General features: G+C 42.6%; 1 protein-coding gene and 1 long non-coding RNA gene across 3 annotated transcripts; one reads left to right on the top strand and one right to left on the bottom strand.

Moving 5' to 3' along the window:
• The first annotated feature begins 45423 nt into the window (after positions 1-45423).
• On the top strand, positions 45424-61637 carry LOC134518693 (uncharacterized). 2 transcript variants are annotated; one of them, XR_010072036.1, is made up of 3 exons: positions 45424-45545; positions 45918-45989; positions 61511-61637. It is a non-coding gene; the product is annotated as an uncharacterized LOC134518693 (long non-coding RNA). The 2 variants fall into 2 exon arrangements; XR_010072035.1 differs by having other exon boundaries at positions 45485-45612.
• Positions 53266-61627, bottom strand: LOC134518684 (toll-like receptor 7). The gene is made up of 2 exons (XM_063341782.1): positions 61491-61627; positions 53266-56974 (listed from the first exon to the last, which is right to left on the bottom strand). The coding sequence occupies exons 1-2, from the start codon at positions 61491-61493 to the stop codon at positions 53834-53836; spliced, it is 3144 nt and encodes a 1047-aa protein (XP_063197852.1). The 5' UTR covers positions 61494-61627; the 3' UTR covers positions 53266-53833.
• Positions 61638-72089: the final 10452 nt, after the last annotated feature.

Below are 72089 nucleotides of genomic sequence, written 5' to 3'. Positions count from 1 at the left end.
AGTTCCTTGTTGCCAGATGCGTGTGCAAACACTAGGTTTAAAAGCTCTGTCTAGAAACAGTGGTTGCTTTGCAAAGCAAGTGAGAGAACTGAAAACAATACCCTAGCACATCTCCCGCCTGAGGAAGGCATCTCTGTGCCAAATTTTCACAGGTGCTTGCCATCACTTTCTGAATTTTGCAGCAACTTTTCTTCCTTCTCGCTTATATGAGTAAAAACAATGATTTTGAAAGTGTGTAAGTGACAACATCAGCATAATGCATCACAAAAGCATGATGAATCATTTCTCCTGGTGCAGCTCAGCAACCCCTTGATCCTCCAACGTTAGGCTTCTCTTGACTAAAACTGCAAATTATACAGCCTGTGCATGGGTGTCAACAGAGATTACAAACAGAAATCTCAGGCAAATGGAGAGACCAGATTTTTATGTTACCGTTGAATATGGGTTTCTTTCAATGCAAAGATAAAGCTAGATATACATGCAAAATACCGTGGTCTCTATTCAACGTACAAACAGGTCCATATGTACAAAAGACAAAGCGGCCATTCTTATCGGAATTCCATTGAAAAAGGGATGACCAAAGTAAACACGCAGAATGAAACAGTGACTAATAGCGTCAAACCGCCCAGGCTATTGTATGGGCTTTGGCAGTCCCTTTGGGGATCGCCAATCCACTTGCTCATAAGAAAGAGCCCAGAGATAGGGAAATACCCATCAGTGAACGTCCCCAGGATGCCCACGCTATGTCCTGTACTCACGGATGAGTTGCAGAGCAACAAAATGTACCTGACATCACTAATGAGGCAAATTATGTTCTTCCAACAGTGGGGTTCCCTCCCTCCAGAGCTGACTTTCTCATGACATAACTTGACGGGATACAGAAGAGTAGCGTAAGCCACTATGCATGAGCGTACAGTAGGATTAGTTTATTTAGCTTGGAAAATAGCGCTGCCTTTGAGGCCACACCTGTGCTACGTGCCCCGTACAGGGCTATCTCTGAGCTGGCTTTAAACTAGTGGCAACTTGGGTCTCGCCCCACGTTTATTGCTTTGTGTTGATTTTCCTGGGTGGATTTTACCACTTGTGCTGAGTGCTGCTAGCCATATCCGAGGCCTTCGCTTTAACACAATCTTAAGCATATTCAGCTGCCGAGCTCCTTTGTGTTTTCGGCTCCCCAAACCCATGCAAGTGCAACAAACTATTGTCTTTTGTAAAACTGTAGGCAGGCAAGATTTTTCAAAGTTTATGTGTGGGTTTATCAATATAATCTATCTATTTGTTTTTCTCCACCACTCCCTTCTTAATTTAATTTATTTTTAGGGGGAAAAAAAAAAGAAGAAGAAACTAAGCTTGCCACCCAACCAGATGTAGAAATGGCTAGGAGGTCAGCTCAAAACCTGACTCGCCTCCTTGACATTTGAGCTTTCACCAGGGTAAGGAGTGAAAGATGGAGCTGTTGGGGTAAAGCACATGCAGTCATTTAACTTTATTGACATGATACTTTTTTCACAGTGCCAGTTTGTAAAAAGCAAGGGAGAAGAAGTGCTTCTTGTGGCTGCCACAGCCACGGATTTAGTTGCCTCTGGTGTCCTCCACAAGTGGCAGGGACTAGGATTGTGTGTGTGTTGAGGAGGGTTACCTTCTGGAGGGTGACAGGCACAGCTCTCGCAGCGTGAAGGCTTCATCACCCCACCAACGTGTGTGACAGAAAAGGTTTTCCTGGCACCCACACAGCTCCTGGAACTTTCAAGTCTTTCGCCCTCACATTCTCTTCCAAGGTGGAGGGTTACAACGTCTGAGTGCAAACAGAGATGGGGACTGGGAGGGATATCTGCTGAAGCAAAGTCACCCACACGGGACATGTGGGTTGAAAAGCATCCCGTGCTTGGTAGGCATTTAGGATTTTCCCAGGCTTGTCTATGTCTCACTTTTTCGAACAATCTCACCTTGACTAGGATTACTGTTGGGGCAATTAAGGCAGGCGGGCAGGGGGCTCAGGAAAGCTCCACTTTGCCCATAGGTGTTGTTCCACACAGAAGGGTATGGACCAGTGCTAGAGGTTAAAGATTGATGAAGCTTGTGATTTTTGTGTTTAAAGTACCAGGCTTAGAGAAATGCATGCAAGGACACGGTCACTGGCAGGAAAAAATAGTGACAGGGACAGATGGACAGATGGAGCAGAGTCCACTTTTCCTTGCAGGAAGAAGAGCCTTCAGAGTTACTCACAGTTGTTGGTCATAGCAGGGTCTGTGGCATCTGCTCACTCGAGTGTCACCTCTGTTGCTCATTATCACTAGGTACAAGTTTGTTTATGTCTAACAGAAACAAAAGCATTCCCTGGCATGTTTTAAGGTTGGTAGGAAGTTACTGCACACATGCACAGGAAGAACAACAATGGTAACACTAATACGTATTTGATGTAGTGGGATTACTGCCAAAACATGTCACTGCAGGCAGGCAGAGCTCATTTCTGCAGAGAGGGGTATAGCGACTTTGCACCTGAATGCAAACAATCATGCAGGAGCAGAAAGAGCAAAAATACATAGGTTCCAATTTTTTGGTCCATGGGTATTTTGCTACCGATAGTAATAAGGGTGGGATTGAGTTCAACTTCCATTTATTGCAGTTATTCGATGTGCCTTAAACAGAATGGAGATGAAACCAGGGATGGTATCAAACTTCCCAAAAGGAACACATCTCAACTTCTATGCATAGCCTCTTTATCTCCTGCTGATTGGTCTCCTACACTTATGATGTAAGTTTTATTTCACAGTTTCAGTCTTGATAAAATGAGAGTCATGGGATGAAAAAGAAGAGCAGCTCTATAGATTGAACTAGATGTGAAAGTTGGTTGTCTCTCCCCATAAATCAGGTATGTGTGCAGACCCCGTGCTGTTCAAGCAGAGTTTTGTCCACTAGTAACGAACTGCTGCCACCAGTGGGCTGCGCTTTGTATTGACGCACACTTTTAATGCTACGCATCTGTGATACTTGTAATAATAGCCAAAGTATTCCAAGACTCCAGGTCTAAAATGAAGCCACACTCGCACAAGACAGTTGCAGGGAGCCATATACTGGAAAAAAAATTTCATGTCTGTCTCCGCAATACACACCAAGCATAGACGGTACTCTCTTGGTTTAGACACAGTCGTAAATTCCACAGGAGATAATTTTCTCCTGATAAACTTCACACATCTGCTAGTGATAGTCCTCCCACACTGGCACACTTGGCAAAAATATGACTGTATATGTATAAATTGTAGGGATCAATTTTTTACTGGTGATTGCCATGGTTTTGCACAGATCAGACATCAGTCTTCAAGGAAACACAAGATTTAGGTATGGAAGGGCAACTTCATCAGAAAAGATACATACATGTCCTGAAACAGACACATGAGCTACAGAACCTTCGAGTACCCAGTGTCTTGTTCTTCACTAAGTTTATCAAAGATCTAGAAACAAAATCACTTGAGAATCCCTTAGTGCAGGGAATCACACACTAGGAAGCCTGATGCCTCAAAAATGTCATTGTTTCCACCATTTCTCTGAAAATGTGGCCAGAGATTGTGGTGATGAGAATCCTTAAATACATGTCTATGTACCTACAACACACACACATGTGTATAATATGTAACATGTAACATATAATATGATATTTGATATATGGTATATGATATATGATATGCAGCATATAACATGCAGTGTAACAAACATGACATTGCATTATATAATGTAATACAATATTGTAGTATGTGTATAATGTTCTACTACATTATGGTATATTGGCTCCATGCTTTTTAGTTATATTTCTTAGCTTGAGGGTGATTCAGATTAACACCTTTTATCTTGCTGAAAAATATCCTCCCCAGGCAGTAATGGTTCATGTAGCGTGTCCAGTTTACACTCCACTAAAATGAAAACAAAGCAGCAGAGCAATGAAGAATCGTTCCTATTTGGACACATCACCGACAGAGGCAAAATTGTTTAAGAGGGCAAATTCAGGCTCCTCAGCCAAAATGGATTTCTTGGAAAGATTCATCATCCTGTAGCACCCCATCCCTCCTGAGCACTGAGGGCTGCAGTATCTGCTGCCATTTGCAGGACAAAAGTACAGCCCAGTGTCCGCTCAGCTCTCCCATCGCATTCCAGGAGCATTCACCCTGCCACAAATTCTCACCCATTAAAAGATGATATTGAATTGAAACAGACCAGACAGTGGGTTCACATACAAACTTAATCTTCAAATGCAGTTTACTACTATCACCGTCTTTTCTACAAAGTTAAAAAATCTTACATTTGCTTGAAGTTCTTTAAGGCAATAAGGCACTAGAATGCTGTAAAAGTGGGATGGTTTTCCTGATGAGTGAGTGATGCTTTACATTGGTCTAAAGCAACTCTCTCCTGCTGACGTTTGGACAGAATCCTAGCAAGAGCTTCATTTATCACTCGCTGGTGAGTAAAACAGCTGCTCTGATTCCTGCAGTGAGTCTAAACACATCATTTTGTTTTGTGTTTGCAACTCCAACACACTGCCATGAGGAAGGCTCTGAGCATTAAGAAAATACTGCTAATAATTAGGTAGTATGTTCCTTTTCTAAAATTCCCTAATATGAGGAAACTAAAATTATATATCCTCTCCCAGAATAATATAAGGTTGTCAGAAAAATAAGAATGCAACTTTATTGCTAGCAGCAGGAGGATATTCTGTTGGCCATCGGAATGAATCCACAGAGTACTTCAACAAGAAACAAAAGATTTTGTTGGTGTTTGGTCAAACATCTTTCTTCAGCCCATATTACTGGGCATAATTGCTTCAGCATCCTCTAACCATCTACAGTATATGGGCTTCCAACCCCATGGTTGTGTGCTCCATAAATAGCTTTCTTTGGATTTGCTGACTTTGCAGGCAGCTGCTGTTCACACAATACGTGGAAAATGAGATAATTTATTTTGAAGGTGAAACAAAGATTTTGAAGACTAATTTTTTCCCATTTTTTAAAAAGTGAAAAACAACAAAGCCAAAGATGAAACCCTACTATTTGCGGATTTTCTTTCTTCCTAATGGGAGGAAGAAGAGCAAGGAGTGCGAAGGGAATCAGTCAAGAGGAAATGCTGAGGCTTTTCAGTTTCCTGTTCTTGGTGAGAATCAGAGACCCAATGATGGGGAATCTGCAGCTGGGGAGAGGGGCACTCATTATCAATTTAATTTGCAATACTGTAAGTCAGTAAGTCACCCCAAAAGCTTTGAAGAAGCGGGTGCTAGGAATCCACATAATCTCATCACAGTCAGCTGCTGGGCAAGTACTTTTGTGGGTACACAGCGCTCCATACGTTTTATTTAATTTAAGGTTTATATGCATTTATTAGCTGAATTACAATTGGAGTTTCAACATATGCTCAGAGAATATTCTATGATGTGTGAGTGTTGCTTCTGGAAAATATTAAGCTGTTGCTTCCTAGCACATTACAATAGGAGAACTAGTAGAGCAGAGGATACTTTATGTTGGTAACTACTTTATGTTTAAAAAAAGCTTATGGGAGAGAACTCTTATGGGGACTCTGAACTCAGATAGAGAGGCAAAAATAGTGCCATAGATTAGAAACACAAGGGAAAACAGGCTGGAGGTAAATAATCAGGTCCAAGTACTGTAAGTGATCAAGATGGGACAATTGCAAGGATCCATACAAAGAGTGCATAGTGGATGCTTCCACATCCATTATTGATGTGGGAATGCCCCTGTCCTTTGGAGTGAAGCATGAGGCTTTATATTCCTTCAGGAGAACAGAAGAACATAACTGTACACTTACTTCATAACCTTTCTTGTGAGTCTTACCAAGCTCTTCTCCTCAATATCTTGTGACAAGAACTCCCAAAGTTAATTTTTACTTGTGTAAGAAATATTTTTGCTAACTGCACGTGCACGGCGTTCCACTCTCACTGGAGATCCACTTTTGTTGCATGAGGGCAAAGTGATAAACAGATATCCCCAGTTATTCCTTTTCCTCTATGTGTCATTCATTTCCTTTATGAAATCTTCACCAGGATGCTTTTTCTTATCCTCCTTTGAGAGTAACCATGTGCGGCCCAATCAGGTTCCTTTCAGACAGACATTTGTCATGGCTTTCGAGACTGTCTCTCTTTCTGTGTGGTGCCTCTATTTGCTAGGCAGAGAATGGAGGGAAGCACAGTGACCACCCCTTCAGTCACAGCTCTGGGGTGACTTACTCATCTAGTCAGCGTGATATTATTGCTATCGAATGCTAAGGCAGTTGTCCCAGGTGACAGTAAACTGGTCATTTATTTTATGGCATGCAGAGGATTTCAGATTTATTGCTTGCTATTGTATTGCTCGTATGCTCCCGTGTGCTGTTTCCCTTTTCTGAGTGTAAGACAGCAGAGCTCCTGAATGAGGTGGGGAAAGGCAGCAAGTGGTCTTTCTTGCTGCAGACTATCAAAACCCCCATGTTTCTCCTCTCCTCTCCTCTCCTCTCCTCTCCTCTCCTCTCCTCTCCTCTCCTCTCCTCTCCTCTCCTCTCCTCTCCTCTCCTCTCCTCTCCTCTCCTCTCCTCTCCTCTCCTCTCCTCTCCTCTCCTCTCCTCTCCTCTCCTCTCCTCTCCTCTCCTCTCCTCTCCTCTCCTCTCCTCTCCTCTCCTCTCCTCTCCTCTCCTCTCCTCCCTTCAAGTGGATGAGCAGAACAACCAGTCCTCTCGCCTTGCATGCATCCGCGTTTGTTTTTTGCCTGCCCTAAAATCATGCTTTTAATGGTAATGACTAATAAGCAAAACACCATCAGGGAGAAAAGAAATAACACCAAGTGGGCACTTGCAAGGGATACTACTTTGCTGAGGTAAGGCCGAGTGGAGTTGTGCATGAGTTGTATTAATGCACTTACGAATAGATTGCTCAAAATGAGCTATCCTATGCCATTAAGAAATGCTCTGGGCAATTTTTTGGAGCTCAGCAGTTTGATTAGCCTTTTCCTTTTATACCTGGAACTAGCCACAGGCAAAGAAGTCACATATGGGACTGCTCTTTTTATTTCAGCCGTTGAGTCTGTGAGTCTTCTTTCTGACAGCTAAAGCCCCTTTTGAAATCAGGGAAGGACAACATAAAAAGTCAGCCAGCATAAGAAGTCATTTATGCTTATTAATCTGGGTAGTTGCCCATCTGCACCCAGCGTCCATAGAAACTCACCTTGAATTTAAAACCTTAAAAGCATCCATTATTTCTTTTGCACAAGCGACGGTATGCTATGGATAATTTCTAAATTAGTATTCCATTAGCATTAGCCTTTGTCCTGTAGTTTGGTGCCAAAACAGGTCAATTTTGTGGCCATCCCCCTGTTACTACCAGACTATAAGGAAGGCTGAGGGGGCTCGATATCAGCTGAGATGGGGGGATCAGAGATGACTTTTGATAGTTCTAGTCAAAACTGTCTTGGGGAGAGAAAGCTACTGTGTGTTTTCAATTGATGGGCAAAGGAAAGAAATGAAAGAAAAAGGAGGTGCTGGTAATGGAGAAAGAATGAAGCATAAAGTGAGACTGATCAGACTCCCTCAGAGAATGGATTAATTGTTTTCTGACACAAATTTTTGGCCCAAGCCTTTTTTCGGGCAAGAATTCAAGAGACACTTGGTATAAATGGGAATTTGGGATAATTTTTCTCTCAGCATCTTAAATAGTTTATATAAATCTGCCACTTTTCAAATGATGTATTAAAGTACTCTTGTGGTTTCTTAATATCAATATTCCTCTGAGATTTTACAAATACATCAGCAGCATTAGATGGATGAAATCCAGTCTGCTGGAATTCAGATGCCCAACGTGGGCAATGCTTCACTGAAAATTTGATTATGCAGCCTGGAGAGCAGAGGAAAAAAAACCAAGTCTGCCTTAATGTCGCTGCCATACTTGTCCTGAAGCCTACGATGGGCTGCTTGGGAAGCCTGCAGGGGAAGATGCGGTCTGCTCGTAATCATGTTTCCTGGTTGTGACTATGGAGGCACCAGAGGCATTTTCCACAAGTGGTCCATTCCCCCACTCCTTCCACTGGTGCTGAGGAGGATGCTGAGCACCCCTGTCCCCCACTCACGATGTCCCCTGGCCCTTTGCAGAGCAGAGGTGCAGCATGTGTTGGTGCCTTGTGCCTGCTTTTTGCACCGTGGTTTCCAAAGATGTGGCAGCCTCTGGGTAGATGGAGCTACTCGGTCCCTGTGTGGTTAAAATTTTACTCTAACACCCCAGAAGACCACGTTAAACCTGATGTGCACCTCTCACCCAGACCATGGTGGGATAGAAACAAGCATGAGTGCAAGGGTTAGGACAAGGGGCAAGAAGGGGCCTGGCTTGAAACCACAGGATCTCCCATTTCCCATATAATTGCTGTACCTCCTAGGACTTTTCTCACAAGGTTGTTGGTCCTATTCCCTACCCCTCCCTCATTTAGTTGGTGAGGACTGTCTGCCTTAACATGGGTCATGACAGAGAAATAAGTACCCACCTTCACGAAACAAAAACTTCTGAGCAAATATGAGTGGCTAAAACTTAAGCCCCCCCCTAAGAAATTTTAAGGTAAACAAGAAAACACTTTATGCCTTTGGGTGCCAAAAGGTAAACTGTGCCAAGGACTTAATCACATTAATTTAGACAGATGAAGACAGGAGTGGAGTTCAAGCTAAGGGAAGATTGGGTTAGACAGTGTGGCTGACATAAATGTATTCCAGCTGAGTCATTCTGATGAAATTTGACTTAAAATATTTATGGAGCAAATCAAAGCAATGACTTAGGCATAGGGGATTCTTCAAAGAATGTGAAAAGACAGGAGAGGTCTCTGAAAAGCAGTGAACGTCAAAGACCATACCCATTTTTAAATGGTGGGATACAGAAAAACACCAGATTATAGACTCGGCGGCCTAACTTCAAACCTCAAAAAAAAAATTAAGTACCCAGAAGATAATGTCATGATAAAGAAACTACCAACGGGGATTCGAACCAGTCCAATTTCTTTCTTTCAATAAGGGGAAAACAATAGGTGTAAAACATCCTGACTCCACTACGGCCCCTAAGACCCCTCCTGTGTCATGTTCTCATAAGCAAAGTGAGGAAATAGAGCCAGGAGGGGAAATCCATATGAAACATGTCCACTAAGAGGAAGAATCAGCAATCGCTTCCCCACCAAGGTGAGAGGTGTTTTGAGAGGGGGAATTTTTATTAGCAGCGTGGAGGACACAGTCTTTTTCAAAAGAACAGAAGTGGCGTGGAAACCTTAGTCTCACTTGCAGAAATAATGGGCTGTCTCTGATTGCCCTAACTGCTGTTGAAAGCATCGCAGAGGGTGCGAGTCATCCTACCTAAAGTCAATCTGCAGCTGTAGCCCAGGCCTTTCCCACAATCAGTGCAACGGCGTCTCTTGGGTGATTCATCCCATCCAAGGACAGAGGTTAGGGATGAGGGAAATGAATCACTCCCCAGAGTTTCCTCTCCCCGACATCCCATTGACTGTAGGAGGGTATAAAAGGACTACCTTACAGTAGCCACTTAACTTTTAAATAGTTAATATTAGGTGAGGAGGGTCTTTAGTACCCACCTAATTACCCAGATTCTCAGAGATAGTTGGGTACTTAATTTACTTTAAAGTAGACACTAAGCAGAAATGATAACTCGACTTGAGATCAGTTGACTAAGTAATGAGGGTCCCACATGAAAGGGGGTATATGGGGATCTTAAGACTCTTGCCTGTTCCTGTGTTTTCCAGGTAAATCACTGGGCTCACTGAGGGCTCTGGATACAGTAGAGAGGCAGGATCATCTTATCATCTGATAATTTTAGTTATCAGCCATTCAAATGGAAGTATGAAACTTCGTGTGTAAGACTGACTCACAGTCTGTGCAGTATTACTGAGTGGAAAGGAGTACAATTTGCACGAATAAATCAATGTGGTTAATGCTGATCCTCTGCCTCGAACACCCTCTTCCCACATAGGCCACAATGATGTTAATGGAAGCCTTTTTTGTGAAACGAAGACCCACAAATTGTATCTTAACAGATATAATCCTTGAATGGAAATACTTCTTTATGCCTTTGCAGACATTCAGGAGGGGTAGTGGCTCCACAAATATTGATAATTCTGCTACTGAAGAATTATAAGGATAATTCTCCTTTTAGCAGGAAAAAAAAAAGAGCGAGGAACAGCAAACCTTTCTGCATTAAGAGCCAGGAGAGAGCTCTGCTACCGCACAGGATTTTCCATGCAGCCTTTCAATGCATACTCTGTTCCATTTTTCAAAGTTTTTTTTAAAAAAACTTTTCTGTCACATCTCATCTCTGAGCCCAAACTAGCCTAAACCCACAGCACTCACAGAAGCAGAGGAGGATCGTGTGTTCATTTTCTATGGCTCGGTCAGTAAGGTCTGGAATAAATAAGGTCTTTCCCGCTGGTTGGCAGCACGGCTGAGCCCGCTGCTCAGCCATAGCCCACGCTGGCCACCTGCCCTCGCCTCTGCGAGCCCTTGTGCCTCTGTGACCGCAGCCACCGGTCACTCTTCACTCCATTCATGGCAGCTGGCCACAGTGAGGGGCTTTTGTCCCACCACACCATCAACCTGACACCAGCAGGTCTTTCAGCAAAGACGAAGGATGAGTCTTAGGGTTGATGCAATGACTGTGATTTTTAGGCATAAGCAGCTCTCTGAGTTGGGTGAAAGAATCATAGAATCATTTTGGTCAGAAGAGACCTTTAAGATCATCAAGTCCAACTGTTAACCCAGTACTGCAAGTTACCACCAAACCATGTCCCTCAGCCTACAACTACCCGTCTTTTAAGTACCTCCAGGGATGGTGACTCAACCACTTCCCTGGGCAGCCTGTTCCAATGCTTAATAAACCTTTCAGTGAAGAAAATTTTCCTTATATCCAATCTAAACCTCCCCTGGTGCAACTCGAGGCCATTTCCTCGTGTCCTATTGCCTGGATTGGCTTCTCCTCTCCGCTTGGATGGAGATTGAAATCTCAGCGTGTGGCAAGGATCACCGAGACCAGGAGGGAAGATTGCACCGCTGAGGTCCAAAGGTGGGACCAAAGTTCAGCCCGCTTTTTGCGAGGGAAGGCTCTCTGTGCTGCCTGTGGTGGCTCTGCTCCTCAGCCGAGGCACTGAGCACCCCGGCCCAGGCGGCGTCGGGGCTGCTGCCTCCGTGCAGCAACCACAGGAGCAGCTACTGCTGAGAAAGACTGGCCCAAAATGCTCCAGCACATAAAGCTGTTTACTTCGTGTTACAATGATGGTATGAATAAGGGAACGATCACAACCGTACACAGTCTGAATAAGGATCTTATTAACAGATGCCAATAAGTAAGGAAGATGAAGCAACAGACATTTGCTTACATGTTTTCTTCCCTAATCCATATTTTAAAGCTTACTCACAGCCTCTCACAGGACAATACATTTTCTCCTGTGTATTTGGCAAGGCGGGGAATGAGGTGTTTGAAAGAAAGAGGAAATGAGTTGTTCCCTTACAAAATACTTAAACCCTCTGTGCTGGTGGAATATGAAAGCAAATGCCTAAATATATTCCTGCATTTTCTCTATGCAGCTATAGGGAGACATTGCTCTCTCAGGCAGACAGCCTGCTGCAGCTGAGATCCTCGAAAGACTCCACATCCTGATGGAAGTTGCAGTTAAAATTAGCACACCTGCCCTGTGGCGTCATCCAGGCAGTTCCTGCTGCAGGAAGAAAACAGATTAATATGTTGGAAAATGATGTTTAATTCTTTTATAAGGAATATTTCAACTCGTGAAGGCAGTAAGTGATTCCCAGGGCAGGATATGGAGCGCATCATCTTACCCGAGTCCACTCACACCTATCTGAATATTAGGCGATGCTTTGTGAGGCACTGTGAACTTCAGAACTTCATTTTTTCAAAAAAGCATATTGCTGTGTTCATTCCCAGGTTGTACAATTATTGCAGGAACAATGGATATCTACTCGTCCTGAAAGGAGCTTCTTTACATCTTGTGGTTCCATGAGAAAAAAAGTGAATCCTGAGTTTACTTTAGCGGTCACAATTTACCTTCTTCAGCCCGTCAAAAGCCAAAAGTTTCAGTATAGCAAACTATCACCGTGCCATGCAGTTTTATGAGTGTGTGTGTGCGCGTGTTCGTGTGCATATACATGTGTGGTTTAGTGCTAAATAAATTAAAGCACAGTTTATTTTTTCTCATGGATGCCACTCTGCCTGTTGCCCCTTCTTCTCCAAGCCTTCTCACACATTCCTGACTGTCCCATTTTCTTTTTCTTTGCATACCTGCCAGATTCTTTCACTGCCCACAGAAAAATTTCTGGCATGTCTGTCACTCCGTTTATGTAGTTGCCAGCACAACTGTTCTTGCTTGCTTCTCAGTTTTCTAACAATAATACCAGACTGGATTTGAAAGTACAGTGATGCTTAAAAATAGCGACAAACTTAAAAATACCAAGGTATGAAATAGCAAACCCAAATACTTTTATGTCTTTCCATTTCTAAGCAAAAAGTCTCGCTTCTCTTCATTTTCCCTGCTTGCGTGACCCCTTCAGAATCGCAGCAGCCAGCAGCTCTCTGCTGAATGGACTGTACATTCATTCACCACCTCTGCATGACCTCGTCACGCTGAAGCTCTGAGCGAGGCTGCCTGAGCTGCCATTTATGGCTCCCCCCATCCATTTTGGGAAAGAAACCAAAAGGGAAATACGGAGCGCAGAGGAGCTTTATTTTCTTCTTTTTTCTTTCTTTTTTTTTAATTTTATTTTTATTTTCCATTTAGGGATGTCGTGCATACTAAGCCAAATAGTTCCTGAAATAAAAGCTCTTAAAGGTAATGTTGGGATTTATGTTCTTTGTGCCAGTTGTTTAAATAGTTAGTCATCTAAAGTCAGTCACTTCAGGCTCCCTCTATGCAGCCATAAAGGGAATTATGCACCTCCAAAGGCCAAAGACCCTAAGACTAAGGTAAGTGTCTACAGATGGTCAGATAAATCCTCTATGGAAGTATCTGTTTCTCACTGTTGACTATAACCGTAGCCCAATCTACTCACAAAAATTAAGGGAAGCACATCCCCCACTTGATACACCAGTGAGGAATGTGGTCCCGCTCTGCTGTGGATGGAGGGTTAGCAAAAATAAAATGTTTGATCTTTTGGTGAGTAGGGCCGATGTTCTTTGTATCTTAATTTCCTAAGCGGGGCAGTTATACATCCATTTGCAAGGTGCAAAAGTACAGATCTGATCCAAGCAGAATTCTTACTAAATTACATCATGACAGGTTATGTGGATGTCAAATTCCTTGCTGTAGTGGAGGCCAATTGTGTTTTTCTTCCATGTGCTTGACTGTATTTACTCATTCCATTTGCCTGAAGGATTGCTCCTAAGGTTTTTAGGCTGCACGTTTGAACTATATGCTATGTTTGTTGAACAGATGACATAATTTGTGGGTAATACTTATTTTCAAAACAAAATTTTTAGTGTTTCTCCCCCCTCCAACTTAAAAAAAAAAAAAAAGGAAGAAAGGAAAAGAAAAGGATTAATCTCCACATAAGATATCTGAGAAGTCTACATTGGCAAACTGCTGGTGGTCCACGTAAACCAGTGAAAATAAGCTCCTCCAGGGAAGCAGATACATGTTTCAAAATCATTCATTTGTTGGGTTTTTTAAACAAAGAGTGGATTTTTTTTTGAAAAAAAGAAATAATGCTAGGAGTAATTTGGATATTAATTATGACAGTGATCTACAAAGGAACTTAATAATTTGCTTGAGTTTAAGCACACGATTAGTCTCACTGTCTATTCACATGCTAAATGTAATACTTACGCACTTTGTTAAACATAGATATGCTGCCAGAAAGTGTCAGTGTAATTAGCTTGTTACAGCAATGCATATATGAACCTTTCAGCAAAATTTCCCTGATTAGCATGATCATTATTAAGGGCACCTTCTTCCAGAGAATGTAATTGGTTTTTACAGGCTGTCTTTAGTAAAAAACAGCTTTTGCAGAGAATGGGAAAGTGCCTTTTATGATGTTGATGGTGATCATTCACACTGCTGTATTTTTAGGGAAACACTGCACTCTGCAGGTGAAATCTCTTCCCCATCTTTTAACACGCTGGAAAGGTCTTGGGAAAGCAACACAGATGCTCTGTGATGATGTTCATACTTGTCAACCAAGGAAGTGCATTGCTTGCAGCATCCTTATAAACGGGAACAAGCCTTCTTTCTTTCCTTCTCCACTTCTTAATTTTTAAAGAATACCCAAAAGTATATACATATTCGGTAACAATTGCTGCAGGGAAGAATATGTAACTATACAATAAATGCAGGCTGGCTGGTCACGTAATTTGCAGGGCTCAATAGAAAGTTCCACGTCAAATCTAAATGCTCTTTGCCATTTCCTGATGCTAATCCCACAAACTGAATTTCCAGTTAGAAATAGGGGCAGTCGGTAAGGCTCAGCCCCGAGCCTGCACTCCCAAAGTGAGTGCCTTGCCCCTTTACCCTCTCTCATCACTGCCTTGCAGCCATATCACCTCTCCATACTCTCTGTTTTCTGATTTCTGGCCATTAGATGGCAATCATGGCCATGATCTGCTTCCCGCGTTCATGTTCTGCGGTGGCCAACATGCTCGTGTACCCATATTCCTAAGAAAACATTTTCTCATCCCTCTCCGCCTTTCCTCATCCCTCTCCGCCTTTCTCATTTCTAGCAGCAGTAGTTATGCAGCGACTGGTTGTTACAGCCGGCGGTGGGTAACCTGGGAGAAAGGAATTGCTTGTGCTGAGGGGGACAGTGCTGTCCTGGCACAAGAAACGCGCGCTCCAGCTGGAAACAGCAGCACCGCGTGTTGAAAGGGAACTGCTGGGAACTCTCCTCTGTTGGGTTTTCTTTCCAGTTGCCCTGAATTGCACTAAGGGGCAGTTCTCTGGCTGGCATTTTCCAGGCATACAGTAGCTTTGTGGCTGTGAACTTAGAAAGTTTCAGGTAAACCTGTTCATTCCCAAGAACGGGGTTAAAGCAGAGACATGATACTAAGTCTTTTAGTTGAGATTCTCTGTCACCACTCGCCCTTTTGTCAGGGATTTGAAGCTTGCCAGATGAATCACCCTGAGGCCTATTGCTAACTTTGTCCCTGTTATAGTCCGTAAAGAGGTCTACAGTGACAGTAGAGACTGATTAGTGTTGGGCTGCAGTGTTTTCTGCCCTCTTCCATGGCTACAGAGCTGCCACCAGGCCACAGACGCTCCCTCTGTGGGAGGTGCCTACCAGCATCTCCATGTGCGGTGTGCCCACGCACCTTCTTGGCCATGCAAGCCCATGCTGACGTGCATCTTGCTCAGGATCAGTGACTGTGGTGCAAATCTGCAGGCTTTGGGTATCTTCTGGATCCACGCTGGAGGCAGCTGTTGTTACCTGCCTCCGGCCACGAGCAGATTTTCAGTTTGGCTGCAGAGAAGCCACCCTCTGCAGCCACCTGAAGTTCCCCTTGTTGGCAGTTCCTCCCTCTCTCCCCTCTCACCGTGGGGAAGCTGGATGGTACTTTGTAAGTCCCCATTCAGTGTTTAATCCTCAGTTTTCTCTTCAAGTGGCCCCAGATTTCCAGCACATCCTTGTTCTGCCAATGTACAGGTGGCAGTGGGAAGGCAGGATAACCCATGTTGCTGTTTAAGTGGAGGGGGAACGCATAACGCACCAGTCATGGAAAAACCCCTCAGTATGAAGCAGAGCCTCTGCCTTTGAATTCTGGGGCCTCCCCTGTAGGTGGCATTTGCCAGTGTTAAAATCTACCAGAGATGAGTTCGTAGCCCTTTTCAGAAACACATCTCATCGTCAGGGAGACGAGCACAGTTGTGGTTTTAGGGCATCATCCATGCCCTGGCACAAACACCAGTGGCTCCAGAGGGTTAAGTCTGGATGCACATTCTCCTTAAGGTGCCATAGCTGGCTGGACACCCTGTGCTCTGACTAGAACAGGTCTTCTTCAGGTATGTATGTTCCTTATGGCAACAAGTTGAAAAGCACTTTTATAACCCCATCATGAATATCTATTACCTCTGCTTTCAAGCTTCTTGTTGACAACAACTGCTGCTGGTTAGCTCAGGATTTGTAACATATCACATAGGAAATTTCCAGCTAGCATCGGTAACCCACAGCTACACAGGAAGGAGCTCCATCATTTTTACATGTTGTGGTATTGAGTACTGGGCTGAGACACTTCCATAAACATTTCCTTCTTCTCCTGGCAGTTCTGCAGTCCCTGCTAGCCACCCGCTGTCAAAATGTGTCATCCTGCCAGGCTGGGCCAGTTCCCCATCTCCATAGTCCAGGTGTAGACTATATACACATGTGAGAAAACAATCATTTTGTCTTCCCAGTCTGAAATGGCTCCATCTAATACCTTCCAAATCAAAAATTCAGGCGCATTTCCCTGAAAATCTTCCATTTTCTTTCTTTTTTTCCCTCTGAATGACCACCTTACCTTAAACTCTTCCATCATCCAGAAGAGGTCTTCTGGTCTGGTCATGGTACTTCCATGGTCTGGCAGGTACATGCAAAGCTCATGTGTGTGCTTAGACAAAACAGCTGCATGTCCTACATAGTGTCTTCCACTTGCAGCCCCAACATGGCATGACAAGCTGTCCGTAACACCAGGTTGGTCATATCCAAAAAGCATTTTGCTTGGTTATTTTGCCTGAGTTGAGAAATACTGATAGCTTTCCACTGTCTCCTAGCTTTGTTACCTGGATTACAATACTGATGTGGTTCCAGTACGTGCCTTTTCTCCCTCTCATGAAAGAAGACCAGAGCTGCAGGGTGTAACCTGCCCAACAAAAGGACGAGCTACGTGATTCAGGTGAGCCTGGGGCTGGGGATGGGAAAGGAACCTGCGCCCGGGGGTTGTGATGGTGTTTGGTGAAATGGGATGGTTGAACCTGGGTGTCCTGGTTTAACCCCAGCTGGCAATTAGGACCACGCAGCCACTTGGGTAGGGAGAAGAGGGAGAAAAGGAGGGGTAAAAAACTCATGGGTTGAGATAAAAACAGTTTAATAGAACAGTAACGGAAGACGTAATAATAATAATAATAGTAGTAGTAGTAGTAGTAGTGGTGGTGGTGGTGGAGGTGGTGGTGGCGATGGTGGTAGTAGTAGTAATAGTAGTAGTAGTAGTAGTAGTAATAGTAAAAGGATATGTAAAATAAAGTGGCACAACACAAGTTGTTCTCACCACCCAATGATCGCTTGCCCAGCCCGTTCCCAAGCAGTGACCACATATTCCTGCTCCCCAACCAACCCCCATTTATATACTGAGCATGACGTCTATGACACAGAATATTTCTTTGTCCAACTTGTCCTCTCTATGCTCCCTCTCAGCTTCTATGGGAAGCTGAAAAGAAGTCCTTGACTAAGGTAAACATCACTTGGCATCAACTAAAACAATATGTGTTATCGATATTATTCTCATATTAAATCCAAAACACAGCAGCTACTAGGAAGAAAATTAACTCTATCCCAGCTGAAACCAGGACACTGGGAGGTGTGGAAGAGAAATGGCACCTTGTGGCTTAGCAGCAATGTTGCCTGGTGCAATAAGCAAAGCTGAAACTGTAAAGCCATTTCTAATTTTGGCATTTTCAAAATCTTGAAGGCTTAACCGCCACTTTCCAATTTTGTTTCTTTGTGATATTTCTAGCTGTATATTTCTGGCCCGTACTGTGAGGAAATTAGTCAGCTTTTGTGCCATATCTAGAGGGAATTTCCCCTGACTGACTTTAAAATTTGTTCTGATGGGAGTTTGTCACATTAAAACATAAGTAAAAATAATGTTAGCTCATCGGTTGTTAGCATATTTGAGGGATTTTTTTTTTACGTATTCATGTACTTTACACACTTCTTCTGCCACTTTTCTGATAAAGGATTTACGTTAAAATACAAAAACCTGGCAGTCTACATTGTTGTAGAGTATTTCTGGGTTTTGATGGCCTTTAATATGAAATGCTTTTTTTTTCCTAAGTGGTTGAGGGAGTGACGTGGAATTCACAAAGCAACTATATAGTCAAAACAGCCTTTCAAAGAGGGCGAAGCTCCGCTTCTGGGGCAAGTAAAACACAAGGAAGGCAAGTGATATTTGCTAAATCTGTATTTTACTTACTTTTCTCTGATGTGAAAAGTATTTTTTAAGTTGCCTGGATGTCCTTGTAAATCTCACTGTCTTTAAAAGCATGATAAGACAGCAAATACAAAATAGGAACAGGGCAATAGAAATATATTATCATTAAGGACCTGAAATCATGAACACATGGTTTTGTACATGAAAACTCCTTCTGCATGTTTCAAAATCATAATTTTTCTGAAGTTACTGTTCATAAAAAGACTGTTAAAAAGCAAAACTGAAAGTCTGTTTGGCTTTTTAACAAAAACATATAGAAGAAAACTGCACATTATGACACTGTACCAGTAGATGGTACTGAAGAATATGCAGTAGAGTTCTGGATTTTTAAGGGCTAGCATGACAGTACTGGTCTGTCCAAAAAATGGCTTTCTCTGCGTAGATCTTTCCATTACCTGTTTCATTACCTGGTAACTATTAGCGATGCTTATAGAAATAGATTTTACCTTTTTTAGTGTCACAGGCCTACATTGAGTAGCATGCATTATTGAACTGCCCTATAACCATAATTAAAAATAAGAAATGAAAAGAATCAATCACAAAAAGAACTTTCTGCCAGTCACAGGGGCATGGATTTTGTGGCAGAAGCCTTTCATTCGAGAAAGTCTACCAGAGGGAAGACGTCTGCGCTGAAAAGGGAACGAACTACTTTGAAGTAAACATATTACTGATGCGTAGGCTACTGTAACTAAGGGCATCACAGAGCAAATTCTGTTCAAGGATCCCCAATCCAATGCTCCATTCTGGCTAATAGCTAAACAAAGATATGCAATCACATTAGTTTTAACTCATTGGGCTCTAAACTTCAACAATCTCTTTGGAGATTCCAAATGCACCAATAACTGCTGGAGAATGTTCTCTTTCTACCGGGTATCGGTAGTGACACCTCACAGCAAACATTAGTCAGAAAGTTTCTGATTCCTCAAGCTTTCATTAAACATCACCAGAATGAAAGATAGATAGAATATGTAAATAACGATACTTGGTCTACTTTTACCACCTCCTTAATAGCGAGGAAACGAAAATAAAATATGAAACTACTTGTGGAAACTCCCTGAATCTGGAAGAGTTAATTTCTCTGTTGAAACAGTCTTTTTGTTAAATTTAAATGGATGGTGAAAATAGATGGTGAAAATAGATAGTGAAAATGCCACAGTTTTGACAAATACTTTTACTGACAATGTTTAGAAAAGAGCCTTGATGTTGTAGATGTGACACGTCTGAAATTTTAAAAACTAACTTTTTTCACATTCTGACATCAAACTGAAATTTTATTTTAAAATCATTCATCAATTTGTTTTATAAAGACTGGATTTAAAATGAAGCACTTAAATGATAAATTATTTCATTAAAATTTGTAATAGTATTTTCCAGATTTTTCATTTTATAAGAAGTTTCAAGATTTCAGAAATTTTCCATATTTGGGAATAATTACTTAATGTCTCCTATTTTTTTTTTTTTGCAAGGTAGAAGCCTGTTTCTGCACTGCTCAAACTATAAGGAGCAAAATAGCAGAAAAACTATTTAATTAAGTGGCTTTAATTCCACGTAGGTGAGACAAGTGGGGATTTAGTGCCTTATTTCATCACTCTGAAATCACTTTCAAAGTTAGCATTGTTTCTTTTCTAATCTTAATTTAATTTTCTCTGTGCGGCCTGGTTCAGATTTTCCAGGGAGCCTTTGGGAAGCAGGAAACTTTGAAAATATCTTTCCTTATGAATAGTTTGGGAATGAACGCCAGATGATGGAATTGGAGAGACAACACCTTATATAATGTAAGGATCTGAAGCAGGCAGTGAGGTGGCAGCAGGAATATTCACACTCACTGGTTTTAAGATCAAGGGTAGCTGCTCAAATTCTCAGGCTCCCCTTATAGTCATCGGAGATGGTTGTGCTCCCAAACATTAGGGTCTTGCCCTTTTGGAAAAGCTTGTCTCTCTCTGACTCTAGGGGAGCCAACATAAGCATTTAAAATGCCACATGTGAGAATTTCCTGCTTGTGAAAAAGAGATTAATGGGCTAACTGTTCTAATTAGCGGAAAACTAAAATCCCTCTGTGTCGTGGTTTAGCCTCAGACGGCAACAAAGAACCACGTGCCGCTCGCTCGCGCCTTCCTAATACAGGAAGAATCGTAAGAAAAGGCAAGACTCTTGGGTTGAGACAAAGGCAGTTTAACAGGACAGCAAAGGGAACAGGCAAACAACAACAACAACACGGATAGGGGAATATATACGGAACCGCCGCTCGGCCGGCCGGACCCGGGACGCCCCAGCCCGCTTTTAAGCAGCAACTTCCTGCCCCCTCCCCCGGCAGCTCAGGGTGGGCGTGGCTCACATGGCATGGAATACCAGGAAAAATTAACCCTATCCCCACCGGAACCAGGACACTCTGGAAATGTAATGGTTTAGCAGCAGCCTATGTTATATGTATTATTTAATTAAAGTAATCTCCAAAAGCACATACCTGTAACTGTCCCAGCTAATCCACTTGCGCCTTTGCAATTGCAGGCAGATTTTCCACTAAGTTCAAAGAAGACAAATACAAAGAAGTTGATTTTACATGGAAATGATTTTTTCTTTTCTTCAATTCAGCTTTGAAGTCTATAAGGTTATCATCAAGAAAGGGGAAAAGACGAAAAGAGGAAAAGAAAGATTAGTTTTAGGAATATTAATATCTCTTTGAGGAAGAGAGAAGTGTCGCCCTTATGAAAGAAATATTGTGTTCCTCTAACACAATTAATATTCTAAGGAGCAAACCCATGTCTGTTGATGAAGCCCCTAAGTGCCTCCTTGTGTGCTTCCTCTGTGTTTCTTGTCTATTATTAAATAGCTCTATTTCAATCACTTTAAATAAATGATACTTAGCTGGTGATATGAGCCATGAAAAGTCTGGACTTCAACCACTGCTTTTGTGCCTTCAGGGAATTAAACAAGAGAAAATATAAATCCAGTTTCCATTAGACAGGAAAATGTACAGAAAGACAAGCAGGTGGTTGAGTACTTTGGTGGACAGGGAACAATTTGAACTGTAAAAAATTATTTCAAAATGACTAATGAAAGAGGAAGAATAAATTAATTGAATGATAGACAAAGACAAAATGCATTTAGGACTTCCACTGGAAAGTGATATCATAACTATTTAAGCTGTGTAAATCTGTAGTATTTATTTTTAGCTGAAGAGTGTTGAGAAAACTTTTCCCCAAATCACCAGTATATTATAACATTTATGGATACAATCTTCTATTTGTATTATAACACTTCTCATAAAATCAGGCCAAAGTTTTATAGTTTCTGACTCTTCCAAACTTCTGCAGTCTTTTCAATACAAATGCTACTTTCCAATGAAATTACAGCTGCCTTCACAATTCAGGCAATTTCTTCATGCTGATAAAGCAGTTTCTAAGGCAAAGGTTGATTTTTCTGTCCCATCACTCAATGAAGTCTGTATAAAATCTGCTGTACTGGCTGCTATTTTCTCTGTGCCCTGCTGTTTCTAGACTCTGCCAGAAACGGCCCTCAGCCTTGCTCTCTTCCCAGACCCCGTCCTCCAGGCATGGCAGGAAAACCTTTTCTCCAGACCAAATTGAAACTTGGTGCTTTCTCTGTTGGTCAACATTGCCTCTTGGGTGTCCTATGCAGTGTGTGTGTTGTCGGGAGTGTTTTGTGTGGCCGTGGATGCAGAGCCAAGGACTTTGTCAGGCAGGGCTATCATAGCAGTCAAAATAATAAGAGGAAAAGCAACATATTGCTGAAACCTCTTCCAGGCATGTAGGTCTGTGTTCACTATGCTCTAACCTACCTAATGTTCTGGTATCACACAGATGAGATCAGTTGCCAGTCATGGAATGCTTACTTTTAATATTTATATACAGCCATTTTGAGGAATCAGGAATTGCACAGACACATTCAGAAAGGTTCCCTTTGAAGCCCAGTGACACTAAATAATCTAAATTATTAGACAGGAAGGTTGCTTGCTTTATGGAGGTGTCTGTAAAAACAGACATAAATTACACTGCTGGCCTCACAAAAAAAGTCCATCAGTAAGCTGGGATAACTTGTGTCATGGCTTAGGCTGGGCTGGCCACTAAAAGGAATGACAGATGCTCTCTTTTAACTCTCTCCCCTTCAGAGGAGGCAGAGCATCTCCCTTCAGAGGAAAGGAGAGAAAAATGAGAGACAGACTTATGAGTTTAAAAGAAACTAAACTACTTTAATGAAATATTATTAATAAATTAATAAAAAGATAAAGATAATAATATTAATAAGAAAATAATGAAAGATATGCTATATGTACAAAACCAGTATCAAGCTCCCAGGGTGACGATCACATTGCAGGCAGGCAGTGGGAAAGTCCCAGAGTGGAGTCAGCAACGGACAGGAGCTGAACTCAGGAAATGGATTCAGGAATGCACAGATTGGGATCAAAGGCAGAAAAACAGACAGTCCATCTCAGACGTTGGCCATTAAAGAGGCTGACCCCTTTGATCCTTCAGATTTTATACTAAGCATGATGCAGAGGGGATGGAATACCCTGTTGGTCAGTTTGGGGTCACCTGTCCTGTCTGCTCCTCCCTGCAGGTGCAACTCCTCTATGCTCTTCCGCTTCTGACCTTCCAACTTGGTACACAACAAAGTTAGCTGACCTTAGTTGTTATAGCAATAAGTATAAACAAGAGCCTCTCTGCATACCATCCCTTGGTATTCACTATAAACATCAGACCATATCTGCTAGAAGCAGACACTGTCTGAAGAATATGCTATTAATTTCAGAGAGTTAGTTAGAAGCTTATCTGAAAAGTAAAGTTCCTGAACAGAAAATTGGTTCTGTTTTAGCTCAAACCAGGACACTCATATTGACTTGACTGCTCTCAGCTGGCTCATCATGGTTTCACACATAAAGAATAACCACCCACGTCACCATCCTGGCCTGTCTTTCCTAAAAAGCCTGTATTTAAGATCACAGCATTCTGGTTGTATGAGCTGTCCCCCCCCATCTCTATCATCGTGATCAGGTTGTAGCCCTTCAACTACACACACCTCTAACTCCTCCTTTTGTTCCTCATGCTGTGGGCATTAGTGTATAGCACTTCAGAGAGACATCCACACATGATTTCCAAAAAAGCGTGAGAGTTTCTACCATCATTCTGTCTTCTTGGCACTTCCTTATTCATGTGCATACACTTGAGGTAGACCTCCTTAAATCCTGTTTTGTTGCTTTCAAGGTCTTAAAAAAAGAAATAGATAAAACTCAACTTACGTATTATCCCTGCCACAGTAAAGTACTTCTTATTTTCACCATGATCCAATGCCTTTAAAGTATGTGGTTCATGAAAAGCACAATGAGAAACTAAGTCCAGTTTATGACTGAAGAAATCTAAATATTTCAAATTAGGTTGGAAGATAAAATTAGTACCATTCAGAGCTTGGCTAATGATTATAAAAGACAAATTCAAACACCATATTCTTGAAACACCTTCAAATTTCTCTTTGTCAACGGAGAAAAACACTGTTTGAACTTTGACGGATTTATCAAAAGTGTTGTACTGAGTTTTCAGCAAAGACGTATCATTGCTGGGCTTATCGTCTGGCAAGGGCATATTATTTACTCTAGGTCTGTATCTGGTTTTGACTGATTTCCTCTTAATAGTACTGTTGTTGCTACCCTGTGATAAAGGTGATATTCTGCTGCCAGACAAATAAATTGTACTTAGCTTAGTGAAAGACTGAGATCAACTCGCCTGATAAATAGGACTCCAAAACTGCAGGTGGGAAGATTTTTAAGATTTCTGAAGGGCTTTAGCTGTTCATTATGAAGTCCTTGAACATCAGACCTCTTAAATACAACTACTGGAGGGAAGCAGGTTACAGGAGTTGTTAGACATGTTTATACACCTGGGATCGCACTTTTCTGCCGTGATGAAAAGATGAGTCAAGAAGCTATCAATGGCATAGAGTAAAAATTCACCCCAGGGCGTGTTTTTGAATTCAAGAGGAGCAGGTTCTAGCCATAAAGCCAGCTGGGAGATGTGGCTGGAGGGAGGCTGCAATGCCACCCCCTCCCCGGGTACCGGCGAGAGGCTTTGGGCAGCTGTGCCCGGGCGGCACCTTGGACAGCTCCCGCCGCCCCGGGGGTCCCCCCCCAGCCCTGCCCGGGGGTGGCCGGTCCTGGCCCCCGGGCACAGGTCCCCGGGGAGGGTCTGTTAGCGTCAGCCTCCCAGGATGCTCCTCACGGAGAGGTATGGTCATGAGGAGTGGAAGAAGCAGCACTCTGATGGGATTTTTTTTTTTTTGGTTTGCTTTCTGGTTTTTTTGAGGGGGCAGGTTGAAGGGTTTTCTGCGGGAATTATTGTAAAGCTGATTCTCATCCAAGTAGAGCTCTGCCACTGTGCAAGCGCTGAACGAAATGCTGCTGATGGAAAATGCGCAATTATTTCTCAAATTCACAGTGGTTAAAGGAAATGGAAACCCAGCTGGTATTTTACATAAACATTTTTCATCAGCCAGCAATTCCCTAGGATTTGCTAAGTTAGCAAAAGATTCATCTTCACTTTCTGCCATTTTCTTTGCATAAATCAAGAGGCGTTTCAATTGCCTTTGGATAGTGGTTCTTGTCTAGCTTTATTTTCATCAGCTTATTCAGGCCCTGAAAAGAATCTTCTAAAACTTTCTTACAGTTGCTTGAGAGTTTTGGTTCGGCTGCATCTCCATGCTCTCCTTTCAGGTGATGCATACTACAGCCAAGAATGACAGAGGGATTGTTTGTTACAACATTAAGCGGTGGCATTTTAGATACTTGGGCTCTGCCAGAATTTTGGAAATATCAAAGTACAATTCATAACAGACTTGTGAGTGAGGCATTCCAGTTTCTTTAAAAAAGAGAATTAAGTTTTGCTGTTAACAGGTACTTAGCACTAGGTTTAAAAAAGTCATATCATAAATACATGTAGTCAGGGACTGAGATATTTTCTAAGACATTTGTGTACCTCAGTTTTGCTATTACATACCAACGACTTAAAACAGAGAGGCTAGCAATTGAATTTGAATTCATGGAAGGTCTTTGAAGCACAAACATTGCAGAGTTCATCTGAGTTTTCATTGCTACTGCAGAGAAATTAAATGCCTCTCTACATAAATACCAACAGTACAGACAATAGAGACTACTAAATGGAAGTAGGATTTATTGCTAATGGAAGATGAAAATGCTAGAAATCTTTCATCTCTCTGAAAGGCTGATCAGACTTTTGTTACTTTTATATATTTGCATATGAGAATGTTTTTGTATTGCTATTTTAATGTTCCAAAACCATCTGAAGACAGTAAAAAGGCTCATTGAATATGCCAGATCAGGTTTGTAGCACCACAATTCAGACATCTTTATTTCCCTGGTCAGCTTTGTTTCATTTCCTTTTTCTGGATGGAAGATTAGGTATCATGGAAAGAGAGATGTACCAGTCTCCAAATTACAACAGTGTTTTGAAGCACAATAATAGGTACAAGGAAAGACAAAGCTCCCCAAATTAGGAAATGTTTAAGAACATTACTATCCAAAATAACACATGCATACCGTTAGAAAGAAGCTACTAAAATCTTGTAGACAAGATTCAGATACAGAAACATACAAAGAAGAAAAAAGGGGAAGAATGTGAGATGAAAGAGAAGAAAAGACTATTAAATGGCTATCAAAAGATCGCCATTACAATTGTGATTAAGTGATGATGTGAGAGCTATTCAACTCGTGTGACCACAGAGAAGATTGTGCTCTTCAATAGAGTGTAATAAAACTGGATTTAAAAATATCAATAACAACCAAGCATATCAAAATATTTAATAAAAGAATTTGAATTTTAGAATAGTCTGAAACAAAGATGAAAAATATTCATAAAGCAAGATTACTATGCCTCAATGGCAGAAATCTATTTGATTAAAATACAGTGTTGACTAAACAAATACACTTTTAAGAAATATTGGAAAGTTCTTATGCTTTTAACCCTGGCAGGTTTACCTGGGAGACTTCATAAGGCAATCCCAGCTTGTGTAATGCTAAAAAGCATACATTTTTATAAAATATTTTTTCCAGAAGAGTAATGATTTTCCAGTCAGGAACTGTGAGCTTGATTCCGACGACACATACACAAAGCTATGTGTGAGTAAAACTGGTGTTAAGGAAGAGCAGACTCTGTCTCTGATTTCTCAAGTTCTTGGCAGCGTTGCATGTGCTTTAAAAAAAATGAAAACACTCATCCTCTTCATCTCTCTGCCATAAAAGATGTCATTCCAATAAAAGTGAGCAAAAGATATATACATCATAATGGCAAAAATGGAAGCTGTCATCTGATCTGCTGATGCAGAGGGGCCAGTGTGTAGACAGAAGTAGTTAGTGGTTTTCTCATGTTTGTCCTGAACTAACTGGAAACCATGCTTAATTTAATAGAGTTATTTCTATACTTACCTGGTGCAGGAATATTAGTTCTAATGACAAAATATGGCCAAGTGGGACATAGCAGCACAATGAGCTGTTATGCCAGGAAAGATCACAAAGCTGGTGACCCATTCAGGAGGTAAAAGCACAAAGGAGAGGAAATGATCTGAGCACTGGGCCCACAAAACTCCACGCTTCTCTGCTCAGTTCCTAAAATATTTATGTACATATATATAAGGTCCAGTGAGCCCCAGCCCCAAGCTTTCCTTATGTATGTGTACATTTATGTCTATTGGTCTCATAGGTCTTAAAAATAGAGTACACAATGGGCAGCTCTAGAAACTTCACTGATTATTTAAAATATTGTTCTCCAGTGCAATGCTGACAATTTTCCAGTGACGAGCTGGCAAATAAGATAAGCACGACTTTGAAATGCCCATACTAAATATTATAAATAAAAGTATAAAGAAATTTTGTTTCTTTTATGTAAAAAGCCTGTAGCTTTGTACATAATTACAGATGCATAATTTATTCCCACCAGCCTCAGAGAGCTTTAACAGCTCCGTTTCTTTTTCTTCCCTTGGACAAGCTATTTAGAGAAAGGAAGTACCCAGATGCTTAAATGGCTGAAACTTGTTCCAGTCTCAGTTGGTGGCATTTGGGAAATTATATTGCTTATGATTGTGTTTGATGTTATGAAGTTATTTTCACAGCATTTACCCTGAAAATGGCTGTATCATTAATGAGTCCATCAGTGAGGATGCAGCTCACCGAGGTGTTTATAAAAGCCTTATACGAGAGACAGAGACACATAAGCCGGGAGAGCACAAGAAGCAGACAGGCTTCTAGAGCTCCAGAAGCTGACTGCTTACCTCTGAGGCGTCAGACAGCACAATCCATGGGCTTTCTGTCTACTTACCTGAGCAATAACAGACTAAGTGACACCTAAGGAGGGATGGAGAAGAAAGAGGGGCTTCACCTTCTGGGAGAGGGATGTTTTCTGCTGATGTATACTATTTTTCATCTTGCTTTTTTAGTGAAAAGAGTGGGATGTTTCCATCGTCACTGAGATCGTGGCATGTTACCTGCAGAGCTGGGAAGGTCACAGCTTCAGTGGGATTCACGGAATGGCTATGCCTAAGCAACAGTAGACCCAGGACAGCACAAGAAGAAAGCAGTCTCTAGCTTTCAGGAGGAAGCCTAAAACAGAGAATTTGCACCAGGGAAATGTATTCAGATCACTCAAAAAAATGCAAGTCTTTGAATACAGGCCAACCTCCAGAGGTTTAAATAACTCACAACCAAATGCTGGATGCAATACTCCCAGACATGACAGTAGGGTGTGTGCAAGGTTTTTCTGCTACGAAAGGAAGGTGACTATTTATTTCCTTCCTTCCCGGATAGTCAGGGCAATAATTTGCTCCTCTGTGAGACAAGCTGTTCCCACTGCACGCAGATTTCAGCATGAATTTGGATGAAAGCTCTGAGTGTCTCTTCCACTCTGCTAGACATGACTGTTTGCTTAAGGGCAAATTCACAAGTCATAGGATTTGCAACAGATCCTGAGTAGGGAAAGAAGACCAAGAACTAAGGATGAAAAAAAAAAAAAAATCACTCTAAAGTGATTAATTGCAATTCACTAACCATGCATAATCCCACCCTCTTATCAGAAAAGAAACAAACAAAAATATTTTTCATTGGTTTTGCCACTGGCATGAGGACAGGGATCTATCCTGGCCCTGTTGTATTCAGCTCAACAGACATAAACACATGAGTATCTCCTAAGACTGGTGGTTAGATGCATAAATTGCAGAAGGTGGCTAGGATTGCAAGCACGCCTCTCTCCCAAGGGACATCTCCTATTGCTTGGCATAAGGTGCCTTCCTCTGTCCCATGGCCTGTAGGAGAAACTTGGCTGAAGATTGTGAACTCAGCTCCCATAGTTGGCTGCTGCTTTAAAGATCATCTGCTGGGGCACCTTTGAGGATTCCCCTCAGCTGGGCTGGAAGTAATTAACTTTATTGTGCCTGGGTATGTGATCAGCCAACTTCTATGATAGTTTCACATAAGGAAGAGAACCAGACAAAGCCATAGCTGACATAACTGAATACCAAGGCCCATGGGGAGAGCAAACCTGAGAAAACGGTCCTAATCATTGCTTGCAGCCAATGTGAGAAGGGCAGAATCACCTGAAATGATCAATATCTCATCAATAATTTTAATAGCTTGAATATTGACTGGGCACTGTACTGGGATATCCCAACAGATCTCCCCCTGGCAAGATGAGGCTTCTTGTGTCTTTCATCTCGTTATCTCAAAGCACTTTACAGATGCGAAATGATTTGCAAATCAATTCTCATTATCTGCATTGCACAGATGATTAAGGCAAAGGGTAGAGAGGCTTAGAGAGTACTCCTGGGTCACTCAGAATGAGCAAACAAATGTCCTATACACAAGCAATAAACACACTTAAAAGTAGAAATTTCTTTGAACCTTAAGGTGATGCCTTTCCCTGTATCTCTTTTAAGCAGCAGCTAGGTGCATTGTCCCAAAAGTGGGGGCAAGCGTTGCCTTTCTGCTGCCTGCTCATGCTGTTCCCAGCTCCCAGGACCTTCCGTCTGGGCACAGCAGAACTGGCTTCTCCCTTTTTCCTCCAGGCCAGATTAAAGATCAGTGAAGCTCGGTCACTGCTACCTCTTGGGTGTCCTGTGCAATGTGTGTGCTATGGGGAATGTTTTGTGTGGCCATGGACGTACAGCCAGGCACCTCGCTGGACAGGAGCAGCAGGTGTAGCGAGCATCCCAGTAAAACAAATGTTTTGTGATTGTTGTCACAATGATGTTAATAACAGCAAATAGAAAATCAAGTAAATCTCTGCAGACCAGCATAGATAGTGTCTGTTTGGCCCCAGGAGGTGCTGGTTATTTTTGGATCATGGTAAGAAAGGCACAAGAACTCTCAAGGAAGTAAACCATGTTATTAATATCCCAGAAAAAGTGGTAACAAGTTATAACATCTTATGTCCCTTCTGACACTGGGGACCCCAAAATGGTACAGCATCAGACAGACTTCTGGTCATGGCGTGGCACACTGCCCAGAGTCCCCATTTGTGGTAAGCTCCACCAGCTTGTTGTCTTTAGAGTTTTTATAGGATTTTCTTAGAAGCAAAGCAGCTCTATTCATCTTTTTTACTGTGGTGCAAAAGGGTGTTTATATAAAAACACACTACTTTGCTTCAAGATACAATCAAGGAAGTGCTAGTGGCATCATTGTGGGTGACAAGTGGGTGCTGCCTACAGGCTCTTCGGTTACAACTAGCCAGCTGCATTTGTCCTACAGCAAGGGATGTGGGTGTCACAGTACAGCCCTCAAGGCCGTCATATGTATAGTACAGCATGGTGCAGCACAAGCCTGCGCTGCTCAGCTCAACTGCTACGTGGATCGCTATCTCCTCCATGTGCAACGGTCTGCCAGGTAGGACCCCCACGGGGTTATTGTTTATATGCTTATATGGAGCTGCACAGCGGACTGTGATTGCTGCCCTGTGGTACAAAGGTGTTAGCAGGCTGTGTCCACTTGATGAAGTCATTATTAAGTCCGTTTGCCTTTTCACTATATGGCTTTTCAAGCCTTGCAGATTGACTGACTCTCTTAGCATGATCAAGGCACCGAGGACAGCCGTTTTCAACTGCACATCCCACAAAAATCTCTGAAATCCTGTTAATCCTGTGAGCCAGGGGCCTGCCGGTGAAGCACCAGTAATCATGATAAGGCCAAAACTCTGCTCATTCGGCTTCACAAGAATAAATGCACTGAAGGGTGTTAAGTCAAAGGCTTTCACTTTGTTGCTTTTCACAACTAGCACAGTAAGTACGCGTCGGTGGGGATTGTTACCTGTTTAATGTGGGATGTACCAAGAAGCGTTATTTTATTGAGATGCTTCAAAAATGTATGTCTTACCCTTATCTTTCCATTGCCCCATAAGACTTTGAAGTGGTTTCCTTTAAATGCTGATTCCTCAGGAGGATTGCTGCTTGGATGGTTGTCTCCACATGTAGAAAATGTGCTCCAAAACAAGTTGAAAACCTTCAGGTGAGGGAGGCTTTCCATAAATGCCAGCTAGGATGTGAGTCCTGCCTGTTGCAGCTCGAGTCTAATAATTCTAGGTTTCTAGTTTCTTGTAATGCAAAACTACAAGTAAAATCCAATATACGGTTTGACAGACAGATTTAAATATCTGAAATCACAAAGATTGAATTCAGTGTCATTCAAAGCCTGACTAACACAATTTGGAGACAAATTGAATCAGGTAATTTCCCCAAAGCTTATTAACTGATCTGAGTTTAAACTGATCTGAGTTAATGAATGTGAGGCTTTTGAACCTCGGACCCAGTGCGTTGCAAGTTCAGGCACGCTGCAGTCTAAGAACAGATAAAATAATAGTCCATGTTTTTGTCCTAGCAAGTGCACGAAAGTCTCAACTTGTCACCTTTTCACAAATTTAAATGGATATTTTCCCCAACAAATTCTAACAGACTAGTCTTTTCTTGTCACAAAGGTGACATCTTGCAAATTAATTTCTGTGAGATAATTAACACTTTGAAAGAAAATGAAGTTGGGTTGTTTCATAAAGTTGATCCCAGAATAAAAAAACCTGACTTTTTTTATGGAAACAGAGTTTTTGAGTGATGTTCAGACAGGTCTTCAAAAACATAGCATGGAAGATTTAATAATTTTGAAGATTCTAGAGAAGAAAAAGATTGTGTGAGCTTTAGGTACTGTCAGTATATTTTTTTCTCAAAACTTAAAGATAAATTCATCCAGAAAGGTCAAACTCTGCAAGAATTTTTTCAAAAGCTATTTCATTCCTTAAATAATTAAATGTAAGGCATAGTCCAGTGGGGCATGCTATGAGGCCAGATGGCTGGTGCAACAGTTCGAGAAGGGCTGGTAAAAATTCAGGTGTTTAATTTGTTAAAGGTTTTCTCAAAGCCAGCAAGTGTTTGGATGGAAGTGTTACCTATGCATGACTCACATACAAAATGAGCATTATAGCACCTCAGATAATGCCTGCTTAGATCAAGAGCTTCCATATTAAACGGTATATTTAGATCCCATCGATGAATGCTTTTTATTTAGTTAAGCAAAGGTAAAGTTCTGTTCCCGAGGAGAGCAGATGGAGGGGTGCTCTGGTGAAGAAAGAATGGTTGAATCAGTGCAATCTGCAAAATCCTCATCTCCTGAACCAAATTTTTTTCCATGGGGATTGTTGTAGTAGCAGTTCTCGCTCTTACAGAGCTCCTGTAAGTAGAATTCCCAGAGTAAACTCCTCGTAGTGCAAACAGCACTGCTGACACTTAGTCCTAGTGCAGCAATGGGAGACGAAAAACCCTTGGGTACTTTATGCGGATTGCTAGAGATGTAATTTCCCTAATTCTGTTAAGTTTAAAAAAAAAAAAAAAGGAATAATAGGATTATTTTTATTATTAGACATATTAAGGTTATTCTTTAAGATTTGTGAACTTCTGAAAGATGTAATCAGAAACTGCTTTGATGTGAATATAGGCAAGTATCAAAGTGACAGCATTATCATTTATTTCCATTTATTGTTGAAAGCTTCAACCTTCAGTGAAAGATTGTGAAGGAATTGATAATTTCTGCTTCTACAGTACATAGTAGTTTTCTGGGGTAATAGAAGATTTCTGGTCCATGAGGATCACGAAGAGCCAGCAAAACAGATAGTATTGGATGCAGCCATTTTATTTCAGGGGAAAAACAGTCTGAATAGGTTTACTCAAGAGAGAACAGCTGGATGAACCGCCTGTTAATAACAGCAGTAATATGATAATTCTGTCCTATAGTTCTAATAATCACATTCTAGATCATTTTTAATTACACAAAGCATGCCTTTATAAAAAGGTCACAGGAAAAACTGTTAGCTACTTTATAAATATCAGGGATTCTAGTTGTTTACTGGTTTAATAAGTTTTTCCCTCCCAAGGTTAAAAAGATTGCATTAAAAGAATTAATATTATCTTGGGCTGTTTTTGTGGGCAGTATTTAACATTACTTATACTGACTTATCGGTCACATTGGTACATAGTCTGGCACAAGAGGAATAATTTGGAGAGAAAAACAGTTGGCTCTCCACGTTATATGCATTTTAGAGAAGTTTATTTTACAGAGATGCTGTAGTCTAGTCCTTAGACTGAATGCCCCTTAGTTGTGCTTCTGCATAATATCTTCCAGCTTTGTTTCAGCTGAGAGGAAACCAGAGGATGTGTTTCAAGGACATTCCACATGGTGAACTGAAGCACAACAAGGACAAACAAGTGGGAGAGTTGCTTCCAATTGCACTCAGTCCATGTCTAAACAAATATGCTGCTGTAGATACAGTCTGTGACAAGAAATGGGCATATTTGTGGCTTTCTGCCCTAAAACTGTTCAGCTGCATGTAGCATGTCTAATCTGAGAAAAGACGTCTATCTGCTGGACATGAACTGCTGAAGCGGAGAAGTAATGTAGGTATCCTCTCCAGAGGAATATATTCAGCTTGGCCTTATTCCTCTATTTTCAAGGACATGGTATAGAAGCTAGTTGCACTGGACCCTAGCCAGAAATAGCTTGTTAGGATTTTCTCCAAAGCCTGTTTAAGATAGTGCAAAGCCCTCTGGAAGTATGTGCACCAAGGGACTTCTACATCATGTTACCTGCTCCAGTGGCAACAGGGAAATTGCCCTGTGATAGTTGTTCACACCATGGTTAGAAACCTCCGAAGTACTGGGATACAGTCTGAGTCCTTGGGTTTGTCCACACTGAAGTAAGAAGTTTAAAAAGTCTTAGTGGTGGGCTTTGAAAATGGATAACACCCCATCTGCAGCAAAACCGTCAAAAATCAAGTATTTTTATCCTGTTATAGAGATAGAGAGTGAACTTTTTTTAGAGCTTTCTGGAACATAAACTGCAACTCTTTCCATGAACAGGTAGGTGAATTGAGTAGTATTTTAAACACTATTCATCTTTGTAAGCACAGCTAAAATATCTTCATGTAAAAAAATAATGTGCTTAACCTAGGCTCTCTCAGGACTCGGCAGCAGCAGTTGTTCTCAACTATTTGCTCGTTAAGATGAAGGTTTTTCTAAATATATGCCCGGGGCTGATGCTGATGCCACTCATCCACCAGTAAAATTCATGGTAGGTGTGGTCACCGCCGGGCTCAGTAACGTCTTGAATTCCTGGTGTCTCTGAGCATGCTGTTGGAAAATAGACATAGATCCCTTGGACAGCTGCTGCGGGTGATGTCCTTCCTGGGGTGGTGTTTCGAAAGGAGGGGCAGAGGCGCAGGCAGCCTGCCCACAGGCAGCCCAGGGGGATGAAAGAGGCAGCTGGCACAGCTCCCCACCTGGGCCAGGCAGCGCTAGCAGCATCTGGCCATGGTTTAGTGCCACCTGCCCAGGGTGACCCAGCGGCCACGTTGGCTCTGCTATCAGCCCTTATTGACTTGTTGCAAGAAGAGGCAGGTCGGCTCTAAACCAGGGGAGGTCCTGTCAGAGGTGAATATTCTAGTAAACTGCTCAAGAAGATACAGTGTAAAACCACTGCGAAGGCAGACAATTTTGGCACTCACTGCGTGCTCCTACTTCTTAGTGTGTCTTTCGACGCATTGGATGTCCATAGCATAGAAAGGCTGCATGCCATAGACTGTGGCTAATATTCAACAGCCACAGACATAAGACTTCGTTGCATATGTACACAACTTTACTGTCTTGCTCCTAAAGCAGAGGAATCTCAGAGTCGATTTAAAGGAGCACTCTTTGGGCTGAAATCCTTAAAAGTACTGAGGTGTGTAAATTTACATTTCAGAGGAAGCAGCATACTGAGTGAAATCCAAGAGCTAGTTCTCGGGAACATAAACTGCGTCTGTGATGTAAGCACCAAATTCAGCAGAGAGATCCAAAATAATCTCTTCCCACTCCCAAATGCATCTCTAACACCTCAGATCTTAAATGGAAGGAACCTTGTGCACTGAGGCACATCGCCTCAGCTGGACAGACCATTTCTGTATCAGACTCCCCCTTGAGGCTACTGGGAAGCCAGAATTTCGGCAGTGTCACATTACGGTCTCTTTGCTTCTGTTCACTCAGTGCACTTTGACTGCATTTGAGGTGGAAGCTAAGTAGTATCATTTTCACTTTATTCCTAGCAGCAGCATTCTCCCCATCTGACAGCTGCAGACCTCGCTTTTAGGGACAAAGTGTTGTTCTGTGCAAATACCTTCTGGCATGGTGTGTAAGCGGCACTTGGCAACTCCGACCTCCATGTGGATGGCGATGAAAAATTAGGATGTTTCTTTTAAAAATTGTCACAACAAAAAGTTTTCACTCATTTCAAATATCAAGCTCATTGAACAGGGTTCACGAACCTGATGTGCAGACAGGTATTCTGAATACTTAACCTAATACTCAGCTGCTACAGTAACCAGGCTCACTCCTGTACCTTTTCAGTCCAGACAATGTGAGGGACGTCACTCTTCTGATTATAAACTGAAGCAGACACTCAAAGTAGCTCCACTGAATTTGCGTTCTGATGGGAGGAATGTTAGCACTTACCTACTTTCTGTGGGCATAGGATAGTATTTCCATGCTATTAAAAATATTCTGCTTTGCCGATGTCTTCACACAGGTTTGAACGTGAGCTACAGTTTGATACAAAAGGGGGAAAGAATTGCTTTTCAGTGTTTGCTCAGGGTGTGAGGGGAAGGTTTATGGCAACAGGAGTACCTCAGCGGCAGCGCTCTAGCCAAGCAGAAAATAAAAAGGAACATAGGAGATTTTTATCTTGAGCTGGGTTTTGTATTTTTTTTCTGGTTTGAGTTAGTATGACAAATCCTGCTACAATGTAAGATGTCATTAAATAATATTTCTGAGCTTGTCTTCCATTTCCTATACCAATAAGTGTTCATCATTTGGGTTGGGAAAGGCACGTGCCAGGGTAATGCAGGAAACGCCTGCGATTTCATGTGATCCACCCAACTGCAATTTATAGATGATCCTGGATTTCATGGACATGAGCTATGGGATGAAACTTGAAAAGGTGCTCCAACGAGTGCAGTCATCATATGCCCTTAAATAGGGCAGGTTTTAAATCCAGAAAAAAATGACAGCAGGTTTTAAATCCAGAAATCATGGAGCCTCGTTCAATTAGAGGCAGATTTCAAAAAGTATTTAGAGACTTAAATTTATCGGGGCTTATGGAAGCATTTGACAGCTGCCAGTGCAATTCACTCTGGAACATCTTGAAGGTCTATTGCATGCCAACAAAAATCATGAACCTCATCAAAGTTTTATGCCAAGGTTCTGCTTGAATGGTTAAGGTAAATGGGAACTTGCACAAATGGGTTAATCAAACTTGCCTGTCAAACACAGACTTATTCACTCAAAATCCCTTTGTCAGACATTGACTTTATTACAGAAAAAAAAATTTAAAATGGTAAGAAGCAGGCATGGCAAACCAGAAAAGCACTGTACCAGAATATTAAAATGATACTGTCAGCTCAAGCCTTCTAAATTACAGTACAGACAAAAGCCTTAACTGTCTCTCCCCACAAAAATAGACAAAGATACCAATCAGCCAGGGAAAAACATCCTCCAAAAAAGGACGTACTGAGCAATTTTGCTGCTCTCACTGCAAGTATTACAGCAGGAGGCAATGCCATGCAAGAGGTGAGTGAACTCTAACTCATAGGAGGATGCCAACCAAGGGTGGCCACCTGAAGAAAAGACTGTCATCAAGTACCAAAGTAGTGCATGGCCTTCAGAAGCTTAAACGAATTTTCATCACCAATAATCTAGACCATATGTGTCTCCACCTACAGTCAGGGGCAGGGGTGCTCCACAGTGTATCATTTACCTTCCCCCACCCAGGTCTGGGGACCCGCTGGAGGGCACCGATCCCCCCTGTCTGGCTGCAGTTCTGGATTTCCTCACAGTGGGAAACCAGTGGTTTGCAGATGTTGTGTATACCCAAATCTTTTCTCCCCCTGTGCAGCCAGGGTATGGCCATGGAGCTTTCACGAAGACCATGCTACAGATCAACGAGTCGCTCTCAGAATAGGTGCTGCTTACACATCCCCTGGTCAAATGCACATGTTGAAAACACACCAAAGGCAGAGGCAAGTGTCAAAATGACCTTGAAAGCAAATGTTAATTTCCAGACCAAGAAAAGGTCTGGAAATTAGACAAACTAACTGTATAGAGAACATCAAGACTCAAAGGAGATAGCAACAACTGATCTCCAAAGTTATTCAGAAAGGAAAAGGGAAGTGTACTGTAACTGTATTGCACTTGAAGCCACAGCAGCTGCTAGGAAAGGAACTGACTGAACAAATAAACACTTTACTAGATACTGCATTGGTAAAATGCATGCAATTCCTCTTAATCCAAACAACTAGCCAGAAATTCAAGTTTTGTAGATTACCCCAGATAAAGGGACAACCTGATGTTTGAGTCAGGCATTTTCTTATTCCGATTGTTGTGCAAGCTTTTATTCATAAGAATGGACAAGGTCTTGTTTTCTTGGACACAACAAAGGTGGTCCCGGTCACTATAGATATTTTCCTTTCCTCAGCAAAAGCATCCTCTTGTCCAGGACCTGCAAAGACTCTAACTGGCTCCTTCCCTATCCCACAATGTTGCCCCTCCTGCCTTTGCAGGTTTCTCTTACGAGCTGTCTCACATTGCTCAGCTCTCGCTCTCCCCATCATGCACTCACACATGAGGAGACACCTACCTGCTTAGGACTATACTCAGCAAAGCATCTATTTCCAAGTAGTTTGAAATTCCTGAGCTGCCTTTACCTTTCTTGTAGAAATCAGTGATGGGTGGTTGGAGAGTACTACTCACCTGCTGACTTTCAGGAAAGAATTTAATGACTTCTCATAATCACTATAAATAAAGTGGTGATGCCCAGCAGCTTCAACAAGGTGTAACACAGACTGCAGCTGCAAATGCATCTGACCTTGCCTGAGACATAAGGATAACAGATAGTGCAGAAATTCACTACTATTCAGCTATCTAAACATGCAGATAGGTATCAAGTGGGATTTACAAAAATGCTGGCACCTACATTACTTTATAAAGCTGCCCCTCAGGACCTGATTCAAAGCTGTTGTAGTCACGGAGAAATTACCATTGACTTCATTAGGATTCAGTTTAGATTAATATTGCACACCCCTTTGCTGCCCTTTGCTGTCTCTGTTCCTTGACTTGAATTGTTCCCTCATGGCATTGCAAAAAAAAGGATGGAAATGTTAGCAGCAATGAATGGGAAATTGAATACCAGTCCTTCTGGTTTTGATAGTGTCTGTTCAATTCAAAAAGAAAAATATTATTTTTAAACCCTAATAGAATTATTCTGTTCATGTCATTAAAAGATCATTACATTAAAAAAAATTATCTAAACCAGAAGTGAAATATTCCAGCTTCTTTGAAGAGGAATAAACGTGTATGCCAGTTACTCACAAAAATCTGAAACCTCGCTAATTGGAAACCTCGCTGACTGAAAAACTATCCCATGTTCCCACAGTAAACATCATGTCCATGGAAACCATGTGCAAGAACTGGATCTCTACATCACCGTAGAATATATAAAATCTGTCTTCAGTAAATCTTTTCCAATATATCAAAATGTCTAATGATAAGCAGTTAATGTCAAAATCTCCTTCTTTAGCTGTCCTAGGCACCAAACCAAACACATTCATTAAAACATGCACAGTATCAAGCTACCTGCAGAATAAATAAGGGGACAAGTGTTTTTTAAGAGTCTGTCGTTGGATACTGTCTGAATTGGGAAGTGAAAGAAAGATTAAAGGGAAGATGGAATCAAAAACTAAGAAACAGGAACCAGCTATTTTACAATTTTGTAATGCTGGAGAGAGGAGAAGGAAGATAAATTGGTGCACGATTGGTCTGTAATGGCTAAGAGATAATTTTGAATTTAAAAGAGCTTAAACCTGTGATTGTTAAAGAGGAATACTGCGTGCAGAACTGCTCTGCACCTGACCCAATGTCCATCCCAAGCTCGTTGCTGCAGGCTCTTACCCGCAGGGTAATGAGCCTGACTGAAGGGCTATTTCAAGCATCATCTCTACTTGCAGACAGTGGAGAGGAACTGGCCACAGAAAGGCTACTCTCAGGAATGGAGAACTGCTGTTTGCGGGCACGTCCCAGCACCGTGTGGGGAAGGCAGAGGCTGGCCATAAGTGGGGGAGGGATCTCACTACTGGAAAGAAGTAAGGTTGTCAGTCAGATAGGCTTGTTCTCTTTGGTCTGCCTCCTCGTTTTTAACTATATGGGCACCAAAAATTTTCTATAGCCATGTGGGTGCCCTGGAGGTGTGCTATCCCTAGCGAGTCAATCTCAGATGCACATATGAATTGGTGCAGGGCAATCAGCCAAATCTATAGCACATGTGTACAGCATGCGTGTCACAACTGTGCAACAGCTCCAACATCACTGGCAAACATCAGATTTCCTGCAAAAAAAACCTCGGTAGCAGATCAGCCCGTGAGGAGTAAGCCTGACCCACCCCAGAAGTATTAGTTGGATGGCACACACACTCTGTGTGTTTGAGACACTCACCACAAGGCTCTGCATAGTTGGCTTGGCTGAAGATTTACATTACAGATGTTTGCCAGCTGTGTGCTGTGAACAAGCTTAGCAGTGAGCTGTAGGTGCCCATGTAAGAGATAACGTGTACCACTGATGTAGGATACCTTTGGTAAAACACAGATATCTACATTTGACCTTTTCATGAGTCTCTTTGCAACTGGTGGAGACAAAATGGCAGTTCCAAAAGGTAAGTCTTCTCCTTCTAAAGTAGGCGCTGGAAGAAGGTAAGATGACTACCGTGGCCATGCTGCATGCGGCAGCCCAGCAGGCACATGACTGAAAGCGGCAGTATGAAACTTCAACAAAATGGAAATTTATCACAATTCTGGGTTGGGTGTTTTTTTTAAACAGCCGTCTGTAGGACTGCGAGTGGCCAATTAAAAATGTTTTAATAACTCCTTCCTGGCTAGGAGCACCTTCGGCAGCTGCCACAGGGACGACCACAGCACCTTTCACGTGTTTCTTGTGGGTGGAAACACTGCCATTCTGCCATCCAGACATGCTGTGTCCAGCTGCTTGCCGTGGCCATGCCCAGCTCCCAGATTCTTCCCTCTGAGGAAAGAAGGACCCACTTCTCCCCCTTTCCTCCAGGCCAGATCAAAGCTCAGTGCTTTCCTGGTTGGTCACCGCTACCTCTTGGGTGTTCTACACAATGTGTGTGCTTGATTGACTGAATTAATGCAGATGATAAAATTACAACATAGGAATTTTGGTTTTATGGAATGAACAGGTGTAATGAAAACAGTTCCCTTTTGTTTTAAAGGAATGTGTATAATTTCCAATAGGAATGGTGTCTTGTCTAAGACTTGCAGTTGATTACAAATCAACTCTAGGTATAGTGGACTGCAACTCTGTTAGTTAACTCAAAAGAAATTTTAGCAATTTTTCTCAAAATCAGAGTGTGAAGCAGCTGTGTGTAATTGTATAGTAGTCTTTAACCGTATAGCAATCTGTAATCAGTTCTGACTGAAATCAAGCAGCTTCATGGATTTAAAGTAGCTAAGTTTTTCCCAGATGAGAGTGTATAGTCAGTTATTATTGAGATACAGTTCACTTAAGCTCCTTGGCAGATTTTCAAATGCCATTAGAGGGATATATGAAAGTCCATTATAAGAAAAGTTAAAATATGACAGATATTTGAGGTACTTAAACCATCCTACATCCATACATGTCTCCATAGGTCTTATCACTCTGAGAACAAACAATTTTCTGCACAATATGCTGTTAATTTCAGAGAGTTAGAAGAGGTCTAGCTAAGAAGTAAAATTACTGAACAGAAAGTTGGTTCTGTTCTACCTCAAACCAGGGCATTAAGTGAAAAGATTAATTCAGTGTTATTGAGTCTCACCAAGGATGTTTGAAGACAAATTCAAACAAGCTGTACCCTTAAGATCTTTAAACTGATTTGCAGAAATGAAGAAAATATTTTTTAGACCCAAATTCAAGATTTCACGATACGATTTACATAGTACACTTGCTCTTTTTCAGTATCAGAACATGTTAGTGACGAATGTGACGTGGTCTTCTACTTCCAGCTGTAAAGGTAATTTGTCAAGTTGCCTTTTTTCTCATATATTTAAGAAAAATACAGTTTTCTTTTTTTTGTGGGAACACTTTATTTTTTTTCAGGGATAGATCTGTGAGGTTATTACATGTTGCTTTTCTAATAAAGTTTGGACCAAGATCAAGGACATTTAGCTTTTTAAGGGTAAATAGAAGTTTATGTGTGCTTTGTTTTGCTCTTTGAAAACACCCTTTAACATATAATGACTTCAATAACTTCGTCTAAGTAAATGATTTTAGAGATCATAAGTTTTGAGAAAGGTTTTGATACCACAAGTAGATTTGCTTCTGGTAATTGAAAGATAAATCCTGCTCCCCCGGAGCAGATGAACTCTGTACAAGCTCTCCGGAGGCTATCATCTGTGTGAAGAAATCAGATGCAAAAGGGATGCAGCTCTGGCAGTTTCTGAAAGCAGCCAGCAGGTATTTTGGGGGACTCGGAATTTAAGACTGCTTTGTTAAGGATGCATTTGAACAGGAGGATTTCCAGAGCAAGCTTCAAATGCAAAAGTACCATGGAGGCACTGTGGCTCAGATCAAGGTGCTGTAGAGGTACGACGAGGCAGGATGGCACCCAGGTCAGGTTACTGCAGGACAGTGACAAGACGGTCAGGTTGGTGAGCGTGGGACAGCCCCAAATTCTGTGGTAAGACATTTTTTTCCATAAGGGTCACCAAAGCACCAATTCTAACCCCCACCAATTTCCTTCAAGACTGTGGTGCTGAGAAAGCATTGTAATGGAGAAGATGATGCTGGACATGAGCCTTAGCTGGGTAACAGTAGGTGGAAGGCTTCTGGATACTGTCTTCAGTAATGACTGCCATTAAGATGCAGTTCCTTTAACTTTTTCAAAAAGTTGAGAAAATTGCTTTTTATGTATACAAAGGCTGGAGACCTCTCCTGGTTAGATTCTTGGGGCTTAACATGCCAATTCCAGTCCAGTATGAAAATTTGAATGTCCTCAAAATTTCTAAAATCCTCCTGAGAAATCTCTTCGGTACTCTCAAAATGTCACGATTTTAGGATGCATTGTTTCTCTAGTTCTCCCAAGCCTCACTTAAACTCCAAGCTTGCTGATGCTACTTTTCACATACTAAAATAAGGTATGAATCCTGTATTACAGACCAAGCGTGGTCTGTATTAAAGTGAACCAAGGTGAACTTAGATTGCACTCTGGTCATTCACTTGAGAGCAAGCAAACACCTTCACATGAATAAAACATGTAGGCAGCATTGGCATTAGGTATTGCAAGCTTTCAAAGCCTCTCCAGTAAGTTACGAATTAGCTTGAAGGAAAAGCTTTAGTGATGAAAAATATTATTAATTCCTCTACACTGACAATTCAAAAATTATTTACATTAACAGCTGGATCACATGCAGCAAGAAACCTGAAACATAATGCAATTCTCTAGTATAACTATTCCTACACAACATTGTCACGCAAAATCACACAAATTAAAAATAACCCAAACCACTTTCATAATTAACAAAAAAAAAAAAAGATTAAATATGGATTTATGCTGAAGGAGATAACTGTTTACTTGTAGAAATGACAAACAGATGCTGGCAACTAATCCAGTTGTTTTACTGCAGTGAGATGAAGGAATGTGTCTGGATAAGCAATATAGGCGTGCGTCTTCTGCATCATTGTAAAATGACATGAAGCTGTTTCCTGGATATGCTTTCATTTAATGCATACGCATACGGATGCATGTAAAATATCTCATACTGAAGAGTTAGCATGAGCTGTTTTGTCATCTGAAATGAGGACAAAACATAATGACTAAAGAGAATACAGACATTTGAGATTAACGTTAAGTCAATTTGTTTGCTCTGCAGAAAAAGCCCCCCGCAAAATAGGAAGTGAAAGTGAGATAAGGGAGGAGATCAATAAAAAGCGTTCAGAAAAATAAGAAGCAAAATCATTATGTCCACTTGACGGGTGGGTGGGCACGTAGTGATTAGCAGGCAGAGAATGTGAGGATTCACTAAGAACTAACCATCTCAACGATACTCTTCCCCAAGAACAGAAATATATCGAATTCAAATTCTGGTCATGCTCCAGTATGTATCGTGTCATTCTGCCAATGTGCATTTTCCATTCAGTTATACTACAAGAAATTTTAAAATTCTGTCCATGAAAAATAACTGCATCGTATAAATAAGGCACAACAGCTATTGTGCTCAGCTGTAGGCTTGATGACATACTGAGAGAGAACAAGACACAAGGAGAGAGGGAGAGAAGGAGAGAGAATTTATCAGAAATTCATTATGAGAAATTTATGAACAGGAGTTAGCATAATTTTAGACTTTATTTCTCCCTGCACATTATGCAGTATAAAACAAATCACAACAAATCACAGTTAAGGACACATAGAGGAAGACTTGGAAATGAGAGGGAAAGAAAATAATAAATTTACAAGGCAATGAGGTATTAAGAGCTCTTTGCATGGTATCTTGATTAGTTCGTCTTTCATTTAGGTGGCCTTTGGGTCTGCAGAATTTGCCTCGTCCTTCAATCCCTGCCTCTGCTCATCCTTCTCAAGCTTATGCTCAGTGAAATGACAACGCTACCTGCAGCCAAAGACGACTAGCTAGGAGGATTGCCAAAGAGGCTTAGGCTCTGTTGTGCCAAGTTTGCCTTTTAAATCCTGAGGAGTCCTCTTCTCAGAATCAGAAAAGACTGTGTAGATAGGTATGAGAAACCAGTTGAGCCTGGTGACCAAAACTGTGAGCTTTATTTTTCCCTGTGAAAGAGTATTAGAGAGCACTTGTGAGTCTGCAGGACAGTCTAGGCTGAAGAGTTCGACAGGTGGAGGCATTCACATTACCCCTTTTTAGCCCCCCAGTGCAGAATCCTACAAGAGGAAGATACCTCCCCTGGGACTCCTTGGGGATAGCCTGGCTCCTCCGGGGGGGGAGCTGCTCAGGGCAGGATTTGGGTTTGGGCACCCTGACCTGCTCTCTCTTAGTTTTGGCACGCAGGCCAGCTGCCCACAGGGAGGGCAAGTGGAGCATCTGCCCTTTTCCCTTGCTACTCCTCCGCTCATGGTATCGTCCCAACTAGTTCCAAGTGCCTTGCCATGAGAAATTAGAAAAGGAGAGCTTTTCTTTTGCTTTTTGAAAAGAAGTGGCTTATCCAAGAGAAACGACTACTTTCTCAATATACATTAGTAAGTCACTCATTGCATGCAAAATTACTAATATAAGAAAATACTTGAGAACAGTGCCAGACTCGGACTGTTGGTTAATTCTTTTTTTTCCTGAGAATAGAATACTACTTTGAGAAAATACTTTTCTTTTGTGCTCTTAAGTTCCTTTTTCTTTAGAACTAGTTATATATTTAGCTTGCCCTAAAAGTTCTCTTTCTTGAGGGCTTTTTTTTACCTTTCAATACATAAACCACTTTCTTTCTTTCTGTGAGATTTATTAACTGATTTTTGTATGCTGTTTACAAAAATGAACGAAACTGGGGTTGTTTGAAGAATCCTTGTTGTGGTCCATGACATAAAAAATTACTCTTTTTTTTTTCAGATGAAGTTTTTTAGATATACATATATATACACAAATAAACACACACACACACACTTGTGTATATATATATATATAACTGCTCTGGGATTAGTGTCTTTGATCAAAGGCCAGAGCCTCAGAAGGTCTTGGCTGCTGCAAAGCTGAGCTCCACCACAACTACTCTTTGCAGAGGTGCTTGCTCCTCTTTCTCTGTCACCTGCAGAGCTGCCCCCGTGCCGGCAGGTGCTCTGGGACCAGGGTTAGAGCAAAAGAGGGTGCATGTCACCCCTGGGAGCCCATGCATCCGCACACTTACAGCCGCATCAGCCTCAAGGAAATTCAAAACCAAAAAAAGTTTGTAGTCCAGAGGATTAAATATTCTGCCAGGCACTTTCTATATAACTGGATCTGACTTCAAAGCAGGGTTTCATTCACAGCCAGCCATGGGAAGCTGAAGTAGAGCTTGGGAAGGAGCAGTCTAAGAGGGAATCTGTTGTCTTTGATTTAATCCTTAAATATATGTGGCAATTGTGATTGAGAAGTATCTTAGAGACATCTTTCCTGGTCCTTATGAATGTGTTTAGGAAGCATTGCCCACAGTTGTAACGTTGTTCCTTTTCTTAATTGGAACAAGTGGGAAAATAGGACTTGTAGGGTGGAGGATAAGTATTACACAACTAAATTAATGCCATAATTTATTCTTTATTTGTGTCACTTACTCTGGGACTTGTTTCACAATGTTTACAAAACGTAGAGTTATCCTTAAAAGTGCAGCATGTCCCTCTCCCAGCCACTGCTGAGCTGACATGCCCACCTACAGCCCACGCAGCTCCCTCACCCTTCCCTCTCCCTTTCCAGACCCAACTAAGGTGCACATCAAAACCAAAACCCAGGATGGTCATCCACATGAGGGGCTTCATCTTTTGTCATGCCAGAGGCTGGAATGAGCCTCACGTAGAATTACAGGAGATATCCAAGGTGAAATAACAGAAAATGTGGTTCCAGTGATATCACAAGGCTGGAAGCTAAAGCCGCTAGCTGCTACTTCCTCTTCAGCACACTGGTGTCTAAGTTTCCTGGAGTTAAGTATAGGCTATGCATCACTTCTCCTTCCTCTTCTTGCAGGAGCCCAAATTGCTTGTTGGTTTTCAAAGCTCCAGGATTTTGATGAGCTGATGCCACTGCTGCATGAGGTGAGTTTTAGGACATGATAGCTTCTGTGACGGTGATGCTGTGGAACACCTGAGAAGAACATGTGAGGTGAGAAACCACGGGGAATTATGGAAGGGTTTTGAGATTTGTTTTTCAAAGGGATCAAGGGTCAATACATTTATTTTTCGGAAGTTCTTACTTTTGTATCATGAATGGGAGTTCAGGATAGAGAAACCAGAGCACAGGTTAGTGACTGAGTTTCTCTTAGGTTAATACTAGGACTAAAAATAAGATAAGCCATAGTCCAAGGTATTTAGGTAATTAGGTAAAGAGATTTTATTATGAATAGAATGCAGCATTCAGCTGAAATGTTCAAAAGCATAATCATGTATGAATATAATTCTTCCATATAGACTTGTGGATCTCAAATATTCTGGGTAACTGATGAGGAAGAATCTCTGCAAACAAGAAAACAAGAATATAAGGTAAAAACCCTCTTGTTTTATATTTTGGGAGTTTTTCCTTCGTTCTTGTATACTGAGAGTAATTTGTCACTGAGGGATGTCAGTTAAAAATCAGATTTCAATTGAGTTCTTCACTTAGCAAAGAAAAAAAAATAGGGCAGGAAAAGAAGACATATTCACAAAGTTGTCATTGACAGTTTTTCTCTTTAATTGAAAGTACTACATCTGTAGGAAAATACAAGATTGGGCATGTGTGTTTTTAAGCAACACATGCTTCCAGAACCTCTCATTCTTGTGGAATTTTAATAAAATATAGATAAAATATACGATACCAGAGTTGCAGATATTACTATGCAGAGTATGACATAGATAAACCCAACAGATAAGCAGTGAGACTGGAACTTAGCTTGTAAAATGAAAGAAAATATCCAGAAAAAGATTTAGAAACCCAAAGTGGAAACCTTACATGTTACAAGCATGCCAGATTTTCCATAACTATATAAATCTGTTGTCAGTCCTTCAATAATGCCCTTGCTAGAAAAAAACTGAAACTTTCCCTCCTCAAATGTTTCTGAATTTGTACCAGCAAAGATGGTTTTGATTTTGTGTGTGTTTCTTTTTAAATAAAGCTCAGTTACCTAGGTCTTCTTTTGCTGAGAATTTTTCCATTAGCAATATGTTTCAGTAACAATAAAGGAAGGAAAGTAAAGTGCAGAGAGATCACAGAATCAAAAAATACCAGGTTGGAAGGGACCTCAAGGATCATCTGGTCCAACCTTTCCTGGCAAAAGCACAGTCTAGACAAGATGGCCCAGCACCCTGTCCAACTGAATTTTAAAAGTTTCCAGTGTCGGGGAATCCACCACTTCCCTGGGGAGATTATTCCAATGGCTGATTGTTCTCACTGGGAAAAAATTTCCTCTTGTGCCCAACCGGAATCTTCCTAGGAGTAACTTGCACCCATTACTCCTCATCTTTTCCATGTGACTCCTTGTAAAAAGAGAGTCTCCATCTTCTTTGTAGCCACCCTTTAAATACTGGAACATGGTGATAAGGTCTCCCATAAGCCTCCTTTTCTCAAGGCTGAACAAGCCCAGTTCTCTCAGCCTTTCCTCATATGGCAGGCTTCCCAGTCCTTTGATCATCTTCGTGGCCCTTCTCCAGACCCTCTCCAGCCTGTCCACATCTTTTTTGCACAGCAGGGACCAAAACTGAACACAGCATTCCAGGTATGGCCTGACAAACGCCGAGTAGAGTAGGTGATGCCCTTGATGCAACCCAGCATCCTGTTGGCTTTCTCTGCCGCAGCAGCACACTGTTCCCTCATATTGAGCTTGTTGGGGAAACCCCCAGGTCCCTTTCCACCCAGCTGCTCCCCAGCCAGGTAGATCCCAGCCTGTGCTGCACTCTTGGACTATGTTTTCCCAGGGGCAAGACCTTACACTTGTTCTTGTTGGACTCCATAAGGTTCTCGTTAGTGTATTCTTCCAGCCTATCCAGGTCTTCCTGCAGGGTGACTAGCCCTTCCAAAATGTCCGCTTCCCCACTCAGCTTGGTATCATTAGCAAAATTCATCAGGGTACACTTGATCCCATCATCCAGATCACTTATGAAGATATTAAACAGCGTTGGGCCCAGAATCGATCCCTGGGGGACCCCACTTGTGACAGGTTGCCAGTTTGAAAAGGAGCTATTTACCACCACCCTCCATGTGTGGCCTGCCAACCAGTTCCACACCTACCACACAGACCACTTGTCTAGACTGTACCGCATCAGTTTCTCTAGGACAAGTGGGGAACTGTGTTGAAAGCCTTGGAGAATCCAGGTAGACAATGTCCACCACTCACACCAAATCAATGCAGCAGGTTATTTTGTTGTAGAGGGTGATCAGGTTTGTCATGCATGATTTGCCCTTGATGAATCCATGCTGATTTTTCTCAGTCATGTGCTTCATTTGACTTGTGATAGCCCCCAAGAGGATTTGTTCCATAACTTTCCCAGGGACTGAAGTAAGACTGATGGGCCTACAATTTACTGGATCCTCCTCTAAGACCTTCTTGTAGATAGGAGTGACATTAGCCTTCTTCCAGTTTTCTGGGACGTCCCCCAGTCTCCGCGACTTCTCAAAGATTATGGAAAGAGGCATCGCAATGACATCAGACAGCTCTCTTAACACCCTCGGGTGGATAATGTCAGGGCCCATTGATTTGCAGGGGTCAAGCTCCTGCAATACCAACTCTTCCTTCACCGATGGTGGGTCCGTGTTTGCATCAACCTGAATTTTTGTTCCCAAGGCCTGGGGCCCATCAGTGCTGATAAAGACAGAGGTGAAGAATATTTTCCTTCTGTTTCTGCTTGTTGTTTACATACCTGAAGAACCCTTTCTTGTATTTTTTGATGTCTCTGTCCAGATTCAATTCAACCTGAGCTTTTGCTTTTCTAACTGCATCTCTGCACACCCTGGTAATACCCTTGTAGTTCTCAATGGGTATTCATCCTCTGTGTCTGGTACGCTTCTCCTTTGGTTTTGAGTAGACTCAGAAGCTCACAGTTACGCCAAGGGGGTCTCTTGCTCTCTTGCTCTGCCTATTTCCCATACCTTTAAAGGGGAGGAACTGTTTTTGTGCTTCCAGGAGAGTGTTCTTGAAAAACTCCCAGCAATGACTAGCTCCATGGAAGCTTCCCACGGGATCCCTCGCAACTGAGCTCTGAGTGAGCTGAAGTTTGCTCTTCTAAAATCTAAAACCTTTTTCTTAGTACTAACCTTCAGCGTGCTTAGCAGGATCTCAAACTCCACAATATTGTGATCACTTCAGCCAAGGCTATCACTAACCAAGATACTACAAAGCAAGTTTTTTTGGTTTGTGAGTAGCAAGTCCAGCAGTGCCTCATTCCTGGGTGGCACGTCTGACATATGTATAAGGAAGCTGTCCTCTACACATTCCAGGAACTTGATGGATGACATGTGAGCTGCTGTATTGTTCTTCCAACAAATGTTTGGGTAATTAAAGTCATCCATAAGAACCAGGTTCTGTTTACCCGAAGCTTGCTTAAATGACCCAAATATTGCATTGTTGGCCTTATCATCTTGGTTTGGAGGTCAGTAGCAGATTCTTACTGTAAGATCCCACTTGGAGACAACCCCTCTGATCTTGTCCCAGAGGCATTTGATAGGGCTTCCATAATCACCGTAGTTGACTTCTATACATTCAAGGTTATCCTTAACGTAGAACGTGACTACTGCTCCTCTTCTTCCCTGCCTGTTTTATGAAACAGCCTATAGCCATCCATCCCAATCCTCCAGTCACGTGAGTTGTCCCACCATGTTTCAGTTATTGCTATGATAGCGTAACTTTCTGACTGGGCATGGAGCTCCACTTTCTCCTGTTTGCTGTTTGTTCCCCAGGCAGCATGCACTGGTATACATACACCCTTGAGGTGGTTGGTCTTCTGGTTCCCATCTTGGGAGGCAGCTAAGGAATATTTGTCACTGCTCTTATTGGCCTGGCTTAACCCCCAGTTGGTTGCAGTGGTGTGAGCATTGCCACTTTGGACCCCACCCCCCAAGTCCTTCAGTTTAGTCCATCTCACCAAGTTGTCCAGCTTGCTGTCAAAGATTCCCTTGCCTCTTCTAGACAGGTGGATCCTATCCCTTCTGAACAAGCTATAGTCATCAAAGAATGTCCCATTGTCATAAAAACCAAAACCCTCACGACAGCACCAGCCACAAAGCCAGAAGTTGATTTGCATTATACGTTTATTTCTGGCTGCACCTTTTCCTCTAACTGGTAAAACGGAATAACGGATAACTTGGGCACCGATACTTTTTGCTTCCACCCCCAGGGCTCTGTAGTCTTCCTTGATTGTGCCCAGGTTCCAGCTTGCAGTGTCATTTGTGCCCACATGAAAGGGTAGCAATGTGCATTTGACAAGTTGTGGCCCCCTCTCGGCAACATCTTGGACCTTAGCTCCCAGAAGGCAGCATACCTCCCATGTCTCCCTGTCAGGCCGGCAGATGGGTACCTCAGTGCCCCTTAAGAGACAGTCACTCACTACAAGCACTCATCGTTTCTTTACGCAGTATCCACTGTGTGCTTCTGGTTCAGTTTCTCCTTGTAGACCTTGCTCTTGGCTGTCAACAGCTGTTAAAGCTTCATATCTGCTTTTCCTTGTAATGTTGGAGGTTGGGAATTGAAGCAGAGTCCTGCTTTTGTGGGTCACCAGGGTCCAAGGTGCCTCATTATCTGTGGTATCTGGCACAGGAGCATGGTTCTGTAACCACTTATCTATCTCCATCTCAGCCCCTCTAATACTGTGAAGCCTTTTAACTGTTCCCTGCAATTCGGCCACCTGATACAACAGATCATCAACCTGTGCACATCTATTGCAGGTACTTACCTTTTCTCCAGGTAAATCACAGAATCACTGAATTGAAGGGGTTGGAAGGGACGTTTGGAGATCATCTAGTCCAACCTCCCTGCCAAAGCAGGTTCACCTAGAGCAGGCTGGACAGGAATGCATCCAGGCAGGTTTTCAATGTCTCCAGAGAAGGATACTCCACAACTGCTCTGGGCAGCCTGTTCCAATGCTCTGTTATCCTCAAAGTAAAGAAATTTTTCCTCATGCTGAGATAGAATTTCTTGCGTTCTAGCTTGTGTCCGTTGCCCCTTGTCCTGTCACCAGGCACCACTGAAAAGAGTCTGGCCCCATCCTCTTGACACCTGCCCTTTAGATATTTATAAGCATTGATAAGATCCCCTCTCAGTCTCCTTTTTTTCAGGCTAAACAGACCCAGGTCTCTCAGCCTTTCCTCATACAAGAGGTGCTCCATTCCTTTGATCATCTTTGCAGCCCTCAGCTGGACTCTCTCCAGCAGTTCCCTGTCGTTCTTGAACTGGGGAGCCCAGAACTGGACACAGTACTCCAGATGCGGCCTCACCATGGCAGAGTAGAGGGGGAGGATGACCTCCCTCGACCTGCTGGCCACACTCTTTTGAATGCACCCCAGAAGGGTCTGATCCCAGAAGGGTCTGGGCACTCATTACAACCTTCCATCTGTACTGGAGTCTCCTTCCTTACCTGTTCCACCTGGGTGGAAGCATCAGACATCTCACAGGCTTTCTCTGTAGAAACGTTGGTTTTAACTCTGAGGTGAGTGCCCACCATCCTGGCAGAGACCTCAAGCACTTCCCTGGGATGTGGGCCTATGAGCAGGGTGCAGGGCCCTTCTCATGCACCCTTCTGTGCAAACTCCTGTGCCCTCTCAATCCCTGTTGGCAGCGCTCCTGCTCGCTTGCACTCCCTAGGGCCGTTTCAGTCTCCCATGGTTCCTCCTGGCAAGGTCCAAGCCATATCAGCCTCTCTCGCAAGAGCTGCCGGCTCCTGTCAGGTATCTCTGCTCTTCCTTGGATTTCCATGGCTCCAGGAATCCCCTTGCATGCCTTGATCTAGTGCCACCAGACTTACTGTTGCCGCAGATGCATGCCTCGTTGAGATAAGGCCATGGATTTAGGTCAGTGGCTCTTCTGATACCATTTATTTGGCTCGGGACTGTATATCTTGAACAAAGATACTCTCCCACCAAAACAAAAAAACCCACGCCAGTTTTACAGAACTTAGCACTGTCTCATACTTTGCATACCCAAATTAAGGCTTTCTCACCTGGTACACATTTCGTCCTCAATTTTCGCTATTTTTCTAATTTAATAATCCCATGTATAAATAACCTCTAAGTGCTCATTAAGCGAGGAATGCACGCAGGTTGCGTTTATAAGTTGGATATCCAGATTCCCTTTTCAGTTTAATCAGCAGCAGATGGACATAGTGGAAATTATTTGACTTCTCTGTGCTTTATTTTTCCCACTTATATTCCTGGAGATAATGGTGGATTAATGTGTATGTCTTCTGCATTTAGACACACAATTTATCTTCCCAAATTAGGAGGCTAACTTTATATATATATATAGTGAAGCTGAGCTCCTCCAGAAGCAACTGAGAAGAATTATAACCTAAATGCCCTGAATATCTTGTTCAGAGTAAATGGAGAAATTTGGCTTGTGCCTGATTTTTTTCAGATGAACAGCCTGTTACAGAGCTGCTTTCTGCAGGCAGATACTTTCAGAATAAGACTGAGAAAATGAAAAGGCAGGGGATATTCAGAAGACAAAAAATATGTTCACTCTTTTGGAGGGCCTCTTGCCCCAAAACAAGTTCTACCACAGACGAAGGGCTGCTGATCTTCACAGGTTTTTTTTAAAGATGATGTTATGAAGTTCCTTTACAGGATATCATGTTTGCTACATAGCGCCTCCCCCCTATAGAACAAGCGCCTCAGCAAGCTAATGCTATGTTGAAGTTAGACCAGCTTTAACCTCCCGAGGTCCCTTCTAACTTAAATTATTCTCACAGAGAGACACCTGCAAGCACTTCATATGTCATTTCTTAAAAACAGGGAGATCAGAGACAAAAGAGGATTTTGTATTCATATAAACCTATGCTATAAGGATGCTTCTTGCCAGTATTCATTGATTAATCTTCTTGTGCGACACTAATCATAATAATAAACATAATAATAAACAGCACATTTTCTGATGATTCCCCAAGAACTATAAAAATTTGAAAATTTGCCAATATTCCACTACCTTTCTCTTCTTTCTCCTTTTTCTACTCCATGTGTGGTCTTTCCAGGTCACGTAGACTTAATGCCAAGTCCAGCCCTTGTCTAGTACAATTTCTGTAAGAAAACAGCAACTGATGAAGAACAGCTTTGGTTATCACAGTTGCTGTTCACCTGTACTTCAGATATTTTGATGTCCACGTGACATGGCTATTCAAGATCAACTTCCCAGTCTTGCGCTGCAACACACATAGGCCCCTCACCATGCCATAAGTTTGGACTTTTGTATACATACGCATTGCTACTCATGCCATATTCACCCTTTGGATGCTTCTCAATGGAAGAGGAGAAAATACTTCTCCCCTCATCCTCAGAAAGGCCACGTGAAGTTTACCGTGTTAACTCCTTCCAACCCACAGCCTGCAAACCCTTCGGAATTTGTTTCTCACATACCTTCCTATTTTAGCCCATACACATTCTTCAAGTCTCCTCAGATTTATGAGCTTTTTGACAATGCAACAGCGGGAGAGCTCCCCACTGCCCACACCCAAGTCCCTGAGGGCAGACCCACCCCCTTTCCCCAGTGGTTATGGCTGTTGCCCACGCAGACAGAAGGTGAAAGCTCAGCAGCTGTAAGCCTGAGATGAAAAGATAATCATTCTTACATTTTCCCCAGTCCTAAAATCAAAGCACGGGCTTTGCTTTGGGTAGTTTCTGAGAGGAAAGTGCCACCAAATGCCTTTCTTGCTTTTCATAAATACACCAAATACAGAAACTAGCATGTTCCATTAAAATCATCTTTACTCCAACAGTGATCTGAACAGCAGCAACTCGTCACAGCCAAACTCCTCCTGGCAGTCTGTGTACTAGAGTAAGCTGAGCAAGTGCCTCACCCACACTTGACTCAACCACAGGAGATGCTGGAGGCCTCCAGCAAACTGAAAGCTGGAAGTGGTGATTCTGTTCTAAACCAGGGACTTCCAGTGGGTAGTGCATCTTCTCTTGCTGCGCAGCAATCAGTGCCAAGCAAGGTGCATGTCAGCTAGACATCTGTGCCGGCAACGGTTTCTGTTCAATCTTGTCATAGCAAAACAAGTGAACTATCAGCTTGAGGACTGTTTGTGCATTTCGATTGGGGGAACAATAACACAATTACATTTATCCTCTGCATTTCGACAGTTTCTCCAAACGAAGGTTAGGATCATTTGCTCGCCGGGCATCATAACAATATTTACGGGGAAGAGTAGAGCTAAACAGTTTCTTGGAGTAGCCTGTTGTAAGCCAGAGTATTGTTGGTAGCTATTGCATTTTTCAGGCACTGCCAGAAGTAGGGCTGAGCTCGAGGGTTAGTGGGCCATTCCAGGACAGAACTTCCGCACAGCCTCTTCCTCAGCCGGACGTACCGGGACTTCTGCAAAACCTTCTCAAGGAATATCAAGATGATGACATCCATTTTTTCATCTAGAAGCCGCTGGTGGGCCATGTAGAAGGTTGTCTTGAAGCGGCCGCTTTTAATATACTTGTTGGTCAGCACAAAGATGGTCTTTTTGCTCAGCTGAATGCTCTGGGAAAGGTTGTCAAAGACGGGCTGTCCTGGGAGCCAGTCCCTTTCTTCCAGGCATAAATTGAACTGTCTGGCTTTTTGATCTTCCAGCCTTTCAACCAGTTCTGTCAGCACCCACTCATTCACAGCCGGATCTCTATTGTCATAGGCGATAAAAGCATCGTAGCAAGCCTCTGGTAAAGATAAGCGCCGATAGCCCTTCAACTTGGCGGTGCAGTAATGGTAACTATACCACACATCCCAGAAATAGAGATGGCTCGTCACTGTGAACACCATAAAGACGAGGACAGTTGAAGCTGACAGAGCGTACAGGATCAAATACGAGGTGTCCAGCTCACAGGTGTACAGATCCAAGAAAACCACGCTCCTCCCTTTATGTGCCCCTGGGCCCGCACAGGTCACGTCTGTGGCCAGAAGAGGAATAGTCACTTGAGTCTGATTGATCCACCAAACAAACCACACGGCATCACAATTGCACTTGAAAGGATTGCCATGCAAAAGCAGCATCCTCAGGTTGTTAATGACATTTTCAGGGAAGCTAGATTTCCTAATTATTTGGATCTTGTTTGCGCTGAGGTCCAAGTATTTCAGTTTAAAAGCACCTCTGAGAAAGTGTTTAGTTAGTCGTTGAATGCGATTGTTTCGGAGCATCAGTTCTTGGAGCGTTGAAGAGCAATTGGACAGTTCTCGGGGAACAGTAGCCAGAAGGTTATTGCTGAGGTCCAGAGTTACCAGGTTCTTCAGATAGTGGAGGTTTCCCCAGTTGAAACTCTTCATCCGGTTATTGGTTAAGTTGAGGATCTTGAGTTCTGGAGGCATAGCTTGAAAAGCATCCGGAGGGAAAAAACTGAGTGAGTTGAAGGAAATATCCAGTTTTTCCAGGCTGGTCAGATTCTTGAAGAATGACAAGTATCTAGCATTCCCATCCATCCATAAAACATCCAAACGATTTCCTCTGAATTCTAAAATTTGAAGAGACTGGCTTTCCATCCCTGTGTTAATAGAGGTAGAAATCTCATTCTCGTTCATCATCAGCTTCTTCAGATGGGACAAGTTTTTCATAAAACTAAGCATGTGAGTTACACCTTCTGCCAAGAAATAATAGTTGTTATTGCTCAGGTCTAGGATTTCTAAAAGTTGTAGCTCTTTGAAAGCAGTTGAGTATAGCAAGTCAATCCTGTTGTTGGAAAAATCCAGATATTTCAATCCAGACAAGTAGGAGAATTCACTTCCATTTAAGGTCTGACTTATTGCATTACCTGACAAGTTGAGGCATCGGAGGAAACCGAGTCCCCGGAAGTCTGAGGGATTAATGAAAAATATGTTGTTTCTGCTTAAATCCAGAGTTTCTCCATATTTCCGGCACTCTTCCTTAACAGAAGATTGGTAGGAAGCAGCCTCTTTGTCTTTGGATCTGCAACTTCGCCCGTACACATCATACCTGAAATAATGCATGTCTTGTAATACTTGCCTGTTGTATTGCTCTCCTGAAATCCGAGGATTAGAGCAAAACCCATGAAAGTTGTTTTCACCTGAAGAAGGAGAAATTTTATTCACTGAGAGATCTACGAATTTAAGAGCTGGGAATTTCTTGAACACTTTCAAGTCAGCAATTTTAATAAAATTAGTCCCAAGATCCAACACGGTAAGATTTCTAAGACTGAGCAATGGAGCTAGATTTCTTTCTCTTAGTTCATTAAAGACATAACCCCTGAGCCTCAGGGTTTGCAGGTTAGAGAGGGAGGAAAATGTCTTAGACAGGTTCAAGAATGGAGAATACATCTTCAGTTCAAAATTAAAGGACAGATCAAGCTCAACAAGGCTGGGGATAAACTGCAAAAACTGAGCATCTCCTATCTCTTTTAAGAGTAAATTTTGGGACAGGTCAAGCTCTTTGAGATTCTTGATGGTTTTAAACCAGCTGCTTGGTATGCTCTGGAGAGAGTTGCTGTGAAGTCTCAAAATTCTTAAACTTTTCAAGGAAAAGAAAGCCCTTGAATGAATCTCAATTGTGCCCTTGGGGCAGGGAGTACAAGGATATGGAGCGTTATAGCAACGTGGGCAATTACCACTGAGATCAAGAATTTCCAGGTTGTGAAGGGCACTTAAATCCTGTTCTTGAACTACTTGAATCATGTTATTGTAAATGTACAGTTCCTTTAAAGTAGGTGACAAATTGGGTGGAATATGAGTTAAGTTATTAGACTTTAGGGATAGGATTGTTAATTTTTTCAGCTCCAGAAAGGCTGTTTTTTCAATTTCAAATGAAACATTGCATGGGTTACGGTAGTAACAGTTCTGTCCCAGATACAATACTTCTATGTTACCTAGCTCCGACAAGTTGGCTCTTTGGATAGAAAAGATGCTGTTTGCTTCCAGGCTCAGCAGACTTAAAGCAGGAGGAAGGCTGCGGGGTATTTCCAACAGCTGGTTTGCATCCAAATACAATGACTTCAATCTTGTCAGGGCAGAAAAACTGCCATTCTCGATCTTCAGTCTCTTGGTGCATATATTATCTTTGGGTCCCAGTTTGACAGGCACACAGTTGCATCTGAAGTCAATCTCCACGAGGTTGTGAAGATGAGCAAAAGATGTTGGGTAGATATGAGGGATATCGTTAATACTCAGGGTAAGGTTGGTAGCATTTACAGGGATCCCTCTGGGGATTTCGGTGAGACGGCGATCGGTGCAGTCCACTGTCACAGTACTTTCAAAGGCTTTAACATCACAGGGTAAACTTTTGGGAAACCAAGCTCCTGACAGCAGCATCGGAAATAGGAAGAGCAAGAGAAATGGTGATGCATTTGACATCTTTTCATGAGGTACCTAAAAATAAGGATGTAGGGAGGTATTAATTTAGAATCATCATAGAATCATAGAATGGTTCAGTTGGAAGGGACATTAAAGATCATCTGGTTTCAACACCCCTGCCATAGGTAGGGACACCTCCCACCAGACCAGGCTGCTCAAAGCCCCATCCAGCCTGGCCTTGAACACTTCCAGGGATGGGGCATCCACAACTTCTCAGGGAAACCTGTTCCAGATTCTCACCACCCTTAGTGTAAAGAACTTCTTCCTAATACCTAATCTAAATCTCCCTGATAAAGAGCCCTTCACCGTCTTTCCTGTAGTACCTTTAGGTACTGGAAGGCCACTGTAAGTTCTCCCTGGAGCGTTCTTTTCTCCAGGCAGAACAACCCTAACTCTCTTAGCCAGTCCTCATAGGAGAGGTGCTCCAGTACCCTGATCATCTTTGTGGCCCTTCTCTGGACCTGCTCCAATAGGTCCATGTGCTTCTTATGCCAGCAGCTCCAGAGCTGGATGCAGTACTGCAGGTAAGGTCTCATGAGAGTGGAGCAGAGGGGTAGAATCACCTCCCTTGACCTGCTTGCCATGCTTCTTTTAATGCAATGAGAACATGTCGTAGGACACCAAATCAACTATGTACTGTGTATGACTAAATATGCAGCTAACGTGGGGTCCTGACTCTCACACTGGATAGAAGTGGATAGGCAGGTAGGATTGTAAGTTTGGGGAAGGCGTATATTGGTATGATTTATTTTCTTATCACTTATTTTCTTATCACTAAGTATTGTAGTGATAAGAAAAAGATCACATTATTTATAATGAATCATTAAAAAAAATTACTGAAAAAATTACAAGGCAGGTGATTATAGGCTACAACTCTGTGAATATTCTTTTTTTTAAGGGGAAACAAGCAGTTTTAAACATCCAGCAGATTGCCATCGTATAATAGCATAAATGAGGAAAGTTAATTTTTCGAAGCATATGACAGAGAAAATCTCTAGTCACTTCAAAGTTAGTGTAAATTTTCCAAACCATACTGACAAACAGGTGAGTGCCCAATTCAAATTTCACATTGTCATAAGGATTCTTCCTCTAGTGAGTGTTAGAATGGATGAATGATTGACCTAAGCCAGTCAATGGCTTTACTTCCGTATGATTTAATACCAGCTTGCATTTTCTCTGTCCAATAAGGACAGAGAGACAAGAGTGCACTGTAAAAAGTGTAAAAATGAAAATCAAAAATGAAAATCAATTTAAGATCAAGCATGTCTCATATAAGATTCATACTCAGTAAAGAGTTGGAGCCAAAATCCTACAGACGTTTAAAGAACCTTCCAAAACACACTTTGTATCTGTCAAGTCCTTGTGGTCTTGCCTACTTTATATATTTATGTGTATCATGGGAAGACCAATAAACTTTTAATATTTTACACCATACTAGTTACTTCCTAAGCAGCAGGCAGTGTCAAAAAAAGCCTGTCCCTCTGTCCAGAGGCAGCAAGCCAGGCAAGCAGGCTGCCAGCCTTGGCTTGCCTTGCACAGGAAGAGAGGCCATGACCATTTTGTGGCCTTGTACAGCTTCTTCACTCTCTGTGTCTAGTGTTAGTCAAGAGATTTAAGTATAATAAACGCCACAATATTCAACATCATCATTTCTCCCTGGGAAACTCAGTGTTGAAGACCTGTAGATGCATGGCACACAGAGTGCTCTTAAATAATCGGAATTAGTTGTGCATGGAACAACATGGACTAAATGCGAATACCCAGTTAGGCAGCTGAAAATCAGATCATCAGGTAAAGTGTTCAAGCTACACAGAAATGTTTTTTCTCTTTAGCTGTGACACAAGAATATATAAAGACTCGCTCAAACAGTATGTGAAACCCCTGTGGAGCGTTGCCTAAGACATTCCTTGGCAGGTGACACAGACTCTGAGATTAAGTGAGGCTTCCTGTGGTACACTCTGTTTACTTAGACCACTGTGTCCTTCATATAACTTTGCATTTCTGCGTTACCATAGATAACGATGCTAAATCTGCCTATGTGTCTGTGTATCTGGAGGAGTGGTCTAATGACTTATCAGGGCAGCAGATGTGAGAGAAGCCAGATCAAGTGTCACACAGCATCACACTTCTGCTATTTGGATTCAACAGCCAAAAGGAGTGACTCTGTGGATTCCTTCAGTCAGCCTTTTAAAACAAAGTTTCAATGTGGAAGGAAAAAATATAGAAGTCCACAGCAGACCTCGAATTTAGTGTAACCTGGTACTGTACTCCACCACAGTTTTCAATCTACCATGATTTCCTTTCCCCATGTCAGGAAGTGCTACCGTGCTTTCTTCATCTGGACTAACCAGGCCATGCCTGTGAATTCACATTTCATTATTTTCAACTTTTGTGAAGACGTTTGTTGAGAATTGAAATAACCTTCATTTGGTTTAGAAAAATGCACTTTGGAAACTCACCCAGATGGAGCCTACTGGGTAAGACAGTTCACCAGTGTCTTCAGTATGGTCTAGCCAATCAACTTAAGAGGATGATGAACTTTTCTGAGTTCCTGATATAGAAGAGCATTTGGATGAAAATGTTGAATAAGAATAACCCAAGTAAGTGGGCAGCCAAGTTGGACAAGATAAAATGCATTCATTTCCTCCCATCGTCCTGGCTTTTTTTTTTAGAACTCTTTTTCCTCCACTACTATCAGCAGGGATGTGGGAGGGAGAAGGAAGGGCTCTACCATTGATATTAATTACATGGAAAACTGAAGGTCTTTCTTTGAATGAAAAGGCACATTGCCAAAGAAAAATCTGGATGTGCTCTTGTAAATATTGTAAATATGTCCCGTCCTTCTTTTTGAAGGGACACACTATATTATGCTTGTAAAAGACTTTATTAGATGAATGAAAAACCAGAGAGTGCCTATCCAAACTGAGTGGCCCGTGGTGCCCCAGCTCCTGCCTATCTCCGTCTCTTGTTTTACCAGACCAACATACCAGGGGTCTGGGTTGTTAACCAAGGCAGGGGCCCATGGAGCACGGCAGAGAGGTGGCAGGGAAACGGTAGAGACTCTCTGCACTGCGGGACATGTCACTCCATCACATGGATGCCATTTATTTTATCCGTCGATGTGTACCACAGCAGACCATGACATGCCGACCTTCGCCAGCCACGGTCACGGTACCTGCAGCCACCGAGGGAATAGTGACAACCACCAAGGATCAAACTCCAGCAGCCTGCCTTCCTTTAAAAGAAGGAAGGTAAACCTCTGCTGCTAACCGGGGCTCAAGCCACAGATTTGCTGCTCTTGAGGAAACGTTCATCACAACCAAGCTGTAACGATTTGCTAAACCAAAGTAAACCCCTCTGTCCAAGCACTGGAGCAGGACTTGGGCAAGGGCAGACTGCAATCTAAACCACCACAAACTGTCTGTGTGAACTCATACTTGGCTGCTGCACTCACACACTTGATTTTAGGAGCTTACCCAAGTTCCTCAATTCATGGCCCTGGGCTGCACTGGCATTCAAGAGAGAGCGGGAGAGAGGAGAGAGAGGCCCCTCTGCAGGCGCTGCTCAGCTCTGAACGTGGAGGGAGCTCTGCCTGACTACACGCCAAACAGAGTCTAACACCGCAGCTTTAGGTGCCGAAAATCAGGTGCAAGGAATCTGGGCCTTAAAAGTCTTCATGAAGATGTTTGTAGGTGTCTTAAGAAGTCACAAAAGGCTTTTGCGATGTTCGGATTTTGAACTCTCACGTACTGCAGTATTTTTAGGAACCTAAGTGTTGTTGCAGAGCCAGCCAAGCTCCTGCCATCTTTGTGCTTCGTTTCTTTGTATATCCTTCTGTTTCCCAACACCCTTTTAATGCATTTGCTATTTTAACTGTAAACTGTTACATTCTGGTGCTGCGTCTAACTATTTGCATGCGTACCGCTTGGTGTCTGTTATAGTACCAGAACAAATAAAAAAGATCGGTTCAATTAGAAGAAAGAAGCAACGCTGACTTGTGCCACATCTTTGCAATGAGAAGCTGGTTTACACGTACAGCTGGAGTGTGCATGTGCACCATCCTTCTCTCTGTGATCTACGCTGGGCTTTATAAGAAGTTCAGAAAGCAGTAATCTCCTGATATTAACTAGCACATGCACAAACCCATAAGGATTTTGGGTATTCTTCAAATATTCAGTAACGATACAGCTAGAGGTTCCCAAAGGAAGTTTTTCGCTAGGTGTTCCATGTGTATTTTTAGAGGCAAAAGGGGGAAAGTTTAGAGAAAAAGGAACATCTCAGAAGTTCTAGCAATTCAAAAAGACATTACGATGCTCGTTCTGTAGCACACTAGTACAATTCACTGCTAGCCAGTTAGTATTAGCACAAAGAAATGCTTTCCTTTCCTGTCATTACGTATTGCAGCTTCTAACCACAACAGTAAGTTTGGACGTTTAGAAAGCAGAAAAGGAGAATATTTTCTTGAAAGTCTTCCACAACAGTTGCAGTCAAAGAGACCTAAGAGCAAATTTAAAACGAAAGTTTAACCTACCATTTTCTGTGTGCTTCCAGGTCTGGCAAATTTGTCGCTGGAGGAGACTGTAAATCAGAGCAGAAGACAACAGCATAAAAGAGGTCCCCAGTGTTTCAGCTCAGGCGCAGAGGAGAGTACAACATGACATAACTCACTCAAGGCAATAGCAGTAATTACTGCTCTGTCTTCTTTCGCTTTATCGGAACTCCAAAGGAGGGGAACTGCAAAATACTCGGTGAGAAGCAAGAGATTTATCAGCTAGGAGACAACGTGTTACATAAGGGTAACAATCACATAAGGCAACTAAAATTTGCAGAAGCTCAAGTTCCTTCTTCTTTTCCCACTTTTTTATTGTAAGCTGCAGGAACAGAGAAATAAACTGTTAATTGACATTAAAAATATTTTGTATTTCGAAGTTTAATAACTTATTATTATCATTATCATTCTTTGGGGTTAATTTCTGCTGCTAATAGCTTCAAGCAGTTGTATTTTACTAAGAATCACTTGTGTGCTAATAGAAGCAGACATATATTTTAAGCTGAATGGTTTGTGGAAGAAATTACTGTATAAACTAATGGGATTTCAGGGAAGGGAACCAAAACCAAGAAAAAAAGGATGGTGATAAGGGCATAGGGAACAGCATACAATAAAGTAAAAACTCCATGAGAGAGTGTAGGAGGGACCAAGTTAAAGATGACATGGGTAGACTTAAGCTGGTGACAATCAGGCATTTCACGGAACACCGTGTCTGAGAGTTTCTAATTTAGAAGTTTCTATGCTTAGCAGGACAGACTACTTTAATGGTTAGGCTATTTACCAGGTGGCGCTTTTTTTTCATATCTCGTTTCCCTACATATTTTCCTTTACATTTCAAATAGCAGTTCATAATTTCTCTGACTGTGGCAGAGCTGAGGAACTCATTTTGGAAGACTGGAAGCTGAAGAATGAACAGGGAAAGAATTTGCAATCCTACTTTAAATTCCCTGGGTTTAGTGGCTGAGTCCTATAGACATAAAGAAAAACAAGAAAGCGTACAGCATCATTACCTTTCTATCAAGGCCTAGGAAAGGGCTCATTAATTCACTATAGGTTCGGGACTATATTTATCATCTTTGGTGCTTGATTACTAAAAGTACTATAATAAAGTACGATTCCTCTGCTATTTACTGGTAACTGGATTTTTCTTTTCGCACAGTATGCACTGAGGGGTTTTTTGGCAGTTATTACAAAGGATGCAGACACCTCACTAAAATCCTGCTGCATTCTGCAAGGCCATTCAACACATTTCTGGTAGGAGGAAACCCTTCATTGCAAGCACCCTACGCAGGTGATGCCACTGGCTATTTCACAGATCATATGTCACTAGAAGGGAAAGTTAGCTGCCACTCATTTATAGTTATTCACCTGGTTGTAAAGCAAATGTGCTTGCTTACTTGTGAAATAGGAGAATGACTTGCCACAAGCTGGATTGTGACAGTTGATTTCTTCAAGCACCTAACCACGTCCTTGGCATATGACACTGGAACATCACTTAAACATGAGATGCTTAATGCCCATGGCATGGTCTAACCCCAGCCAGCAAGTAAGCCCCAAGCAGCCCTTCACTCACTCCCTGCTGATGGGACGGGAGAGAGAATGGGAAGTGAAAAAGTGAGAAAATTCACAAGTTGAGATAAAGATAGTTTAATAGGTAAAGCAAAAGCTGTGTGCACAAGCAAATTAAAACAAGGAATTAATTCATTGCTTCCCATGGGCAGGCAGGTGTTCAGCCATCTCCAGGAAAGCCGGGCTGCATCATGCTTGACGGTTACTTGGGAAGACAAATCCCATCACTCTGAACATCCCTCCTCACTTCTTCTCCCCGCCTTATATGCTGAACATGTTGTGATGTGGCATGGAATGTCCCTTTGGTCAGTTGGGGTCAGCTGTCCCAGCTGTGTCTCCTCCCAGCTTCTTGGGTACCCCTCGCCCGCTCACTGGTGGGGTGGTGTTAGAAGAAGAAAAGGCCTTGACTCTGTGTAAGCACTGCTCAGCAACTGAGCACCTCTGCATTATCAATACTTTTTTTCAGCACAAATCCAAAACATAGCCCCTCGCTAGCTACTTTGAAAACAATTAACTTTATCCCAGTCAAAACCAGCACAACCCACTCACTTTGGTTGTAAGTAGGTTTTCTAAAGCACAGTGTCCAGTCACCCAACCCTGTAATTTTCAACAGGTCCTCAGTGTCTTTGGAGATCTTCCTTGCATTCTATACCTACAAACTTCGGAAATTTTAATAGCTGTACCTTCTCAACTGAGGCTGATTTTATTTTTTTCAAATTACGAACTCTCTCACCCAGCCAAGAGCACTTGAGTTTCAATTCTGTGCAGAGTGAAACTGCAACTTTAGCTGACCACTAATAGAAATGCAGAGCGCTTTTTTGTTTGGTTGGTTTGGGTTTTTTTTAACCTGAGAATGTGGGAAGCAACATACAGCAATATTTCCCTTCAAAAGGTGGGGGGGTAAATGTTGGGGAGATCAGCAGTCCAGACCTTCAAAGCTATAGCTTGATTTTTAGAGGAACAGAGAGTCACTGATTTACTGATTTTAAAAGTTCATGTTTCCCCCAGATGTTGAGCAAAATCTGTTTTGCCTCCTGTGAAAGACAAAGCAACTGAAAGCAGAAAAGTACTTCCTACTGTGCCACGTGCTAGGGGAGGACCCACTGGTAACAACACACGTATTTTGCCACCTCTGTGAGTGAAGAATGTAATTTAGAATAGAGCAGGATTCTTCAGTTGCTTTACTCCTTCATCTACAGGTTTGGTTTTCAGTTAGACTGAAATCAGACTGGTGAACATCGCATTTTCTTTTTTTCTCTTCTCAATGAAAATTTACAGCAAATTGCTTTACTTTAGTTATCAAAATCAGGATTCTACCATGTTTATCTTAAAGCTGGGTAGTTTACCTAAAGTCTTAAAGTCTTGCAGTAATGTCTTTATTGTTCTAACCCTCATGCCAATAATTACGATACAGCCTCAAGTGTTCATGGTTAATACAACGTTTAGTGTAACATTGCATAATTTACCCAGGAAATTATCAAAGACATGAGTTAAGTTGCTCAATTTTTGAAATACATAAGTTGGCTCTTCACACTGAAGTAGACAAATGTACAAAAAGAACCACAAAGAGAAATGGATAGCAAAATTGAGGAAATGGTAACAAAATTGCTTGCAGAAGCCTTAAGGCATGTAAAAACACAGGATCCATGGTGATAGGAGTTGCAGAAATGTGTTTGCAGACACTAAAACTAACCAAAACAATAAACAGAAGACAACAGTGGAGAAGAGTGGCCTACACCAAGGGCTGAGGAAGCTCTCAGAGCCCTGGTGAGGGAGGAGACCCTCACGGATCTGCGCTATGAGCTGACTCAAACTGCTCTGACATTCGACCGAGGGAGCCCCTAGCGCCACAGAAACACACTTTCCCATTTCTGAAAGCTGCGTCTACCCCAGGCTACCACAGTGCCAATGCCGACCATTTGGTGTTTGCAACAGATCAAAACTCTTTGCTGAAATCAAAAGTGCCTGTCATTCCTGTTATGGAAAGAGAGTTACCTTCAAGGGAGGCAGCTGGCATCCAGACATACCTGAAATAAGGTGCAGTTAGTTTCCAAGCTCTCCAGGGTTGGCAATGCAACTACAGCTCTCCTGCTTGCCCCTTCCTAGGGGGTCGATAAGAGAGGGTAGCCAGCGAGGGCATTGCTGCCTTCCTCTGGGGGATAATGAGGAGGAGAAGTGCTAAGGCAGTAATGCTGGAAGTGGTGGTGCACGCTACTGCAGGAACTGCCAGCAAGTCATGCAACGGGCAGGTTCAGAGGAGTCTGGGCACTTGTGAATTGGATATCCTCTAGTCCTCTTTCTTAGTGAGGAAATGACTAGCCTGCAGTACCATGCTGATTTGAAAAGTTTCACGTAGGTAATCCTGCCATGGTTTACAAAGTCATTCTCAGGCAAGGGCACTGAGGGAGCACTGGAACAGCCTCTAAAGAACAATGCAGTATCCAGAAACTAATGGGCTGAACCAAATCACCTAGCAGGAGAGCAGCTCCATATGAAATAAAGGCAAGATGATGGCAAGCAAGGAACTTTAATGAGGGTCATATTAAACATGCAAGCGTGTTGATTTATGGGCTTCTAGACATCATGAAACATGATAGTATCCTTTATTATAGGACTTGATATTGCCTTTTAAAAAACTGTGAGTGACATTCTTATGGGAGAGGGCTACTGAGCAACAGAGGTCATTCTGATCCCAATCCTCCCTCTGTGTATATTTTTACACATACAAATTATCTATATGTTATAGATATGTATATTATGTAGTCTATATATTGTATATATCTAGATATCGTCACACACTGCGCATATGTCGTTGCACAATGTCCTAAGTTTCTTGACTTGTGTAACCGAGGTCGAAGGCCTCTCACTTGCCATGGTGCAACATTTCACTGGCAGCCCCATGCCCTTCTTCCCAGGCTGCCCTGGAGCCTGTCCTGGAACCACAGGGGCAGGATTTTCCCTTTGTCCTCCCACTGCTCTTCTTTTGGCCTTGCCCCTGCAAGAGTTGGTGGGACCGAGGGTCTTCTCAGAGCCGAGGGGCAGGGGCATGTGCCCCACTCCCACTTCCCCCCAAAGTAATTTAGAGGTGAAGAGCTGATGCATACCACTGTGACTGGTACCTCCTGCTCCCAACCACTGGTAATGTGGTTAACTTAGCTAACACGATTTTATGAGGCAAGCAGCCATTCCCTGGGACCGAACAGGTCGCGTATTCATTCCTTTTCCCCTCATTCGCAGGCCCTAAACGTTCTGTGAACCAAGTAGATAAACAAAACAGATTTCTTCTTCCCCTCCCTACCACCCTCAAGGTTCCTGGGTGCCAGGCTGACTGCTTCCCTCCTTACTGGCCTTGAAGGTCCCAGGCAATCGGCCCACCAGGTAGTGGTGGTGGCCCCACCACAGAACATGGAGGCATAGCAGCGCACAGAGCACTGTCTGTAAAACCAAGCCGTTACAAGGCCTAAGTGGGGAACTTGGACCAGAGCTGCTGCTGGACAAGGAGACCTGTGACCCGCCGGTGGCAGGGACGCCTCCACCATCATCTGCACCCTCCGAGGACTGAGGCAGCGAGTCTCATTCTTTTGTATGTTTTGGAGTCTAGATTATGATTGTTATATTGATACAGCAAACCATGTATTAAAATTTGAGCCAACCTGCAGAGGGTCCCGGTGATAAGAAATCATAAGTTAGCATTTAGGTGATTAGAAACTGTAAGTTAAATTGCATTATAAATTCTGTATTATGCTACTAATAGATTGTACTACATTGATTTTGCTTGTAGAAATCCTGTGCCATTCTAATCATAACTTCTGTGCTATACTAATCCTAATACCCTGTTAAGAAAAATTGCTTTAATTGTAACTATGATTTAGCCCCGTCATCATCCAAGGATCCATCAAAGAACCTGTCTGTTCCCTCAGCATGAGGTGACAACTACCCACTATGGCCCTGCTAATAGGTACAGATATATACGTGTATGTACATGCATGTGTGCACCACTCCTAATTTGAGCAAGGAACGCAGTAAGTCCCAATGCTTTATCTGCTCTCTGCAGTGTCTCTTGTTCTTTCCCCTCATTTACCTTTTCTTACAAGTACAGTGCAACACGGGCCTGGAGAAGAGCGCCATGAGTGTCCACAGTCACACCTCATTTCTCACTCACAACAACTCTTCTGGGTCTTCCTGGGTGTTCATTTTCTCCACAGCAGCCCCTGAGATGCTGTGTTTTAGACTGGAGACCTGAACAATGTTGATAACACACCTGTGGCATGGCTACTGGGGAACTTGCACAGCCTCGTGGTCTTCTCCGCTTCTCACACTGCCCCCCTGGGGAGCAGGCTGGGGGTGGGCAAGAGGCTGTGAGGGGACACAGCCAGGACAGCAGACCCCAACCAACCAAAGGGCTAACCTTGTCATATGGTGCCGTGCCCCGCAATAAAAACTTGGCTGGGGGGTGAAATTCACTGAAGCAGCCCTCACTCAGGGGCAGGCTGGGCATTGGTCTGTAGCAGGCGGTGGTGAGTGACTGCTTTGACACCTTTTTTTCTTAATTTATTAAGCTGTCTTTATCTCCACGCATGAGCTGTTCTCACTCCTACCCTCCCAATCCTCTCCCCCACCCAAGCTCAGTGGGGGCTTGGCTGCCAGCCGGGGTCAGCCACCACACAACAGAACACCCGCGTTGGCAACAGACACCTGACGAACAACTCGGAGAGGCACTTGCACAGTGAAAACATGCTCAGGTTTCACTCCCAATAGTCCACACACTGCCCCAGCAACAGGCTCTGAGCTTTTGATGTTTTAAACCCCTGGCGTCCATGGCAAGAGCTTCCAGAAAGGCTACAAAATACAAGTACTTTTACTGAGAAAGGCAAAGATTTGTACTTCCACTGGGGCAGTAGAGTGAGGTTTGAAGACAAATATGAGCTAAACCCTCTGACTTCTGCTACGCAATGCGCTACTTTTTCCTTTATTTCAAAATCATGCTGCCGAGAGAAGAAGGTTTCCCACCAGGCTGAACTCTCATCTCATCTTCAGACCAGAATCCCAGCATGGGCCAGGGACCGTAGAGTGTTAAACACCAAACGCCTCACCATTGTTTGTTTCCACGCCTTGTAATTCTGTCAAAATGGATGGGAATTGCACAGAGCTGTCGCGATTCACCTCGACATCTTCCTAAGCATTTCAAGGGCGCAAACTGCATCAGACACAGTAAGCTTAAATCTGTACTTTCCTTCTGCTCTTCCCCCCATCTCATCCTGTCAAATACTAGTGAGGGGTTTGCTTACAACACTGTGAAAAACAAGAACTTCAGCTGCTCATAAAGTGTTAACTCAAACTCCAATGAAATTTAAACATTGTGTCCCTTCTGTCAGACCATAAAAAGCAGGAGAAGGATGATCTTATTATAAAGATGTGTACCAGTCTGGTGTGATTAACAGTTCATCCTTATGTCCAAGACAGCTGGAGCATGATTTATGAGCAAGGCTTGCATGAGAATCAATGCCTACATTCTTCCCTATTTGACCGATGCAGGGCATGGTCTTAAAAAAAAAGAAAAAAAAAAGAGTATCAAAATAATAAAGCCACAAGCAATCTCTTGGCAGAAGTAATTTTCAAGTTTTATTTATAATACATATGTGCACAGTAAAGGCAAACCATTCAGCATCTTGTTTCTAACAAAGACCTCATCTATATGTGGTGGGTTTACCTGGTCTTGATGCCAGGTGCCCACCAAGGCCTCTATCACTCCCCTCCTCAGCAGGACAAGCAGGGGAGAAGATCAGATGGAAGAAACCTCATGGGTCAAGATAAAGCCAGCTGAATAAAGCAAAAGCAAAGGCAGCGCAGAAGTAAAGGAAAACAAAATATTTATTCTCTACTTCCCATAAGCAGGTGATGTCCAGCCACTTCCCAGGAAGCAGGGTTCAGTACACGTAGTGGTTGGTCTGGAAGATAAACATCATAATAACGAATGCACACACCCTCCTTTCTCTTAGCTTTTATTGCTGAGAGATATCATAGGGTATGGACTATCCTTTTGGTCAGTTTGGCTCAGCTGTCCTGGTTATGTCCCGTCCCAAGATCTTTCCCACCCCCAGCCTATTGGTGAGGGGAGAATGTTGGAGAGGCAGCCTCGATGCTGTGCGAGCACTGGCTCAGCAATAGGCAAAACACTGGTGTGTTATCAACACCTTTCTAGCTACTAATACAAGGCACACCACTATGAGGGCTGCTATCAGGAAAATTAACTCCATCTCAGACAGACCAATCTCCACCCCTTTTTCCATACCATTTGTGTCATGCTCTGGTCCCTCATAATTTAGTACATATATATATCTTCTAACCATCCTATTGTATTTAATTCTAATTACTGAACTATCTTCTTACCAACACTTAAAACTTAAACTACATACTTAAACCATCTTTATACATAACATACAGATTTATACGTTCTCGTTAACTATTATCCCCTATCCTTTAACAGATAGATATCACTTTCCTATTTCATGGACTTCCTCTGGTCCTCCAGATGTTCATAAGAATAGGCTATGATTTGGGCCTGATCCGTCAAGGTGGGTGCTCTGGACTGGAGAAGCAGTATGTATGATTCTTTGGCACCAACACTAGCTTGGTTTGGGTCATCATTGCACTCATCTGGTTCCTTGCGAAATTCACTCCTCATAGATTCAGGTCATTCCTGCTACATTACTTCCTACAACATATAACACACATCACAGATTATTTTTCCCCCATGGTTAAATCTTCTTGAGGCACACATTGGGTGTCCCCATCCTTCTGCATTAGCCACCAAGTACACACAGGTCCTTGAGTGAAGACAATCTCATGAATGACTTTGCCTTTTCCCATGGCAGAAGCAATCTACACCACCTTTCCCAGCCACTTTCCTGTGTGCACTCTGGGAACCTTATCTCCTCCCACAATATGGAGGGGTTTTGTTTGGGCAGGACCGGAATGGTTAGCAGATCCTCTAGTGTCAACCAGCCAAATGTTTTCTGCTAAATTTGTCTCCCAGTGCTTCCATGCCCCATTGATCAATACTCTCAACATAGTCTTTAACAGTCCATTATATGTCTCAGTCTTTCCAGAGGCTTGTGAGTGATAGGGGATGTGATACACCCACTCAATGCCATGTTTCCTTGTCCAGGAGTTTATAAGGTTATTTTGGAAATGAGTCCCATTGTCTTATTCAATTCTTTCTGGGATACCGTGTCATCACAAAATTTGCCTTTCAAGGCCTAAGATGGTGTTTCAGGCAGTGGCATGGTTTATAGGGTATGTTTCTAGCCAACCAGTAGTTGCTTCCACCATGGTGAGTATGTAGTGCTTGCTTTGGCAAGTTCGTGGCAGTGGTCTGACACGGTCAATTTTCCAGGCCTCGCCATAGGGAATACCCAGCCACCACCCTTGATTACAGGGAGATTTTACTCATGTGGCTCACTTGATTGTAGCATGTTTCACATTCATGAGTGACCTGTGTGATGGCCTCCATGGTCAAGTCCACTCCTCGATCACAAGCCCTGTATGTTGCATCCTTTCCTAGATGTTGTGATGTTTTGTGGGCCCATCAAGCTACAAATAGCTCACCCTTATGCTCCCAGTCCAGGTCCACCTGATCTGCTCCAATTTTGACAACCTTGTCTACCTGTTTATTGTTTTGATGTTCTTCAGTGGCGCAGCTTTGGGCATGTGAGCATCTACATGATGTACCTTTAGAGCCATGTTTTCTACCCGGACAGTGATGTCCTGCCACAGTGCAGCAGCCCAGATGAATTTACCCCTGCACTGCCAATTGGTCTTCTTCCACTGCTATACCCACCCCCACAGGGCATTAGCCACCATCCAGGAGTCAGTATAAAAATAGAGTACTGGCCACTTTTCTTGTTCAGCAATCTCCAGCACTAGTTGGATGCCTTTCACTACTGCAACTGACTTGACTAACCTTCTCCTTCAGTAGCTCCAACTGCTTGTCATGTGGGACTCCACAGAGCAGCTTTCCACTTCTAATGGTTTCCTACCTCATGACAGGATCCATCAGTAAACAAAGCATAATGCCTTTCATCTTCTGATAACTCATTATATGGTGGTGCCTCTTGGGCATGAACCACCTCCTCAGGCAATGCTCCAAAATCTCTGCCTTCTGGCCAGTCCATGACCTCTTCCAGGATTCCTGGGTTTCCCCAGTCGAGCTTGTGTGATCAACACCACCCCTTTTCTCCATGTAGTGCTGGTTGCATCATGTGTAGAGGGGATGCTTCCTTTGAACACTGCACTCTGCTGCCAAAGGAATTGAAAAAAATTAAAATATAATTGGCATTACCAGTTGTAACATACCACTCAGCTGCTTTTGACTCCAGTTCATATTGGAGCTCTAACATGTCTGGTACACTCAGTGATGGCGTCCATTCGGGCCACGATAGCCTTCTGTTAACCTCCACCCTCTGTCAGGCTTTTGCACTGGCCATATGGGACTATTAAAAGCTGAGTGAGTCTTGCTGATCACTCCTTGGCTCCCCAGTTGATGAATCAGCTCATGGATGTGAGCCAGGGAGTCTCAGTGTCGTGGTTTAGCCTCAGATGGCAACAAAGAACCACGGGCCGCTCGCTCGGGCCTTCCCGATACAGGAAGAATCAGAAGAAAAAGGCAGGACTCTTGGGTTGAGACAAAGGCAGTTTAACAGAACAGCAAAGGGAACAGGCAAACAACAGCAATAACACGGATAGAGGCATATACAAACACGATTACGGAACCGCCGCTCCCCGCCGCTCACCGACCAGACCCGGGACGCCCCAGCCCGCTCCAAGTGGGGACTTCCTGCCCCCTCCCGCGGCAGCTCAGGGTGGGCATGGCTCACATGGCATGGAATACCAGGAAAAATTAACCCTATCCCCGCCGGAACCAGGACACTCAGTTTGTGCAAGATTGCTGCCAGTGCCCCATCCTGGTTGCAATCAGCACCTGCCATTCTTCAACTCACAGCAATCCCACAA

This window comes from Chroicocephalus ridibundus, chromosome 1, assembly GCF_963924245.1.
Source record: "Chroicocephalus ridibundus chromosome 1, bChrRid1.1, whole genome shotgun sequence".
Classification (NCBI taxonomy): Eukaryota; Metazoa; Chordata; class Aves; order Charadriiformes; family Laridae; genus Chroicocephalus; species Chroicocephalus ridibundus.
This window is presented reverse-complemented; position numbering and strand designations above follow the sequence as displayed.